At 38.3% G+C, this 60,948-nt stretch overlaps 8 protein-coding genes across 8 annotated transcripts; 2 read left to right on the forward strand and 6 right to left on the reverse strand.

The window, feature by feature from the left end:
- Positions 1-24,442: 24,442 nt before the first annotated feature.
- K441DRAFT_669911 (uncharacterized protein) lies at positions 24,443-24,808 on the forward strand (the record flags this gene model as incomplete). Its single annotated transcript, XM_067650202.1, has 2 exons — positions 24,443-24,571; positions 24,738-24,808. Coding segments are annotated over exons 1-2 (164 nt in total), but the record flags the coding sequence as incomplete, so codon positions are not given.
- A 1,743-nt stretch (positions 24,809-26,551) lies between these two features.
- Positions 26,552-27,206, reverse strand: K441DRAFT_669912 (uncharacterized protein; the record flags this gene model as incomplete). The annotated part of the gene is given in 5 exon segments (XM_067650203.1): positions 26,552-26,792; positions 26,826-26,847; positions 26,861-26,869; positions 26,882-27,089; positions 27,144-27,206. Coding segments are annotated over 2 exon segments (174 nt in total), but the record flags the coding sequence as incomplete, so codon positions are not given.
- A 6,792-nt stretch (positions 27,207-33,998) lies between these two features.
- K441DRAFT_690862 (uncharacterized protein) lies at positions 33,999-35,281 on the reverse strand (the record flags this gene model as incomplete). Its single annotated transcript, XM_067652427.1, has 2 exons — positions 33,999-34,051; positions 34,381-35,281. 2 exons carry the CDS (start codon positions 35,279-35,281, stop codon positions 33,999-34,001), a joined length of 954 nt encoding a protein of 317 aa, XP_067497475.1.
- A 276-nt stretch (positions 35,282-35,557) lies between these two features.
- Positions 35,558-36,613, reverse strand: K441DRAFT_332676 (uncharacterized protein). The gene is made up of 4 exons (XM_067641227.1): positions 36,390-36,613; positions 35,988-36,335; positions 35,875-35,936; positions 35,558-35,807 (listed from the first exon to the last, which is right to left on the reverse strand). The coding sequence occupies exons 1-4, from the start codon at positions 36,447-36,449 to the stop codon at positions 35,777-35,779; spliced, it is 501 nt and encodes a 166-aa protein (XP_067497476.1). The 5' UTR covers positions 36,450-36,613; the 3' UTR covers positions 35,558-35,776.
- Positions 36,614-37,421: 808 nt separating this feature from the next.
- On the reverse strand, positions 37,422-39,046 carry K441DRAFT_332893 (uncharacterized protein). The gene has a single exon (XM_067641228.1). The coding sequence runs from the start codon at positions 38,882-38,884 to the stop codon at positions 37,670-37,672; it is 1,215 nt and encodes a 404-aa protein (XP_067497477.1). The 5' UTR covers positions 38,885-39,046; the 3' UTR covers positions 37,422-37,669.
- Positions 39,047-40,265: 1,219 nt separating this feature from the next.
- K441DRAFT_682225 (uncharacterized protein) lies at positions 40,266-40,794 on the reverse strand (the record flags this gene model as incomplete). The annotated part of the gene is made up of 2 exons (XM_067651553.1): positions 40,266-40,469; positions 40,642-40,794. The coding sequence occupies 2 exons, from the start codon at positions 40,792-40,794 to the stop codon at positions 40,266-40,268; spliced, it is 357 nt and encodes a 118-aa protein (XP_067497478.1).
- Positions 40,795-41,804: 1,010 nt separating this feature from the next.
- Positions 41,805-43,718, reverse strand: K441DRAFT_591666 (uncharacterized protein; the record flags this gene model as incomplete). Its single annotated transcript, XM_067644844.1, has 1 exon — positions 41,805-43,718. A coding segment is annotated over one exon (1,914 nt), but the record flags the coding sequence as incomplete, so codon positions are not given.
- A 2,006-nt stretch (positions 43,719-45,724) lies between these two features.
- Positions 45,725-46,833, forward strand: K441DRAFT_700885 (uncharacterized protein; the record flags this gene model as incomplete). Its single annotated transcript, XM_067653292.1, has 3 exons — positions 45,725-45,851; positions 45,950-46,120; positions 46,194-46,833. The coding sequence occupies 3 exons, from the start codon at positions 45,728-45,730 to the stop codon at positions 46,694-46,696; spliced, it is 798 nt and encodes a 265-aa protein (XP_067497480.1). The 3' UTR covers positions 46,697-46,833.
- Between the last annotated feature and the right edge of the window lie 14,115 nt (positions 46,834-60,948).

Raw genomic sequence — 60,948 nt, forward strand, 5'->3', positions numbered from 1 at the left:
CTTAATTTCTTAAATGGGGCGTTAGTAGCTTTACCCTTAATCTTATTAACCATCCTTAACTTAAAGATGCAAACTCTATTAAACTTAGTAGGGTTATACTTCTCGAATTTAAAGACTCCTCTTATAATAAGACCGTCGATCTCCTGCTTATTGGATACTTAGAAAAGAACTCCTAAGGTTATAATATAACCTTTCTTTTAGAGCTATTTTATAAGCTTAAAGTTAGCCTTCTCCTTAGCTGTTATAAAGGCCATTAATAACTTAACTCTATTCTTAATAGCGGCAATAAATTGTTCTTTAAAATTAATAAGATATTGGCGATTTCGTGATCCCTTCGGGCGACTTCTACCGCGTCGTGGTTATAGCGTATCTACTATAATTATATTGGGATTGTAGTCGCCTTCTAAAGCACGTTAATCGTAGTTCTCCTTTAGGGCATCTTTTAGGGCATCCTGTAAAGGCTTAGAATTATTATCTTTATAGTAAGGCTTAATAACAGTTAAACGGAATTAAGTGGGTCTGTAAGGCATCTAAATAGTATAAGTTTAACCATTAATTATAAGGAGTTAATATAGGCCTAACTATCCTCCCTTTTTACGCCATACGCGTACCTTAGATTGGAGTGGTAGATTAATTATAATTAAGGTATTTAGGCCATTTCTTATTCTTAGTGCATTATTAACCTAGCGTATAGCGTAGAGGCGTTATACTTCCTTTATTGCCTTACAAATCGCCTTAGCTTATTATATAACGGAGGGAAATAGTAGAGAATTGTTAGTTATTTATAGGTAGGCGCTAAAGACTAGCAATGTAGGTATAAGTCTATCCGGGCTAGCGGAATCGTTAATAGCTTTAACAGCTATTTATAAGGTAAGTTCTTTACTAGCGTCCTTTAGTTTCGAAGAGATAATCTTATATACGCGGCGTAATGGCGCGTAATATCGCTCTACTTTTTTAATACTATTATATGCCTTAACGGGGACTTCCTTAACCTTAATTGCTATTACCTTTATCTATTATCGGAACTCTACCAATAAGAAGTTCTTTCCTATATTATAGACGATTTAATTAAGGGGTCCTAAATAGACATTAATTTAGTATAATTAAAGGGTATCCTATGCGTTTCTAGCTAATATATCTTTTTGTCGGTATCACCCGGGGGGGTACTGCAATTGCAATATAAGGTAACTGGTTCTTAATTTATTTGTGTTCTTTTCGTCGTCTACCAAAAGAGAAAGAAAGTAGTAAAGGTCGGGCTATCTATCGGGCCGTAGGTAGTCAGGTGACCTACGCTACGCCATACAGCCCCTCCCGCATACGCTCCACGCCATTCATCTAGTAACGATATTTATAATCTCTACTCGTACAGACACTTTTAAAAAACGCGCGGCTTAGAAGGAGGTTAAGAAGTTAATAACTTAAAGCACTGGCTTGCCGCTAAGATATATAACGTTAATAATAATACAGAAGTTAAAGTTGTAGTTATCCTTAAGGGTGAACTTAAATCAGCTAGGGGACTTCTGGTTTATTTAGTAGTAATAGTAGTACTTTATAAGATGCTTAATTGCCTTAACCTTAACTTTATAGCCTACTTACTAAAGAACCCTAAGCAATTAATAAATGGATAAGTGGCTAAAACAACGGTGCAGTTAGCGTAATTCTAACTTAGTTAAGTGGCTTTAAGTAACACTCTTTTTTAGTTAATAAAGGAGCAACTAGGGGTAACCCCACTTGCGCATAACGGGCACCCGATTGTCTCCCTAAATAAGTATATTCTTAAAGTTATTAAGCCTAACGCCTAACTTATCTATATCTTTAATGCAAAATAAAAACGGAGTGTTTATAGGAATAATATAGAAAGTAATATATCCTAAGGGGGTTTAGACCTTAATTGTGCTAAGAAAGATTGTAGTACCTTTACTAAAGCAAATCGTATATTGGCCTGCCGTTAGTTAGTTAATCTAAATAGAGCTATTAAGCTGCTAAAGAGCTTAAACTTAAGGTTTTCCTACTGTAGATACTCCTGCGGCTCCTATATCCGGTATAATATTATAAAAGATATACGCCAAGTATCTGTCATTAAAGGAAAAAGTAGAACTCTCCTTTAGCTCGTTAAAGATATCTAATTTTATAATAGAATAGAGCGTAGATTAATTATTAAGAATAGCGACGGTTTATATGCCATCTACCTTACCATACTTAGTGAAGTATTAGTTAGGGGAGTAGTCCTTAATTTCCATATCTATAAGGAGCTGTTTAACCTTATTAACCTTACCCTTAAAATCTTCTATACCTTTATATTAAACCAGGAAGCTTTAGAAGTAGGCTATAGTAACCTTATAATTTTTAATATTTCTTATACTCTAACGGAACTTATTATATGCCTCTTTTCGCTTATTAAGGGAGTGTCTAGTTAACTAGCAATTTAGCTTCTTACAAATATAGCACTTCTTTTAGCGATTACTTTAAAATAAACCTCCACAAGGACCTCTATAATTACTTTATAGTTAACGTTAATTATACCCTTTACTATATTCCCTACTACGGCCACTATATATTTAATTAGTCCAGTTATAATTATATTAGTTAGGAATACTTAGTTAGGTAGGGTTTTCGGTATAGAATTGTTAAGATTCTTATATTTATATCGCAGTACCTATAGCGGAGCGTAGCTTAGTATATACTCCTTTAAATATATCCGTAGGTTTATATAGCGCTAAGTTACACTTAGGAACGCTATAGCATACTAAGATAACCTAGTCCCTTAGGCTGTTCTTATTTTGGTAAGTTTTAGTAAGGCCATATTAGATTTTCTAGAGTTTATTAAAGAGTAGTTAAAGGCACTCTAAATAAGTCTTTATTAGGTTAGAAGCAATAACTCTCTAAAATATAGTCTCTCGCTATTCGGACATATAAAGTTGGCAATTTTTATTAGTTTTAAAGTGGGCTCTAGTAAGCTAAAGCATCGTATTAAAGCTATAGTTTTTACCCATAATATAGTTATAATAGAATATTACTACCCATCCCTTTAACATAATAGAGAAAGCGTAGTAGTACTAGTGGCCTTAAATTCTAACTTTATTGCAACAGTTATAGAAGACCTGTAGTTTTACTCCGAGCATATTATATAATTCTCCTCTAAACTTCTTCTCTTTGTCCAAATATACCTTTATTAGATTTATAACTTCTTATAGTAGAGGCTTACTAGTTGGTTAGAGTAGAGGAGCTAAAGGTAGTAAAGGTGGAGGAAGAGTACCTCTAGGTGGAAGAGCACCTCTAGGTAGGAGAGCACCTTTAGGTAGGAGAGTAGCGTTTTAGGGGTTTCGTTCTAAATTAAAGTTGCCTTTTAAAGAATATAGGTTAGTTTTAGGTTTCCGTAGTTAATATATAATCTTAGCTTCTGTCCATACTAGTTCTTCTATACTAGTAATAACGGCCTAAATATTACTAGTAATTGGGTTACCGTTCTTAGTAATATATACCCCATTCTTATAGAGGAAGTCTTAAAAATCCTAAATAATATTAATATTACTAAGTGCCTAGGTATTAACGGTCCATCCTATAAAATCCTCCCTAAAATATTCCCACAACTATAAATCGGCGTAGTGTCTACTTTAGTAGAATATAATACGGTGTAGGAGAAAGCTGTTAACTTGTTTTGCGGTATAAGTTATTATATTAATAGTAAATTCGTCCCAATTTTTATTAATAAGTTTCGTGTACGAAGCTACCCCTAGTAATAAGGAGTCTTCCCAGTCGTTTAAAGTAGGCGTAGCCATGTTTTTAGAGGGAGGGAAGTGTTATTAGTTTAGGGGTTGTCGTTTAGTACGCGTTTATAATGTTTATTTGTTGTTTAGTACGCGTTTATAATGTGTATTTATTATTTGGTACGCGTTTATAATATATATTTGCGATTATAGGGCTTAGGACCAGTTCTGGCCTTAAATCGCAAAGACTTATAAAGCGTATTATTCTGCGTAATAGACGTAAGAATCCGTAATCTTAGAAAGGCTTAGAACTAGTTCTAGCCTTTAGATCCTTAGATTTATAGAAGAGTTCTATTTAAGGTTTAGGACCAGTTCTAACCTTAAAAGACAGCTCCCTTTAGCACGAGTAGCACTAATATAGTGGCTTGTCTCTTCTTAGTGGAATACCTAGCTGCTCTATAGTATAATAGTAAAGTTAACTACTAATTAGTGTTAGTTACACAAGGTAATATTACGTAGCTACGGTTTGTAGATAGTATAATAATTGTTCTATATATCTTTATAAGGGAGGGCGAGGAGCTTAAGGCTCCTCGCCACGCTAGTGCCGCGGCGACACGTAATGGCAACTTGCCGCACGCAACGGCAACTTGCCTTACGTAACGGCAACTTGCCTATATTCCCAACATTAAGAAAAACTTAACTTAAGAAAACCCCGTAATCTATCTCCCTACCTTTTAAAACTCGCTTACTTAGCGCCTATAAGTTACCAGTGGTGCTTTACTATCTTAATTTTTAACCTTTTTAGAAACCACTACTGCCGTAATAAGCCTACGGACGCGCTAGTATTGCATACTTTACTTTACTACTATAGAGTTATTAGGGGACGCCTATTACTCGCCCCTTTATCTTTTATTACCATTTCCTTTATAACCTAAAACTAGTTTAGTACATTTTAGCTAATAAGCTACTAGGTAACTACCTTAAGACCTTTTTATATTAAGAGTAGTGTATTATAGTTCTCTATACCAGCTACTAAGAAGAGCATTATTTCTTAGTTAGTGCGTAAGGGGCGTAATATTATTACATATTTTGGTGTCTATCTTAACCAGCTACATTTGCATTTTAGGCTACCTACTAGAATACCTACCCAGTAAAGCCAATCTTTTAGTCCTATTATTCCTGTTCTTAAAAGTATTACCATTATATTTTCTACCTTTATTAGGCCTTTTCGGAGCCCCTAGGTATTTACCCCCTATAGCGTTAACTATATTACAGCTTAGGTTACTCTTGCCTAGGTTAGCCTTTATACCTTTAACTCCTATACACCTTTCTAGTATTGGTCTAACTAGTATTATATTACAGTAAATAGTTTCTTAATACCTTTTTATACTCTACTTTAGCTCCTTTCTCTCTCTTACTGTTATCTTTACTAGCCTCTTACGCGTCTCCCTTCCTCCTTTATATAGGCTTGGGTCCTAACGCGGCACCATTTTTTTCTACTTTCTTTACCTATTTCTCTAATATATCTTCCCTACTTTAGGGAATTTAGTTTACTCTCCTGCGAGGCACCCTAGGGTCCCTCTATAGTTTGTTTAGGCGTGTTTTAATATACTTTATAATTGTTGGGAATAAAGGCAAATGGTCACCATATAAGGCATATTGCCGTCACGTATAGCAAGTTGCCGTTACGTGCGGTAAGTTGCCATCACGTGCCGCCGCGGCACTAGCGTGGTGAGGAACCTTAAGTTCCTTACCCCTTTCTTTAAGGAGAAGAAAAATAATTATCATACTATCTACGAACCGTAGCTACGTAATATCCCCTTATAAGTCCAATACTGATTAGTAGTTAACTTTACTGTTATACCACAGAGCAGCTAGGTATTCCACTAAGAAAAGACGAGCCACTATACCAGTGCTACTCGTGCTAAAGGAAGCTGTCTTTTAAGGTTAGAACTGGTCCTAAACCTTAAATAGAACTCTTCCATAAATCTAAGGATCTAAAGGCCAGAACTGGTCCTAAGCCTTTTTAAGATTACGGATTCTTGCGTCTATTACGCAGAATAATACGCTTTATAAGTCTTTGCGATTTAAGGCCAGAACTAGTCCTAAGCCCTATAATTGCAAATATACGTCACAAACGCGTACTAAACAACAATCCCTATACCACCAATATTCCCTTCCTTTAAAGACATAACTATGGCCACTCCAAACGACTGGAGAGACTCCTTACTACTAGGGGTAGCTACATACGCGAAACTTATCGATAAAGATTAGGACGCATTTACCTTTAATATAATAACTTATACCGTAAAATAAGTTAATGGCTTTCTCCTATACTATATTCTATTCTACCAAGATAGCTATTACGCCGATTTATAGTTATGGGAATACTTTAGGGAGGATTTTATAGGATGGACCGCCGACACCTAGGCACTTGGTAATGTTAATATTATTTGGGATTTTTAAGACTCCCTCCGAAGGAATGGGGTGTATATTGCTAAGGATGGTAACCTAATTACCAGTAATATTTACGCCGTTCTTACTAGTATAAAAGAACCAGTATAGACGGAAGCTAAGATTATACGTTAACTACGGAAACCTAAAACTAACCTATATTCTTTAAAAGGCAACTTTAATTCGGAACGAAACCCCTAAAACGCTACTCTCCTACCTAAAGGTACTTTCCTACCTAGAGGTGCTTTTCCTCTACCTCTACTACCTCTAACTCCTCTATCCCAGCCAACCGATAAGCCTCTATCTTAAGAAGTCACGAATCTAATAAAGGTATATTTAGACGAAGAGAAGAAGTTTGGAGGAGAATTGTACGATATACTTGGAGTAAAACTATAGGTCTTTTATAACTGCTGCAACAAGGTCAGAATTTAACGCCACCAGTTCTATTATGCTTTCTCTATTATATTAAAGGGACGGGCGGCAACGTTCTATTACAACTATATCGTAGGTAAAAACTATAGCTTTAATGTAATGCTTTAGCTTACTAGAGCCCACTTTAAAACCAATAAGAACCGCTAACTCTATATGTCTGAATGGCGGGAGACTATATTTTAGAGAGTTATCGCTTCTAACCCGATAACAACTCGCCTAAAGTATCTTTAACTACTCTTTAATAAACTCTAGAAAATCTAACGCGGACTTACTAAAACTTACTAAAATAAGAACAGCCTAAGGGACTAGGTTATCTTAGCATGCCATAGCGTTCCTAAGTGTAACTTGGCGCTATATAAACCTGCGGATACGTTTAAAGGAGTATATGCCGAGCTACGCTCCGCCATAGGTACTGTAATGCGAATATAAGAATCTTAACAGTTTTATACCGAAAGCCCTACCTAACTAAGCGTTCCCAACTAATATAATTATAACTAAACTGATTAAATATATAGCGGCCGTAGTAGGGAATACGGCAAAGGGTACGATTAACGTTAACTATAAAGTAATTATGGAGGTCCTTATGGAGGTTTATTTTAAAGTAATCGCCAGAAGAAGTGCTATATTTGTAAGAAGCCAAATTGCTAGTCAACTAGATACTTCCTTAATGAGCGAAAAGAGGTATATAATAAGTTCCGTTAGAGTATAAGAAATGTTAGAAATTATAAGGTCACTACGGCCTACTTCTAAAGCTTCCTGGTTTAATACGAAGGCGTAAAAGACCTTAAGGGTAAGGTTAATAAGACCAAACAGCTCCTTATAGATATGGAAATTGAGGACTACTTACCTAACCAGTACTTTACTAAGTACGGTAAGGTAAATGGCATACAAACTGTCGCTGTTCTTAATGACCAATCTATGCTCCATTTTATTACAAAGTTAAATATCTTTAACGAGCTAAAGGAGAGCTTCGCGTTTTCCTTCGACGACAGATACTCAGCGAACGTCTTCTATGGTATTATGCTGGATACTAGAGCCGCAGGAGTATCTATAATAGGAGAACCTCAAGTTCGAGCCCTTTAGCAGCTTAATAGCTCTATTTAGATTGACTATTTAACGGCAGGCCAACACACGATTCGTTTTGGCAAAGGTACTGCGATCTCTTTCGGCACAATTAGGGTTTAAACCCCCTTAGGGTATATCACTTTTCACGTTATTCCTACAAACACCCCGTTTTTATTTTGCATTAGGAATATAAATAAACTAGGCGTTAAGCTTAATAACCTTAAGAATATGCTCGTGTAGGGAGATAATTGGGTGCCTATTGTATGTAAGTGGGGTTACCCTTAGCTGCTCCTTTAATAACCAGAAAAGAGTGTTGCTTAGAGCCATTTAACTAAGTTAGAGTTACGCCAACTACACCGTCGTTTTAGTCACCCATTAGTTTACTAATTGCTTAGGGTTCTTCAGCGAGTAGGCTATAAAGTTAAGGTTAAGGCAATTAAGCATCTTATAAAATACTGCCACTACTGCCAAATAAACCAGAGGTCCCCTAGCCGATTTAAGTTCACCCTTAAAGATAACTACGACTTTAACTTCTATATTATTGTTGACGTTATATACCTTAGCGGCAAGCTAGTACTCCAAGTTGTTAACTTTTTAACCTTCTTCTAAGCCGCACGATTTTTAAAGGATATATCAGCTAGAAACGCATAGGATACCCTTCGGTTATACTAGATTAATATCTACCTAGGACCCCCTAATTAAATCGTCCACAATGTAGGAAAGAACTTCTTATTTATAGAGTTCCGACAATAAATAAAGGCAATGGCAATTGAGGTTAAGGAAGTCCCTATTAAGGCATATAATAGTATTAGAAAAGTAAAGCGATATTACGCGCTATTACGCCGCGTATATAAGATTATCTCTTCGGAACTAAAGGACGCTAGCGAAGAACTTACCTTATAAATGGCTGTTAAAGCTATTAACGATTCCGCTGGCCCGGATGGACTCATACCTATATTGCTAGTCTTTAGCGCCTACCCACGAATAACTAACAATTCTCCACTATCTCCCTCCGTTGTATAACGAGCTAAGGCGATTTATAAGGCAATAAAGGAGGTATAACGCCTCTATGCCACACGCTAGGTTAATAACGCACTAGGAATGAGAAATGGCCTAAATACCTTAACTGCACTTGATCTGCCACTCCAGTCTAAAGTACGCGTATGGCGTAAAAGGGGAGAATAGTTAGGCCCACATTAACTCATTGCAATTAATAGTTAAACTTGCACTATTTAGATGCCTTATAAACCCACCTAATTCCGTTTAACTGTTATTAAGCTTTACTATAAAGATAACAATTCTGAGCCTTTACAGGATGCCCTAAAAAATACCCTAGAAGAGAACCATAATTAACATACTCCAAAAGGCGACTACAATCCCAATACAATTGTAGTAGATGCGCCACAACTATAACGCGGTAGAGGTCGCCTGAAGGGATCACAAAATCGCTAATACCTTGTTAATTTTGAAGAACAATTTGTTGCTGCCATTAAGAATAAAGTCGAGTTATTAATGGCCTTTATGACAGCTAAAGAGAAGGCTGACTTTAAGCTCGCAAAACAGCTCTAAAAGGAAGGTCGTATTATAACCCTAGGAGCTCCTTTCTAAGCATCCGACAAGCAAGAGATCGACGGTCTTATCGTAAGAGGAGTCTTTAAATTCAAGGAATATAACCCTACTAAGTTCGATGGAGTTCGCATCTTTAAGTCAAGAATGGTCAACGAAATTAAGGGCAAAGCTACTAACGCCCTATTTGAGAAATTAAGGCTTATTATCTAAGGTTACAACGATAATAGTAAAGAGATGATTTTTATATAATCTCCTACAATTCAACGAGCTAGTCAGCAAGTCATTGTTGCATTAGCTCCCTCCTTAATAAAGAATAGAATAGCAGTTTATTTGCGAGATATTACTTAAGCCTATACCTAATCAGAGACGCACCTTTAGCGCTTAATATTGGCATACCTTCCGGAGTAAATTCGCCACCAGTATCCTAAAGACACGATTATGGTTATGCTTAAGCCATTATATAAAATCGTAGAGGCAGGAACTTACTAGTAGGCTACCTACAGCAAGCACTATAAAGAGAAGCTTTTAATAACTACTTCTATATTTAATCCCTACTTCCTTATTATAACCACGGGAACCCTATTCGGAATCGTCGGTATATAAACTAATAATACAATTATCTTGGGAGACGACCAATTCTTAGCTCTTAAAGAGGATGAGCTAGTAAAGGCAAATCTTATGGCAAAGCTAAAGGAAAAGCTTGACTTAACAACACCATTACTCTTTAATGGATGTATCCTCTCCCTAAACGAGGATTCCATTGCTTTACGCCAGAAGGGTTAAGGTAAGAAGATCGACGTTATTAACATTAATTCCCCGAAGTAAGGATACGTGGAGTAACGCGCTCGCGGAGCTTATATTGCTTCTATCTGTTAACCCAAGGCTTCATTTAATCTCTCCGTTGCCGCCTAACACTAGGAACCAATTAAGGACGACGTTCTTGCCCTAAATAAATATCTTTTCTAGTAAATAAACCATCTCGATTAGGGACTACTCTACGTGCCTATTAATCTTCCTACCGCTAAGCTCTTTATATTTGTTAATAGATTATTCATAAATAATAAAGATTTTAGCTCCTAGTTAGGATATAAGATTATTATCGCAAACGAATTTACTAGAGAGAATAACTTTATAATCTATGGCAATCTTATCTATTAGAGCTCAACTAAGAGCAAGCACGTTACCTAAAGTGTTTTAGCATTAGAGATATATAGAATAGTTAGTAGAGTTAATATAGCAATTACAATTGGAACTACCCTAAAGATAATTACAGATTAACTTAAACTTCCTGTTATCCCTATAATCGTATATACCGATTTATTTTCCCTTTACAAGTGTTTAGTTAAGCTCGGTACTACGAAGGAGAAGCGCCTTATGATTAATATTATAGCACTTCAGCAATCCTATGAGCGTTAAGAACTCTTTAAGATTTAATGGATTAATGGCCAAGATAACCCGGTAGATATAATAACGAAGGCGAACCCAAACAAGGCACTAGAGACGTTTGTTAACACAAATACTTTATGTGTATGAGTTAAAGGTTAGGTTAAAAGGGAGTCCCTAGAAATTTCTTAGTTACGTAAGGTCTTAAGATGTCTAGGAACTTTAACCGGCGGTTAAAGTTATCTAATTAGTTAGATTTTGCAGACCCTAACTTAAACCAGCCAATCAGGATTTTCTATCCCCGGGATGGAAAATCGCTATTAGCTCGCTTACCGCTAGCGCCTTAGCGGCCCTACTGACAAGATACCTACCTATAACTTATAAGTAAGAAAGCACTATATGCTAAGAGGCAAATTTTAGGACAGCGAGACTTATATTACAATGGCAATAGTAAGTAAAAAGGATTAATTTTTGTTCCGCTAGTTAAGCGGTATATATATATAGATGGCAACCACAAAAGAAAAGTTGCCAGTATTGGGAATAAAGGCAAATGGTCACTATATAAGGTATATTGCCGTTACGTGTAGCAAATTGCCGTTACGTGCGGCAAGTTGCCATTACGTGCCGCCGCGGCACTAGCGTGGTGAGGAACCTTAAGTTCCTTACCCCTTTCTTTAAGGAGAAGAAAAACAATCATCATACTATCTACGAACCGTAGCTACGTGATATCCCCTTATAAGTCCAACAATAATATTAGAGTTACGCTCTTTTTATACCCTTTATATTATAGCGGCTTTAATATATAATTATAGGGGGGGATATTAGCTTCCTTCTTAAGCAGTACTGTAGCCGTTTACTTATACCCGCCTATTATACTCTAAAAGTAGGCTGTTTAGACCTTTTAGAGTGGTTTAAAGAGTAATTTAGGGGGGCTTTTCTCGGATTCTCCTATTGCCCAAATACTAGATCCGTACGTTATAGTTAGCCGGACAACTACTATATATAGTAGGCGTGACCTCTAGAAGCATGGACCCTATATAGAATTAACAATCCTAGATATTATAATATACTAAGCTTAGCCCTTACGGGCCGCTTATAATGTATATACGCTCCACTAGAACTTTTATTTTATTTTTTATATCCATTGTATTGTACTACGTACAATACTGCGCATGCAGCCTTTAGGCTATGGCGCTATAGTTCTATATATATGAATCCTTTCTAGGCAGCTTAATATGTACTAGTAGCTATGTCCTAGTAGTTTATAAATCCCTAAGCTAGGGATTTACAGCTTCCTAGTAAGATACTAGGTTGCTAGCAACTATTAGGTAGTAAGAAAACGATAGGAAAATAGTAGAAAAAATTAGAATAAATCATAAATAATCCTAACGCCTGTCCCTGTTCTTTTGCTTTCTATAGTCTATCTACTAGGACTTTAGTAGGAGTTGCCTCCTTCTAGAGATCCTTCTGCTCTTAGCCACTTCCCAGTAGCTATTTTTGTCCTACTTAAGAATAGAAAAAGTGCCCTTCTTCCTTTCTTTNTACAAAANAGCTTCTCTANNGANAGAGAAGAGCCTATTTNTCTTTNCATTTCCTTTCTNTCTTCCCAATATAGTCTNCATTCTAGTAAGAGGTGCGTAGGGGTTTNTACCGCNGTACAGTCCTTAAAGCATCTACCTTCTTTATCCTTCCCTATTGTTTTAGAGAAGGATTTAAANAAGCCTTTTCCTAGTTTTAGTTNAAAGAAAGCTNANTNTAGCTTTTTAGGATATTTATCCTTAGTNGCTTTAAAAGAGAAAGGGTAGTTTCCTTTACAGATTCTAGTATAGTGTTTTCCTTTGCTTTTGTTCTGTTGCCAATTGTTTTTCCACTGTTCTAGTATCTTTTCTCTTGCTTGTTTCCCTAGGTGGGCTAGGGAAGAATAAGAAGATTATATTTTTCTTCTAGAGAGGCCCTTTTTAGCTAGTTTATCTGCTATTTCATTTCCGTAAATTCCTAGGTGGCTAGGGACCCACTGAAAGTTAATAGAGATATTTCTGCTAGCTAGATAGGAACAGCTTTGCGTAATTTTAAAGACTAGTTCTTGCCCTATTGTAAGAGAATTAAGCTGTAATCTCTTAATAGCCGCTTGGCTATCTATAAAGATATAAACCTGTTTCTCTTCTAGTCTTTATTATTTTAGGTGTTCTAGGGCCCTATAGACTGCATAAAGCTCTACGTCCATAATTTCCATATAGGGCCCTAGATTCCAGTTTGTTGCATATTTAATCCTATTTCTCTCTCCTATTTTGCATACGGCTGCTGCATTTGATTTATTGTCTTTAGAGCCATCTGTATAGTATATATCTACTAGGTCCCACTTTAGGGATTCTTATAGATTTTCTACTAGTCTTAGTCCACTAGAACTTACTGTCTACCTATACTCCTAATACCCTTAGGCCTTAAACTAGTTAACCCCTAAAGCCTTAGATATAAATTATATACTAGAGATCTGCAAATTGGTTACGTTTTCTTATAAAATAGATTAGCTAGTATTTTTTTTAGAGAGAATTGGACTCCGTATTATCTTACCTATTCTATATAAGTATTATAGGCTCTCTCTACTATTCTGCAATTTTCTGCGGCTATTAGCCTGTATATAATTAGGTTTATATTATTAATAAAGCCTATCCCCTAAGTCGCCCCTTTTTTAAAGAAGTTAAGTAGGTTGCTTATAAAGAAAAGGAAGAGTATAGGCAAGAGGGGTAATCCTTATAGTATTCCTATTACAACTACGATAGGGCGGCTCTAGTACCTACTAAAGACTAATAATGTTTCTTTCTAGCCTATAAACCCTTAAATAAATTATATAATCCATTCTAGGAAGCCATTTGCCCTAAGGATATATAGGAGGCGCTTGTGGGGTACGTTATTATAGGTACCACTAATATCTAGGCTAAGTATTAATACTATAAAGTCCCTTCGCATTACCTATATAGATTTAATAATGGTAGTAAGTATTATAAGTGCTAATAGTGTTAAGCGGTTCTTTCTTACCCTTACTTAGCTTTGTAGTAATAGGGTATATTTCTTAGCCGTATCTACTATATAGTTTACTATTATCCTTTCTAAGACTTTACTAAGGGTATTTTCTAAGGCAATAGGGCGGTAGCTTTCTGGGGTTAAGTAATTTGCTTTACCTTCTTTTTATAAAATAACCGTCGTTATAAATCTTCCGAGTCGTAGGTAATAGCCTATAGTAAAGCATGCTCTTGCTATATCTACAAGCTAAGGTGCTATAAGTAGTCTACAGGTCTTTAAGACCTTATTTGAGGTCCTATCTAGTTCTAGTACTATATTATTTAAAAGGCGGCTAATAGTTCTAGCCATTTCCTCTGTTATTATATCGCTGTTAACTTATAGGCAAGTTATTAGTATTTCACCTATAATGTTACTAAGGTCTGCTGGAGCTAGTTAGGGGAAGAACCTTTCTATAAGGATCTTTACCTTCTTATTATTGTTATTAGTGGCCTATAATTCCCCTACTCTTTAAAGGGGTGGTAGGTATAGGTCTTCCACTAGGCGCCCTACCTTTTTCTTTACCTATTTCGCTATAGCCTAGAGGCCCTTATTATAGGGAAGGCTCAGATTAAAGATATACTCGTTTATAAACCATCTCCAGTTATTCCTTGCTTCTTTTTTTAGGGTATTCTTTAACTGGTTTCTTATGTCTTTATATTATCATTTATCTCTAGGGTTATAGCTACTTATATATTTCCTTCTTACTTATTATTAGCTGGTAATAAAAACCGCGCACTATATAGACCATATATATCGCGTATAGGGGCCTAGTTTTAAGACTAGGCAGTACTTTTTTAGCCTATTTTTAATTACTGCCTAGATCCTTTCTAGTCTACGGTTAATTTCCTTAGGGGTAGCTAATAAGCCTCGCTTATTTGGTATCGGGTGGATTTCTTCTAGGTTTTAAAGTTGTTGTTTAACTATATTAAGGAAACTATTTATCTTAAGCTTCCTTATTACGTATCTTTTACTACTTAGTTACACCTTAATATCCAGATCTAGCTATATCTAAATGGGGATATAGTCTAAGGCGAGTGCCCATTCTTCTTTAGGGTTATACCTTTTAAGTCTCTAATATAGGCCTTCGTCCATAAATATAAGGTCAATTATACTTTTGGCGGTACCTCGTTACTATATAATTACTCCTATAGGGGTGGCTAGCTTAAGGCCCCAAATATCTATAGCTCTTAATAGGCACTTTACCTGTCGTTTAGCAGCAATATAAATGCCCCTCTACTATAGATAGTGGAGGTTTATATCTCCTAATAGGATAAACTCTATACCTTTAGTTTCTAGTAAACTTATTACTAATATAATGTTCTCTATTTATAGGACCCCTTTAACTCTAGGGTTATATACATTAATAATTTATACCGGTCCCCTATATGTTTAGATTATTATTACTATAATATCTAGGTTAACTGCCTGCTATAACTATAAGGATAGGCTAATAGCCTTACTAATTATAAAGCACACGCGTATAGCTGCTTTTAGTTTATATAGGAGCTGGAATTCTTAGGGGCAGTATATTAATTATATATAGGTATTATAGTACGGCTCTTATATAGTAAGGATGTAGTATTTCTCTAGGTCTAGGCTATCTAGTAGGGGCCTTATAAGACGGTAGGTTGCATTGCCGCAGTTATACTATATAATGGATAGGTGGCGGACCCCTAGCAAGGGTCCTTCGTCTCTTCTTCGTTCCTCGCTTCTTCTATTTCTACTTTCTCTAAAATATTTAGAACTTCTATCTTTTATATCTGCACCTTAGTTATTACTTATTTTATATAGAGCTTTCCGTTCCTATATCTTATATTCCTACTAGCGCTTCTATATCTAAATCTATTATCTCCGGTTCTTCCCCTATTCTTACTAGTTAACTATATACCCTTTATAGGTCGGCTGTAAGTGTTATATTTACCGCGTTAAGTCTAATTCTTAATTATCCTGGTTTTAAGCTTACTATTACTGTCTATAGGGGGTCGGGTCTTCCTATAGGGCGTCCTCTCCCTTACATCCCCTATAACCCTTATATCTTTATTTAGTCTAGTAATATTATACGGCGTCGCTTCTAGCCCGTTAAGGCTTAAGATAGCTAGCCTAGCCCCCCAGTATTAAAGGTAGAAAACGCTAGGAAGGCACCTGCGTCCCCCTAGCTTATTGCCTATTATTTCCATTTATATAACCTAGCATATAGTTATTCCCGCAGTTATTAGGCCCTTACCTTTTATCTCCTATATTTAATGCAGTCTTCTCTCTTTTACGCCTTATATATGCTTTGGTAGCAGTTTACGCATTTTATTTAGTCTTAATTTAAGCAGTGTCTTATATTGTAGGGGCCTACATAGTGGCCGCAGCATACCTATACTGCGCATATAGATTGGGTATGTCCCCATTATACGCAGCAATAATATCGTTTTAGGCGGAGTTTATAGTTATAGAGCCTTACGTTATATATAAGGCCATTTATAATAATACCTTTTTAGATAAGGAGTTTTTACATTCCTAGTATATATATACTAACAATAAGGGAGCTATGCGTTTAACCGGTAACTCCCTAGTAAGTCTTTAGCGAACCTTATATCCTTTTATTATTCTTATTATATGCTTAATTTATATTTTCCTGTTAAAGCTATTAGATTTAGGTAATCTTAAGTCCTAATATAAGGCGTTCCGTTAATTTTACTATCTTATATATAGTTACTATATTATCCGCCTAGCGTCCCTTTTCTACCCTAAGGCTTAGGGGGACCGCTAGGACTTTTTTTTTTATTTTTTTTTTATCCGTTGTATTATACTACGTACAATACTGCGCATGCAGCCTTTTGGCTATGGCGCTATAGTTCTATATACATAAATCCTTTTCTTAGGCAGCTTAATATNTACTAGTAGCTATGTCCTAGTAGTTTATAAACCCCTAAATTAGGAGTTTATAGTTTCCTAGTAAAAATACTAAGATACTACAACTACTAGGGAATGAGAAAATGGTAAGAAAAACTGTAAGAAATCCTAACCCCTATCCCTGTCCTTTTGCAATTTATTTCTGTCCTTTTACTCTCTACTGTCTTTTAACCTAAGAGCCTAGTAGGAGCTACCTCCTTCTAGACTCCTATTAATTTTATTCTTCCATAGAGTCTTCTACGCTAGTACTATGTACTAGTTTAGCTGCTCTAAGATTCTCGCAGTCTCTACTATTAGCAAAGTGTTTTTCTTTACAATAATGCAAAAGAGGGGTGGTATGCTTGCAAGGCCTGCCGCTTATTAAGCAAGTAGGACAGCAGTGGTCTTTAGATAGATGTGCAGCCGCACAATATCTACAGGCCCTAGTAGAGCATCTGTCTCCTATATGGCCAAATTTTTGGCAGCTATTACACTGCGTAGTAGGAGAGACTTCGAGTATTTTACTACCTTAGTAGCTGTACCTGCATTGATATCTCTTTTTGCTTGAGGATTTCTTGTCTTTTTTCTTCGTTCTCTATAGTAAAAACTATAGAGCCAAATCTGGTCTGTGGATCGTGTCTTTTTACACTAGATGAGATCCATCTAGGTAGTCTTGTATCCTTATAGGATTAAAAGTCTCAAATTTCCTCTTTTAGAAGCTTAGAGCCTCCTTCTCCTAAGAACGGTAGGGTAGGAACCCCATGGGCTATAATTTGAACCCATGGTTCTAGTTTTTGTTCTCTTTGAAAGGTAAAGCAGTTTTGCCAGATCTCCTTATATTTTGACTAGGAAATCTGCATTATACTCTTCTGTAGTCGTAAGGAGAATATTTTGTTTCCTTTAGTTCTAGCTATAGACGCTAGAACTGCTTTTTTACTTGCAGTTTTGATGCAATAGTTGATTGATTATTTCGTATAGAGAAGGTATCTAGAGGTTGGTCTTTTCGTTTGTAATAGGACTAGCTTTCCTTTCTTGTAGCTGCTTTTTCTTACTTCTAGTAGAAGTAGAACCCCTACTAGAAGGGAGAAGGGGTAGAAGGTAGTGGTGGTGATAATGGGAGGGTAGGGAGGACGAAGAAGAAGGGAGGTCCTTCTTCAGTCTCTCTGCGTAAGTATTTTTGGTAGAAGCTACCTCCTTACGGAGAGCTCTTACTTCTTCTACTAGTCCTTCTAGGACCTCTTTTGCCTCTTCTTCTTCTTCTTCTTTTGCAAAGGGGTTTTTTCCTATTAGGATATTTTGGTGTATAGTCTACTAGCTGTCCAACTTGTTCTTCTTGCTCTTCTCCTTCTAGCCCTCTATAGGCCTGGATTAGGCTTCTTAAAGCCTCGCATAGATGTTCCTCTGGAGAAAGGGAAGAGAGAGGTATATTATGCATACTATCTGTAGTAGTCGTTGTTTTATTGTCTTTTTTGCAGGTTTTTGGTTTTCTTTTTCAGGAGAAGACTGAGGATGTCCTCTTTTTTCTCCTGTCCTAAACGGGCCAGGAGAAGGAGAAGGGGGAGAAAAAGTAGATGTAGAATCTTCATCACTTATTTCTATAGGAGGTTTTTTTTTAGACCTATTAGGCCTTGGCATTTTATAACTTATAGGGGGCTTCTAGTTTTTACTATCTTTATACCCTTTCTCCTTACTAATCCTACTAGAAGATTTCTGGGGAGATTAGGCTAAAAGGTAGTAGAAAGACTAGCCCCTATTGGTATTCGTAGTAGTAGTTGTAGTTTTGGTGTTCCTGTCCGTGCCTCGCTTATAAGCTAGGACACCCCTAAGAAGAATTTTCTGCTAGGGGAAGGGGGTAAAATGACAAATAAATCCACCTCTAGCTCGCTAGGCAGTGAGAATTAGGTCTTGAAAGTTAGGAAATCGATTGTTTTTGATGGTAAGATGGGTATGCGTAAGTTTTGAAGTGCGGCGCCACCTTTTGGTAAGGTTGCATGTGTGGTGAAGCTTGCTAGGACTTTAACTAGGTAGTCTTCGCGGAGAACTTTTATGCCAATACATTTTCCTAGCCTGTCCCCTACCCTTACGGCTTATTCCTTTACCTATTAGTCCTTTAGGATAACTCCAATATCTCCGCTTCTAAGGTATTAGACTATAATAGTATTGTAAACCTCTTTACAAATCTCTATAAGGACTTCTGTTTCTAATTATCCCCTAAACCCCTCTACCTTTTCTATATTTAGTCGTATTGTAATTATATACTCAGTTATTATCTTAAGGGGGGTAGATTCCCTATGCTGTAGAAGTATAGCTACGGCGGCCTAAGTGCGGCTCGCCGGTAAGGAGGGTTTTTATTTATTTTTAATTTTGCTTAGCCGTTAGAGGATTTAATTAAGGGTTTACTAGAGGGGCGCCTAAGGTTTACTAAACTGGCGGAGCTATTTTACTAGCTGCATTAGTTCGTTATAGCTAACAGCTACTCCCCTATAATTGCGGATATTAGACATATCTAATAGGCTTTATATTTTATTAGATGCCTTCTTAATAAAGGTCTCCCCGCTCTATAGTATAATATTCACCTCTTCTTATTATAGAGGGCCATTGCTAGGCGTGGGTCTAGTGAACGCGCGTAAGTGCGAACCACCGTCGTTTAATATATGCCTCCCCTATAATATATGCATCTTAGGGGGATTCTCTAGGTGTTTTTTTAGGGTTCTTTTGGCTAGTTTTAGTCTTTTTAGGCCGGGTGCAGTGGGGGCTCTGGTTTTTTTTTTATAAAATATATAATAACTCTTTATTAATTTATTAATTAGTTTTTAAAAATTGCCTAACTATTAGTAAACCTAATAAGGAAGAACGTAAAATTTAAATAGACTGCTAGATGTAAATAAGCTTTTAATAACTTAAAATAACGCTTTATAACCGCTCTAATTCTTACCTACTTTAACCCTAACTGTCGGAATATATGGACAGAGGTTACGTGGTTACAATGTCCCTGATTAGTCACCCTTATGGTGACTCATCAGCCCCCTACTTAGGCACTGCGATCCTTACGATCCTTTGCTTTCTACAATTAAGAAGAACAATCATCATACTATTTACGAACCGTAGCTACGTGATATCCCCTTGTGTAACCAACACTAACCTTAAATATATTATCAAAACAGACTTATCTAATTATACCCTAGGGGGAGTATTATCGCAATACAATAAGAATGGTAAGCTGTGCCTAGTAGCCTTTCTCTCCTAAAAGCTTGCCCCTACTAAATTAAACTATAAGATATATAATAAGGAACTGCTTATAATTATTAAATACTTTAAATAATAGCGTCCAGAACTTAAAGGATTGTTATTTCTGATACGTGTATTAACGGACTATAAAAACCTGCAGTACTTTATAAATATAAAGCAGTTAACACAGCGCTAAATTTATTAGGCTAAATACCTCTTATAATTTAACTTTAAAATTACGTACTAACCGGGTAAACTTAATTAAAAGCCTAATATATTAATATAATAATTATAAGACTTACCTATAAACGCCTTAGATAAACGGATTATAAATTAATTACGGATTTTATTGCCCCCTAAATATTTTAAGAAACTATATCCTATATTCCTAGACACGGAACTTAATAGAAATAAATTAAAAATTAATAAGTAAGAAATGGAAATTAATAAGCTAATAGAATATAAATATAAAAATAATATAACTATAGATAGTAGATATAATAAAAGCGATTTAAATAGGAAAACAATAGTATAAAGATATTACACTCGCTAAATGCGAAATTTGTAATAATCGACTATACTATTTATAGAAGATAGCAGTTCCGAATTCCAAACCCTTATAATTTAAAATATTCAAATTTATACATAACTCCCCTATAGTAGGACAACCTAGCCGCGTAAAGACCTATAAGATTATTTAATGAGTATATTACTAGTCTATAATATATAACTTTATGCGAAAATATATTTAAGTATATAGAATATATGTATATAGGAAGACCTCTTATATAAAGAAATAAGGAGTACTTTAACCGTTGCTAATTCTAATATAAAGATAGCAAGATATCTTAATTAACTTTATAGTTAACCTGCCTAATAGTAATAGATTTATAAATGTTATAGTAGTTATTAACCGTCTTATAGAAATGCGATACATAATTCTTATAGACTTAATTAATGCAATATTAGTAACCAAATATTTTATTAAGTACGTTTTTAAGTTACATAGACTTCCTAATTTAATAATATCCAACCACGGAAGCTAGTTTATTTTAAACTTCTAGTAAGCCCTATATAAACAATTAGATATTTAAATATAACTCTTAACCGTATTTTATCTAAAGATAAATAGTTAAACTAAAATTATAAACGCAATTATAGAACAATACCTATAAATATATTACTCTTACCTATAAAACAACTAGGAAAAGTAGCTGCCCTTAGTTAAGTTTACCGCAAATAATACAATAAACGAATTAATAGGCGTAATGCCGTTTTACGCAACCTACGGATAAGACCCTTATCTTATATTTAAACTATAACCTAAAATCAATATAATAGGACCCATAATTAAGTGGATTTAGTTAATTAACGTATATAACTTCGCTAATTAAATAAAGTAGTTAACAGAACTACTAACGTAATCTATAAGCTAGTGGGCCACCCTAAAAACTTACCAAAAAACCTAAAAAGTCGTTCTTTAATATCTTAACAATGGCTTAATAATAAATTATAAAAATTTTAAATTAGACTCTCCTACTTATTTTAAAACCTTAATTAAAGTTTTAAAGTAATTTAATAAGTATTTCCTAAGATATAATAATTAGGCTTAAATTTAAGAGCCAAATCTTAATATATTAATAATGGCTTAACTAATTACTCTAAAACTTTAATAGAGGTCTTAAAGTATATATGAGAGTCTAATTACAAATTTTTATAATTTATTATTAAGCCGTTGTTAAGATATTAAAGAACGAATTTTTAGGGTTTTGGTAAGTTTTTGGGGTGGCCTACTTGCTTATATAGCCTACTAGCTTGTAGATTACGTTACGGAGTAAATTAACGTACGCTTAAATAGTATAAAAATAGCATATAAATAAAGAACAAGTTCCTATATAGGACTTTAAAAAAGGTAATATAATTTACTTAAATATACAAAATATAAAGACTTAACGACCCTTAAAGAAACTTAATTACAGTCAAACCCCCTTAATACGATATGGGGTATATAACGATATCCTCTACATTACGATCTACACCCCTTAATCAAGCCTTTTTTGGTGTAATATTACGATAATCTGACTTCTGACGATATCGTTAAGGTAGCTTTACCAAAATCGTTGTAACCAGATAAGATTTTGTATGGGGAGAGCCCTATTTAGCCCATACAGTAGGTGTCTTATACCCTTTTAGGGTAGTTGGCCTCCCTTTTCCTGCTTATTAACGCATTACGTGACTATTTAGTATAACAATACCATTGGTATTACGATATGCTCGGCTGCAAAAACGGTATCGTATTAAAGAGGTTTTACTGTACAAGTTTATAGGCCTGTACTAAATTAAAAAAAAACTAAGCCTGTATACCTATAAGCTTACTATAACCTTTAACTCGCGAAGTGCCGCCGCTACCTCCTATAATTATTAACAACGGTAATGGCTCTTACTTTATTAACTTAATTAATAATATATAATAGAAAACACGATTTAAATAATTTAATATAACGAAGCCTTATAGTAAGAACTACGGTAAACTTGTTAATAGGCTAAGTATATAGGTAAACAAGAAGCCAATAATGTAATAATAACTGGTAGAGTAGGTTGCCTAATAGATTAACTCTAATTATATTCTAAGATTTAGTACAAAAAAGAGAACTATTTAGGTAGAGACTATAGTCTTTTAAATATATAATCCTGCGCCTAAGAAATATACTAAGTATATTAGTATATCGCGTTCCTACGTTCCTATATCCTATATTCCGGACTTATAATATAACTAGCTATATAACTTACTACCCCTTATTTTATAGCTTAATTAGTTCTAGCGCCTCTTATACTATTTTAATTAACCCGCTTATATCTCTTCTTAGTAGTTATACTACTGCCGATATAAGGTCCGTAATACTATCCCCCTCCTCTTTATCTTTGTTTTTAAAAATATCTTCTATCTCTAAGTTGTTTATTAGAGGTATAGTATTCCTATCTTTAATTTAATAACCTTTATTATTTTTAATGCCTTTTATTAGATCCTTTATATCTAATTATTATAACTAGCTAGTAACTATAATTCTTTTACTTAATAAAGTTATACCGTCCTATTCTTATTATACGGAGAAGAAGTTAGTATATATTGCGATCGCGGCTCCATTTAGTTACTAATTTTCTTCCTATACTGAGTATACGTAAGCGGATATGCGATTATTCTATAATGTTCGATCCGTTTCTAACGCTAAGTATACGCGTTTTGCAATCCTTTATAATTATCTAGTTCTTTATCTAATTTATTATAGGGTCTTGTATTTATTCTGCCGCCTCTTATCTTAAGGATAAACTAGCCTTAGCCCTTACTAAGGTATAAAAACTTTAAGATACTAGGGAGCGGATTTGTGTTAAAGAGCGAAAAGTGTCTAACACTTAACTAGCTGCTTATACTTAACTGCTCCGTCTTAAAAAGGTTTATAAGAAGGTTTATTTAAAGGAGTTACGCCTTACTAAATAAGTTTTAGCAGAACTTAAGGCTAAGGGGGCTAAAAAGGTTTCTAACTAAGATAAGGTAGAAATAGTTTATACGCTAGTAGTAGATCCCTTAGATAATCTGGCTCCTTTATTACCTTTAACTAATCCTTTTATTTTTAGCTCCTTCTTAATATTATCTAACCCTTTCTCTTTTAATACTCCTGTACCTTTCCTATAGCTTTCTTTAGATTTTATAGTAGTTTCTAAGTAGTCTTATTGTAACTTATCTACTTTACTTTGTACTATATTTTATTATTAATATCCTTATAATTTATAATCTTTAAAACTTGCCATTTATCTTCCTTTTATCCTCTATATATATCTACTTTATAAACCAGTAGCTCTGTATCTCTATACGCTAGCTCTAGCATCGCGATATACTATATAGGGTAGATCTTTATCTTTGCTGGTAAGTTAAATCTATATATAACTTCTAAAATCTTAGCTGTAATTTTAAATAGTCCTAGTCTAATATGGTCTAACTTTTTACTTAGTCATTAACTTATAAAAATTTTATATAATAGCCATACTTTATCCCCCTCCTTTAGATCTAGTCCCTTAGATCTCTTAGTATTATAGTACTTTTCTATCTTTTTTTATACAATTTTTGTTGTAAAATAGAGGTCTTTATAAAGTTTTATTAAAGTTTCCATTCTCTACTTTACTATTTTACTTATTTTCTTTACTTATTATAGTAATAACAATATTTTAGGCTTATACCCGTAATTTGCCTAAAATAGTAACATCTCTATGCCTTTTTATGGTGTCGCGTTGTATATAAACTATATAACTAGTAGTAACAATACCTAATTATTATGTGTATAATTAATATAATGCCTTAGATACTATTCTAGCGTCTAATTTAATTTTTCTCTTTGTCTATCCGTCTGCGGATAATATATAGTAGAAGTTACTACTCTTACTCCTTATTCCGCTGGGAATGACTCCTAAAGTACTACTATAAATTTTAGATCTCTATCTGATATAATCTTATTTAGTACTCTATATTTTATAAATACTTCTTTAATATAGATTTTAGCAACATCTTCTGCTAAGATTTCTTCTATATATAGTCATCACCGAAATATCGGGAACTCGCTTAGGACGCGAAAGAGCCGCATCGCCCCCCACCAAAATTTGTATGAGGGGCAATTCTTTTAATTTTAACCACCACAATTGAAGTTATTATGGGCCGCCGCCTTCATAATAAAGTTGTTCATAGAATTAGGACTCGTATTAAAGCTAGTAAGACGGTACTAGCTATTGCAGAGGCTGTAAAGGTAGGCAAGAAGACGATTTATAAGATACAATTAAACCTTAATATTTAGGGCGAACCGTACGCTTCTCCTACTGTTATTTTTAGGCAACTAAGAGCTCTGTTACCTTACTAAGAAACGGTAATATATAACGTTATAGTGTTAAGCTTTTTACTAACTGCTTACATAGAGGCTTCTTAACCTTTTTAAAGATCAGCCAACCGCATATATAGATAAGATGCAGGCCTTCCTATTTAATAAGTTTAACACTTAAGTCTCTACTACAACTGTCGCCCGTATTCTTAAGAGAGCTTATTAGTTATAGAAGGTAGTTATAGCTCGTGCAGCTTAAAGGAACGCCCCCCTTTATAACGCCTGGATTAGTATATAGAAGAGCTAGGTAGCAGAGCAGCTTATATTTCTTAATAAGTTGGCAGCAAATAAAAGAACTGGTAATTGGAAGTACGGCTAGTTACTAGAAGGGACTATATATGCTATATTACGCGTACTTAAGAGGTTAGAAAGGTAGAGTATTCTACTAGCGTTAGTAGTTAACGGATATCTTAGCTACCTTATCTTTTAAGGTTCTATTACCTTTGCGATATTTAAAGCCTTTATAAAGGAGTAGGTACTACCCCATTATATACCATATTTAGGGCTATAATTAGTCCTTATTCTTAACAACGCGTTAATCTATAAATTAACACGGCTTTAAGAGCTTTATAAGCAATACGGCGTCCTACTAAAATTCCTACTACCGTACTCGCCAGATTATAATCTAACTAAGGCTACATTTAATAATATTAAGGCTTAAATTAGAAGGAACCAGCAGCTAGCTAAGGACTTTAAGAGCTTTAAGAGCTTCTTATATTTTACTATTAGTTAAGTATATAGTATATACGCAGGAGCTTACTTCCGAGAAGCAGGATATATTATAGATTAATAGACAAACACTATCTTAATCGCTTAAACTTTAAAATTAGAGCCCTAATTCTATATAGCGTTCCAATCTTAAAGCTATAGTTCTCCCACTAATCTAACGTTATACCTTTACCTAGCTTATATAACTTTAGCGAGTTAATATTCTATTCTTCCTCTACTAACTTATCCTTAATTAACTCCAAAATAGCCCTCTGCCTCTTACTATTAAACTCTAGCTAGTTAGCCAGCTACTTAAAGAACTAGCTAAGTAGCTTAACTAGATCTATTTCCGACTAAACGGGGCTTAAGTTTTAGGGTGCTTTGACATTTAAGTATAGCGGAGGATATTATTAAGAAAGGTAAGGATTTTAACCTATAGATTTAAGCTCCTTTATAAGCATAACTAACGCAAGCTTTTTAAGATGCAACGTAGTAGAATCTTCCTTCTCTACTACCGGCTCCTTCCGGCTCTTCTAACTCCTCTCCTTATAGTTAACTAAGTTAATAATAAGATGTTACAACGGCCGCTTAATAGTAGAGTTACTAGAGAGAAGCTCCTTATTCCACCGCTAGAAGTTTTCTATACTAATAGGATAATAGTTAATTGTAGTATCGGGTAAGTTAGGCAACTTCTTATCCTACCAGCACGTCTTACCTTTATTATGGCAATATATATTTATACAAGGCTACCTATTTATAATTACCGGCATTTTATTACCAAAAGCATCCTTAGCTGTAAGTACGTTAGGTAGATTAGTAAGTTAAGCTTATATAGCTGTCCTTCTACCTATAGGCCTGATAACTACTTACTAACTTAGAGTTATGGCAGGAGCCTAAGTCTCTAACTCCTTCTCCTTAACTAAATATAAGGTAAAGTTTAAGGATAGAGACCTTAACGGCCAGCGCTTATACTACTCCTTAATTATAGCAAAAGCTTAATTTAGAACCTTACTTAACTAAATATCTTAAGGGCAGCAGTTAGCTTGCCAGGCCTTCTTATAGAAGGCGATAGCTTAGAGCTAAGTAATCTTAAACTTCCGTGGTAATAGACGTTGTATAACCTTATCCTGCTATAAATCTAGCTTAAAGTAGTATATATTTTTAGTATTAAATACAGCTAACTTTGTGCCAGGAAGAGACTTATTTTTACTACTTATAACTACCTTCTAAACACTTATAAAGCGTGCAGGCGGTAGCGGCGGCGGCGGCAGCGGCGGCGGCAAGTCTATATCCTCATCTTCCACCTCTACAGGCTCCTCGGTATTCTTATCCTCGCCCTTATTAACCTTATCTACAGATATAGGCTCTGCGGGCGTTACCGGCGCCAACGGCGGCGGCAACGGCGACAGCGACGGTAACGGTGACAGTGATAGTAACGGTAATAATAATAGTGACGGTAACAATAATAGTAACGGTAACGGTAACGGTAACGGTACTAGTATTATCTTCTGCCTCTTCTTTACTACCTTCGCCTTCCTCTTCGCCTTCTTCTTAGGTGGCTGTAGGATAGCAGAAGCAGGCATAGATTAAGCCCGCTTTCATTTGGAAGGCTTTTAAGAATAACCCGACGATTAAGTAGGCTGCTGCTATTAGGGCGCCATAAGATGCAACACCAAGATTTCTATATAATTAACTTAACTAGGTAACGCGCCAGCTTTAATATTTAGGCACTTACAATAGGTGGTTAACGTATTATAGGTGGTTAAAATCAAAAAAATTACCCCTCATACAAATTTTGGTGGGGGGGGGGATGCGGCTCTTTCGCGTCCTAAGCGAGTTCCCGATATTTCGGTGATGGCTATATGCTATAAAGTAGCCCCATTTAGTTAACTTGTCTACTATTACTAAAATTATATTATGCTCCTATCCAGTAATAGGATCTTTTAATTTTAGCAATTATATAATAAAGTCCTATAATATAACTTCTTATAGTCTTTTTAGTATCCTAATAGGCTATAGCTTTCCATACAGCTTGTGCCTCGTTAGCTTATTTCTTTAGTAATCTAGATACTTTCTTATAACTTCTCTTACTAAGCCCTAGATTCTATTAATAATATACTTCTTCTAGAGTCTTAACACTAAGTCTATAGCCCTATTATGTCCCTATATTATTCCTTTATAGAATTCTTTAATAAACTCTTTTACTATACTCCTTAGTATATATATTGCTTCTTAATTCTTATACTATTCCGAGTTTAGATTCTTGCCTTATACTTTTTAGATTCTTTATACCTAATTAGTCTCTAGTAATTTATACTCTTAGGTAGCTATAATCTTAGGGTAATTATATCTAATTAATCTATTACTATCTTTCCGTAGTATTGCCCCTAATAGTTTCTTATTATTTTATAATATAGCTTTTCTACTTAATGCGTCGGCCCTTATATTCTTAGTACCCTTAGTATACTAAATCTTAAAATGGTATTCTGTAAGTATCTCTGCCTATTTAACTTATCTTTAGTTAAGTTCTTTTATTATTAGGAACCCTATTAGGTTTTTATAATCCGTCTTAACTATAAATAGTTTCTCTGTGCCTTATAAGAATGCTCTCTATTTTTTAAATACTATAATTATACCTAATAATTCCTTGTTATAAATATTATAGTTTAGTTCCGGTGGTATTATTTTTTAACTATAGTATACTACTAGATGCTATATATTTCCGTACTTTTATAGTAAGTATACTCCTAGTATAAAGTCTAATACGTTAATTTTTATAACTATCTTTAATCCTAATTAGTAGATCTTAAGGATTAGTTCCTAGGTAAATAATTCCTTAAGTTCTTTAAATAACTTCTTCTGTTCTTTTCCCTATACCTATAGTTTCTCTTTCTTAGTAAGTCTTATAAATAGTTTAATATTCTCCAACTACTATATTATAAACCTCCTATAGTAGTTATAAAATCCTAAAAATAACCTTAACTATATTACGTTCTCTAGTTCTTACTAACTTACTATAGCTTTAATTTTCTTTAGGTCTATACTAATATAACCTAGCTTAATAATAAATCTAATAAAATTAGTCTTTTTTATAAAGAACTTATATTTCTTAATTACTACTAGTATCTATTTCTCTTATAATCTCTTTAAAACCTATTTAACGTATTCTCCGTATTCTTCCTTACTTACTAAGTAGATAATAATATTGTTAAGGTATGCTATAATAAACTTATTAAAGTGCTCTTCTAATATACTATTAATTCGCTTCTAGAACGTTGCCGGTGCGTTTATAAGCCTAAATTATATAATTAATAGCTTATATAGTCCTTCTTTTAAGCTAAAGGCTGCCTTCTATTTATTGCCTTCCTTAATCCTAATCCGGTAATATGCCTATCTTAGATCTATTTTTATAAAGATTTACGCGTTACCTATGTAATCCTAAATTTCGCTAATTAAGGGCAAAAAATACCTATCCTTTTTAGTAATACTATTTAACTATTTATAGTTAATATATAGCCTAAGTTTCTTATTCTTCTTTAATACAAATAGTACTAGATATCCTGCTAATAATTATAATAGTCTAATATATCCCTTTTATAGGTTCTCTTAAATAAACTCCTTAAGTACTCCTAACTCTTCTTTAGTTAGCTTATAGATTAAAAAGAACCTTAGACTTATTCCTAGCTCTAATTCTATCTTATAGTCCTATATTATATACTCTAACAGCATTTTACTTTTTAGGCTTTATAGTTTTTTGCCGTACTTATAGTATCTTTTTAGTATATAGGATAACCCCTTTTTAGTTTCCTTATATATCGCTCTAACTTAGTACTATACTATCTTAGTTTATTATCGCATTCTACGTTATTAAGTATCCTTAATATTAACCTAACTTATAACCCAATCGGTCCTTAGATTATATTTCTATAACTAAGGCATACCTAATACTGCCATATCCCGTCCTAATTAAAAGATATCTTAATTTATCTCCCTTTAATAGTTATCTAAATAGGTCCTATTTTAAGATTAATAATACCCCCTTTATAGGCTATTAGATCTCCTAAAATTATAACTAATAGATATAGGTACTTCTTCTGCCTATAAGGTAATCCTATTTATTTAACTGCTACTAGTAAGATATAGTTCCTTATTACTCTACTATCTATTAGTACTTTAAACTGTTAACCTTACTAATTAACTTATAAATTTAGGTGCAGTTCTTAAGTTTCTTTAAGGGTCTAAGGCTCTATTACTAGCTCCCTTTAGTTTTATAGGGCTCGCCTTTTCCTAACTATTAGCTAATTAATCCTACTGCGCTTAGCTTACTCTTTAGCTAATACCTAGTTTGCTTTTTATCCTCTATATACTATAGACATATATTCTTTAGGCATTCTTACTACTATTATTTATCTAAGGATTCTTCTATAAGGAATCTTAGTTAAAGTATTAAGTCCCCTAACTTCTAACTTCTATTAAATGCTAACCGTATATATACTTAGTATTTCTATACTGTTGCTTATCTAGCGCCTATTATATCCTTATAGGGTACTTCTAATTCTTTTCTTTTGGATTTTTATATATATTATATATATTATCTACGCATATAATCTATACTAATATATAATATACTAGGTGCTTTAGATTAACTTTTAGCTTGTCTTTATCCTTAAGTTTAAACCTTTATCTAGCTAATCTAAACGTTAGTCTCTTATTTGTAGGTACTATAATTTACCTTTTACTCCTTTAGTTCTCTAATCTTTCTTTTAGATTTCTTAACATTATAATTAATACTCCTTTAATGTGGCTTATACATTTCTCTATAATTGCTTAATCTTAAACAACTTTTTCGTCTAGCTATATATAAAAATCTTCCCATTTAACGTTATGTCGCTATCTATACTACTTTTAGTATAGCTCTATAAGCGTATATGATCTATCTATAAGAAAATATCTTATTATTACTGCATTATTATAACCTTTAGTATACCGTTCTTTAAATCTGGTTAAACCCCATAGGTCCTCTTCTTATTTTAGTTCTTTAAGCCATTTTACCTTTAGCGTGCCTACTCTAAGCCTATTAGTAATTTTTTATATAGGTGCTTTAACCCTTAGTCTGCCTAGTATTCTTAACCCTTAGTAGCCTCTTTATTCTTACTATACTTTAATTTAACTCTTAAATCCTTTCTAGTTTTCTTTAGTTTATAAGATCCTTTAGGTCTATAAACTTTATAATTTTAATATTAACTATTTAACTCTTTCCCTTTATCGCGGAATTCTTATCTTCCTAATCTTCTACTTTAATCTAACCTTATAGATAACTAGCTTATACTTTTATCTTTTCTTTAAATTTTTAAGCCTTTAGCCTTTTACCTTTATTAAGTGCTAAAGTGGTTTACTATTCTACTTCTCTTGCGTCTTATAAAGTAATAGATATTGTATTTAATAGAGTCTCGATCCCTATTTAATCCTTTCTTTATAGTAGATTTAACTTCTGCCTTAATTATAACTTCTTTAAAGTCTATATACTTTTAGTAAGCTACCTTTATTACCTTATTATTACTAAATATTTCGCGTATATTAAATTTATCGTCCTTAATATCTAATCTACGTAATAGTTTATTAGTTCCTCTAAACTTTAATAATTTTAGCTCTATAGCTAATAGCTTTCGCTATACTTAGCGTCTTTATTAATTTGGTATGCGTTATTATAATAAAACGCAAAACTTTTAATTAAATACTCTTTGGTTCCTTATAGTATACTATCGTCCCTCTATATATATATATCGTCTACTAGCCTAGTTCCCTTTACCATGTAGTTACTCTAACTATCTTTATAGTTTCTAGTAAAATAACCCTATTTTCTATAATTTATATAAGCTCCCTCTTTAAACTATTTTTCTTATTATAAAGTCCGCTTAAACGTCTTCTGCTACTAAGATCCCTAATTTAGCCTCTGCTCCTTAAACCTTTAATTACTTAATTCTTATCCCCTAGGTTTCTATAATTGTTTATTTCTATATTCTTTAGTACTACTTAGGTCTATTAGCTCTAGTCCGCTATTTTATAATTTTTAACTTAATTAATGCGTGCTCTACGCCTTATATAATTGTATAATTATTTCTTAACCCTTTTTAGTCTATTCTTATTAATAGATTCTATTATTAATCTTAATTACTTAATCTATTAATTCCCTAAGTATATCCATATCTTCTATTAAGATAATTATATCTTAAACTTTTACCTTAAGTCCCTGTTTATACTATGCTATAAGCGCCTTATTATTCTACTTAACCTATATAGCTAGCGTTTAGAACTGTATTATATACTTAATTGTTAAAGTTTATTATACTAAGTTTTAAAGCTTTTATTTCGCTATCCCTTAGCACGTCAATTCGGGTCCAATTGTTATCGATAAGATCCAGCCAATCAATTGAACTGCATTTAACGCCCGTACTCAGGAATACGAAGCTTTTAATAGAGGCCAAACTCCATAGTATTTTAATATATAAGCTTATTCTTTGAAGTTGAGTCGCTCAATATGAGGTTACTAGCACTTATCCTTTCTGCAGAAATTCTAGCACGAGTAGAAGGCATTGCGGTAGGTATTTGTGCGTTTTTGAAAACGGTGTTCCCGCACGGACCACTTACTCGTTGGACCCTGACGTGCTAAGGGATAATTATTACTTTTAGGTCTCTAAATATCTATATTAGTTAGCTTGTAAACCTATTCTAGCTTAAAAACATATATTTAACCTTTAGGTTAGTAGTTATATCCCTATATATCTATACCTTAGTAAGGTAAGATTTAAACCACTTAAGTGCTCTCCTTAATAAGAATAGTCCTATATAGACTACTTGGTCTATAGGTATAGCAAGCTTTACGCCTTCTTATATTACCTTAAAGCGCATTTATTGTCACAGAACCCCACCGCAGGGGCCTCCATAGGAGAACCCCGTGCTCTCGCGTACACCTCGCGTACAGCTTATGTCAGCTACTCGTAGGTATATCACCTCCTTACGCCCTCGACCCTTACGATCGATCGCGCAATGTCTTGTAGACTCCTCGAATACATACGCTCTGTAGCCACTGCCCCCGCCCCGTGACATTTATATAAGAAACTCTTTAAGCTTTAACTTTTCTCCTAAGAATTGCTTAACTAATAGTAACTTAACCTTTGCTACTCTAATTCCATTAATTCGCTCCTTAAGTATTTAATTATCATCTATTAATTAATTAACCATTTTTTATAGTTAACCTACCGTAACTAGCTGCGAATCTATATTCTGTATACTAGTATCCCTACTTATTTCTAAAGTAGTTACTACTATTAACGGCGTTATAGTTGGTACTTTTAGTGGCATATAATTTAACTTTATTAATACTATAACTAGGTAGTAAATATGTAACAAAGCCTTATAGTAAAAACTATATTCGACTTATTAATAGGCTAGATATATAGGTAAATAAGAAGTTAATAATATAATAATAACTAGTAGAATACGTTGCCTAACAGATTAACTCTAATTATATTCTAAGATTTACTATAAAGAAGAGAACTATTTAGGTAGGGACTGTAGTCCTTTAAATATATAATACTGCGCCTAAGAAATATACTAAGTATGTTAGTACGTTAGTACGTTAGTACGTTAGTACGTTAGTATATTACGTTTCCACATTCCCACGTTCCCACGTTCCGAACTTATAACGTAACTAGCTATATAACTCGCTACCCCTTATCCTATAGCTCGATCGGTTCTAGCGCCTCTTATACTGTCTTAACTAACCCGTTTATATCTCTTCTTAGTAGTTATACTACTGCCAATATAAGGTCCGTAACATTTAAACTTCTTACTAAGTAGGAAGGATATAAAATATAAACCTAGAAAACCTATAACTAGATTAAGGCTAACGCTCCTTCCTTAGTAAAAGAATTCTATAAGGAACTTCCTTTGTAGCCTACTTTAGCTAAATAGATATAATATAAAGGCAAATAACTACCGCCTAATATAAATATATATAAAACGATAGTAGGAAGCTTAAAATTAAAAAGAACTTAAAATAAATTATAATACTCGTAATACGGTAAAACTAAAAGCCTTAAAATATTAAAATATTTAAGCCTCTAGCTAAAAGGGGGGGTAGTATAATAGGACTAGCCCAGTTATAGTGAGAATATCTTAGTAAAACACTTAATAGATAAATTCTGCTAAGTTCTGCCAACTTAATCAAATTCTGTCGAATTCTGCTAGCTTAATTAACTTCTGCCAAGTTCTACCAGATTCTACCGAAGTCCGTTAAAGACTACGTACGTGCGTGCGCATATACGTACGCATCGACCACTAAGACCCCTAACTATTTAATTATAAGATTCTCGCGTTATTCCTTTCTCTTCTTTACGCAACGTCTTGTTCCTAGCAAGAGCTATCCCTTAACCCGCCGAGTTACGTCCATCTGTTATCGATAAGGATTTAGCCAATCAGATCAATAGGATCAAGGGTCCGTGACCACACGCGTACTTTTGATTCTGGTGTTCCCGCACGGACCATCTACTAGATGGACGCCGGCGGGTTAAGGGATATACCCTCAGATTTAGATAGAATTTATATTGTTCCTTCGAATCTTCCCCGAAGCCTCTTCGCGCCCTTACATAATGTCAGTTAACGGGAAAAATGTCGATCCCGCACGGACAACCATATGGTACGTGCACCCGTGTAAGGTACCTGTGGTGGTGCGTGCGGGATTCATGGTACAATTTGTGGTTCGTCTGCAGAACACTAGAATAACTGACTATGATGGGTGCTCCGCCAATTTGTACCGCCACCTTAGGCGCTCCTCCAAAGCCCTATCTATCTTAGCTGTTGGCGCGGCAAACCGCCCTACTCATCTACTGACGCCATGCACCCTTCCCCTTACCTGTCCTCCTGCTCGTCTTCCTCTAGTGATCTTCCATTGACCTTCTGGCCATTCAGACCTTCTCTCAAAGCGTCTACCGCTTTCTCCAAGCTGCCCAAGCCTTCTACACCACCTCTCTCGGTAACGGTCCTCCCTAGTAAATCATAGATTTCTGCCACCCTCCCAAGCACTTTCGCCCGCTCGCCCCACCCGCCGTCCTCCTCAAAGCACTGCCCAATCTGCACCATCTCCTCTACCCATCTGTACGCCTTGCCCGGACACGCAACCACGCCTCCAGCCGCCAGCTTGCCCGTCATGGGACTGTATTCAGAAAGGTAGCTTTGGAGCTCGGGCAGTACGTTGAGCGACGATGCGGTGCTGAAGGACTGGAGAGCGAGTCCTATAAGACCCTTCGTGAGGGACGCGAAGCAGCATTTCAGACCGGACGCGGTACCAATGGTGGGGGAGAGATATTTGGTATTTAATGTTTGAGCAAGATGGGCTCCATTTGCCTCGGCATCGCGGAGAGGATGAGGGCCTGAGAGGGGGATGCCGGGCCGTTTCCAAGACGTCGAATCGGCGATTGGAGAGGGAGGTGGGCCTATAATGCCGCCGTCAACGAGACGGAGCTGTGGTGCGTGCGAACGGAAATTGGACTCAATTTTCCTGGCTGTGGAGGGTGATATGGCATTGAGGTCAAGGAAGTATAGAGGTGGAAGGGTTGCTGATCGAGGAGAAGGAGTTGTATTCAACGCAGCAATAATGCGGGACGCGGTGGGGATGGCATCTCTTGGTGCAACAAGCTCTATATCCGTGGTTACAAGAGTTATTGAAGCTGAAGAAGCACGTGACTGTGTTGAGGGGCTGCGATCCGCAACGTTTGTGAGGACGCGGTAGTTGTGCGCTTGGAGAAGTTTGGCGACGCCCAGGCCCATCGAACCAATGGAGAGAACTCCGACTGTCGCTAAAGGCGCAGGCATGATTGATAGTAGGCGGAATGTCGCTGTTGTTGTTGAAGGTGGGCTTTGGTGTTCACAGGAAGATAACGATACTCCCGCAGTGGGGTTGTCGATCCCAGACAGCCACCCAATGGCTATTCTGACTACTTCATAAGCATGTAAACTAACCCATGTCAGTCCATCCTCCACACAGTCATAGGGGTTTGAGATATTTGCTGACTACGTGGGAAAGCTTCTAAAATACTTCAAAGAGATTCACCGCATCATTTTTCACATGCTGGGTGGTTCGATAAGCGTCATACTTTTTCTCATTCGAACTACACCTAATTAAACTTCATACAGAAGCCATTTGTTATCCAGCGCATCATTACAAGTCCATAAAGAATTGGAGGGTATCGTCATTTCGAATCTCCCAAACTCAAGGCACTCCAAAAACACCTATCCTTCGCAGTATCAATTTGAGCCGATTGCATGGTAGTATGCAGGTTTGCATGATATGATAGAGCCTGCGAAGGTTTAGACGTGGGACCTGCCCCAGCGGCGGCGACTATTTTGCAAATGCTCAGTACAATGGCCAAGTAGAGTGACTGGAGCTCGTTTAACGGAGCACTTACTGGGTAGCAACGCCGTCAGTTGCAACGGTGCGGTTTTGGAGATGATGATAGACATAGAAGCCCTACAGGTTGTCAGTTGAGCTGTTTGAATGGGTAGCGGAATCTTTATTTACTAGAATTGCGGAGGCAAGCCAGAAGCAAGCCGAGATGAAGCTGAAAGCCTCAGCAGCTTTCCACTGGCTGCAATACGAGCCATTGGTGAGCCCGCCCCAATGGAAGATACCGCCACAGTTCATACGATGAATCCAATTGACGAGCGCTCCAAATGCAGCGAACCAAGCGGCCGAGATGAGGAGATCGAATGGGTAGTGGAGGAATTGGCTGGTGAAGGGCAACAACCAGATCAAAGACAGCACGGCGCTGAGTACAGCGATGACTTCAGTGTAGATCTCTCTGCCTTCAGGACCAATATTGTATTTGTGATGCTGGTGCAGGAAATAGGCAACGATACCCATCACTACCTAACTAGAGTTCAGTGAAGTGCTGATGAGTTATACATCTCGTTGGTGACGTACTGCAGCGCAGACGAATTCGCCAAAGCGCAGGAAGACGGAGAAAATGCGCGACAAGAGCATGACTGCTGTAGATGCTTCTGAGAAACTGTTGGTGGATTCTAGAGGACTGGATGGTAGAGGCTACGGGCTCGTTGACAAAGGCTGATTGAAAGAGTCGAGGACGCAAGCGGGAGAGCGAGGCTTAAACTTTGTGGAATACAGATTATTTGTTTGTCTTGCTGGCGAGCAAAGTTGGTGAAACAATCAGAGATAGCGTTAGGAGCCACGTAACTATTTATCGTTGACTACCCTCCCTGGCCTGGATGGGCATCATCATCGATTGCTCATTCTGAATTGCCCGCCCAAACTCACCTGCCACACGTCGCACGAGGATAAATCGATGCCATTCCATGTTTTCCCTTGGACATTTCCCTTTCAATGACCTCACAGGACCGGACATCCTTGCTAAAACGAGCGAAACAAGCCTTGCGGAGAGTGGAAAGGGCCATCAGGTGATCAGAGGTGTGAAAGACACGCGATGTCTTGCGCTCTTGCTGTGCGGTACAACCAATGTTCTGCAGCTCAAGCCACTCTGGGCAACTGGGCAGACAATCCAGAGTGTTCGGGATGACCTGGCCGTCGAATCACCATGGAGTTGCCACAACTGTGGGTTCATGATCACAGCGAAAGAGGACGGAATGAGCGAATCACTGACGAGTGGAGAGATGTCTGTGAATCGCAAACCGGAATGCCAGGCAGCCGCCAAGGGAGATGGAATTGTCCAGAGCAACGTGGACAGGAAATGACTGCTAGGGCTAGAGACTTGGATCAAAAAACCTGTCGTTGAGCAACATGACGGGAACGAATCGGAACCGAGCGAAAAAGCTCTCATCCGTGCGTTTGCTCCCAACCACGCCCACTATCCTGGAGTACTTTGTATCTCTCCATCCAACTTCCTCCCTATCAGCCATCTACGTTCCGACGCCTCTTCCATACACGTGTGCTACACTCGACGACGCCTTCCTGCTCCTGTCCGATATTGCTGCTACGCGCCAATATGTACGCGGCATCTATCCACTAGCGAAGTACCTCGTGCGGTCTGAAAACACAACAGCATTTTTCGGGGACAATAAAAGAACATTCTAGTATGCAGAATTTTGGAGAAGCAAACAAACCCAAGGCCGTTTAGCGCTTTATACATGGTGCAAGATTCCCCTAACTGAACTACATGAAACCGTCACAGGAATCCGTTGAGCCAGCCTAGCTATAAACATGCGAACTCCTTTCCCCTCCACGATCCTTTACGTTGAAGTCTTCATCTTCGTAACCGGTTGTTCTGATTGCGTCATTCCTTTCGCCAACGACGATACTCTCTTTGGCGTAACTGGTGAGGTCGGCGAGGTCGATGAAGCACCAGTTACCTTCGTCGGACTTGGCTCATAATCGTATCCGACAACGGTTCTCCCGATCTTCCGCGGCGGAGGATGCACATTGTGGACCTGGCAGCTGGCTCCACTTGAACTAGGGGGTGCGGGTGGAGGCTGAATAATCTGCTGCTTGCTTTGCTGCTTGAATTCCTTGAGCATATCGCCAAATGCCGCAATGAGTTTCCCCTGTCCTTCGCTGACCTGCTTGATCTGCGATGCATTTTGATCGATGGCAGATTGTAATGTTTGTGTAATGGCACCATTGCCGTTTGTCTTAGAAGGCGGGGCAGGCTCCGCTTGCTGCTGTTGTATACGCGTTTGATTCTCCGCGAGCTCCTTGATCTGGGTGGTGTTCTTTTCCAGAGCAGACTCCATTCGTTTTATGATTGCGTCATAGTCCTCCGTGAGCTTCCTGACTTGAGTAGCGTTCTGCTCCATCATCTCGTCCATCTTCTTCTGGCTTGCTATCTGGCTTTCGACTAACTTTTCTACCAAATCCTTCATCTGTGAAGCACTTTGCTCACTTAGTTCCTTCGTTTTGTCTTTCTCCTCCTCACGTTCTTGCACTAGCGCCTTGATCTGACCCTGGTTTTCCTGCTGCCCATCAGCGAGTCCTTTCATATGAGAGCTATTTTCCTCTATCGTTTCCTGTAGACGGTTCAAATGTGTAGACAGCTCCGCCATATCAATCCTTGCTACTCCTCCAATGCCACCACCGCCTCCGCCGCCGCCGAGAGGAAACCCCTTCGCATCTTGCAACGGTATTGGATCCAATGGCTTCCCGCTTGTCCCTGTTGCATCTCCAACCTGCCCATACAACCACCGTGTTTTGAGATGTGCGAACTGCTTACTTGCAGCAGGTTTTGCAGGGAAATCGTCGCCAGAGAAGGTGAAAAGTTGAGGACCGTTTCGTGCTGCGGCGTCAGGATATTCCTGCTCAACCAGAGACCACCATTCGTCCGCCACGTCAGCGGTCTCAAAGATTAGGATATAGCGAGAGAATTTGTCATGGTCAGTCTGTAGTAGATTAGTATTTGTATAATACGCAATGTTGTTCGATGATGTTCTAAGTGCGTACTCTACGGGCATAGGCGTAAAATAAGCTATTACTTGCTCCAGTAGCCGTAATCAGACCCATATCCTTGGAGGCAAAGCTCACAGAGGAGGTTTGAATGGAATACGAGTAGCTATTCGTCTTCTGCTCGGAGCTCTCGCCTGATCCTTCTGCTGGGCGCGGCATTTCGTCGAGCTGAGAGGAACGTCTCCTGTACTTCAGGCGGAACTGGGTGGGTGAGAGTCGGAAAGACATCAGGAACAAGACGCAGCACTCCTTAATACAAGTAGTTTAGTAGGGAAAGATGCAAAAAGAAAAAGCTGACGCAATGCACCTGAATTGATGAAGATGCCTTGTACTGCTTCGGTATTGCTACGCGACTTTTCTGCACACCAGTGAGGATGCGGCTTGAGTTTTCATGACGCAACTCTGCCAGATTGGCAAAGAAGAGATGCTATTTGCGGGTTGGGTTTGCAAGAAAAGTGGCCTACAAGGCCCTACTGCGGTCCACAGGGCCCTACTGCGGCCTACTGCAAGTGACCAAGGCAGAGTTGTGCCGCTGTCGCAAAGGTACATGTAAGTGCATTTGCGACAGCGGCACGGGGAGCTTCAAGTTGGTGGTCAGAAGATCCAAGCGGACCGATCGACGATGGTGGGGATCCCACCTCCCCGAGAACTACCAAGACGGCACGCAGTTCGCCCCTCTGCTTCCCATTTGTCTCCCATTTGCCTGTGTTCTTTATCTTTCCTCATTCCTACTTGAAGAAGAAAGGCCGCTCCTAGAGATCTGCTTGATGGAAGCTTAAAGCAGTAATCACTAGCGTGTGGCGTGCAGCCAATCGCAGAGCTTGCATCTTAGCCCTCGACATGGCCGCCAAAAGCTGCCAGGCCTCTTTATACGACAACCCTGTATACATTTACATTTACATTTACAAAAGCTCCAAGAACTGCCATCACGGTCCTAGAAGCAGGGGTAATTTCACTGTCGTCGTGGCATCAAAATCTTCCTTTGATTCTGGTATTTAGCTTCCTTTCTTCACCCCTTGACCATGTCTTCGATGACTTGTCTTACTCACATGTAACTCTAGTTCTATCTGCAAGAGTCATGGCCAACCCCTATTTGTAAAGGCCGGAACAGCCACACGTCGGACACTGACGTGGCTTGAGTCGATGAAACCTACCACTTTTTCCAAGATACATCCAAGGGCTAGCAGCACTGCCACGTGGATTCAAATGAGCCAGCTTGGCAACTTGAAACACCTTCAAAAATCTCAACTACTACACAAACACGCACACGTGCGCCCACCTCTTCTCACCCTTGATCCTATACACACCTTCAGCCAACTCCCCACGACCCGCCTTAAAACCGGTCGTTCACATATATTAAGCATTCAACTCCCTCCCCCATCACAATCCTCAGAGACCGCCGTCTGACGGCTGGCCATCAAAATGTCGACGCCATCCCAGCGCCAGCCACAGCACCAGCACCAGCACCATCTCTCTTCCACCAAGCGCACTAGCCCCTTCACGGTTCACCAGCGTCATTCCCACAGCCCGTAGCCCCCAAGTCCGCTTCAGCCCTCTTCGGAAGCGCACAATTCGGACCTGCCTGAGCGCCCACTCCATCGCACATACAGCTCGCAGACCGGAATCATGCAGCACAGACGAAGCACGCCATGCTGAACCCCTTCGCTCTCCCGGGCCCGTGTCGAGGAACGCAGACGTCGGGAAGCAGCCCACCGTAAATTGAACCGCAAGTAGCCCCAACCGCGCACTAGACGATGCCGCGGACCGCAGCGACCGCGATTTCCCCAAACGCGCAGCCCCGGGTCGTCGAGATGTCCTTTTCGCACGCGTCTTTGCGTTCGTTGGCCCCCTTCCCCAGCACCAGCACCAGCACCAGCATCAGCACTACTATCATCACCACCACCATCATCACCGCCATCATCATCATCATCACCACCAAAACCATCATACCCAATCCCGAACCCCCAACTTCCCACAGAGGAAACACAGCAAGTGAACACAGCACAGGTACACTCCCCTCCAACTTCCCCAAGAAGCCCTTCCTAATGCGCGCCGCGCCGTCTTCTAGTCGCAGACGCAGCGCCGGCGCAGCGGTCGGGTAGTCGCGCACGCGCGAGGTCATGCCGGACGTGTTGACGGAGAGGAGGATGTGGTCCCGTGCGAGGGACGGCGGTTGCTGAGGAGATGGTGAGGTCGAGGTCGGAGTCGGAGTCGAAGTCGGAATTGGAACCGGAATCGAGGTTCAGAATCGAGGTCGGAGTCGAGGTTGAGGTCGGAGTCGAGGTCGATGCCGGGGTTTCGGTGCTGGATGTTCTGTCCAGGTGACTTGTGGACGTAGACGTGGGTGTCGATGCAGCCAAGTATCCCTGACGCGAGGACGCTGCGGAATCTACGACTGTGCCGGGAATAACGAGGAAAGGAAATCATCGTCCCGGGTGGGGCTTTGGCAGGGAAGGGCCGGGTTCGATGTCCATCGGCTTGTTTCAAGTGTCGGACATTGGTGTGGCCTTTCTGGTATGGTTTTCGAATATTAGGGGAGGCCTCGGGGTGGACTCACGCGATGTGTGGGTTACCTGGAGGAGCTCGATAGAGAAGTACTAAATTGCCTTGGGGTGTCTGGAGGGCTTCAGCATCTAATTAAGAATATCAAATCAAGTGCTCACACGACCCTAAAGTTCTCCCTAGTATGATTGTATAACTATGAAGTTTTTGTGGTTTAATACTTGTGGCTATGAATCTATCTAAACCCTGCCGAGAGTTAATACTTGGCTTTCTACCGTTGGATACTCTACGGTACCGGGGGTCCAGAAAACTTTCAGAGGATCTTGACTTCCTTTAACAGCATGTCCCAAAATGCCAATACCACCCCCACGCTACTTCCGCCCCTGCACTTGTGCCAACAAGCCCCTTGACAGGAGGCCTCGTTTTTCAACGCAAGCCACGCCCCCTTCCCCGTCCGCCCTGCCACCCGCCCTGCTGTCGACCACTCTTACCAGGGAAAAAGTCCAACAGCGGCGTCGGCGTCCTGGCGGAGGTGTCGATACCCTCGGCCAATTCAACCTCAGGCTCCACGAGCCTTCTCATCGTGAACGCCTGTGCCTGCGTCATCGGTAAGACCGAATAGCCCGCCTTGACGCTATCCGTGATCGTATTCCTCAGGAAGGTCGTGAACTGCCCCTTGCTCGGCATATTCACAATGCCCATGCTCCTCAGAAATCCGGGGAAATGGGCGACCTCGCGGATTTCCCGGATCTGCTTCGCCATGCGCTCCGCTGTTCCAAGCGGAGGCGCGCCGTGCGTGTCAAACATTTCGTCGCGCAGACTCTCGAGCGACTTGCCGGGCACGCGCGCGGTTTTGCAGAAGAGGCTGAGGAACATCAGCAGCCGGTACGACGTCTTCGATGCCTCGAACGTCCTTTTGAGACGGTACTCGGAGACAGCTGATGGCTCCAGATAGCTTAATTCGGCCATCCCAGCGCCCTTCCTGTCCAGCATCCAGACTACATTTCGTAATATGGTCTCCTTGATGATGGCGAGTGTGAGCTCTTCCGTGAGACCGTGATCGGATATGAGCACTGCAACGAGGAGGAGGCCGAGATTGGGGAAGTGCGTCTTGGAGGTAGAGCCTGATAGGAAACGAAGAATCATGCGGTTCACGTCGCGAACGAGTTGGAGGTTCTCGGTTGCGAGGCAGAGTAGTAGGTGAAAGAGGGCAAAATAAGCCTCTACCGCTTTCTCCGAGGCGTGATTGAGAGTGCTTTTCGAGCTAGAACCCACGCGATAGGCGTCCTCAGCATCACGGCTGAAATGCACCACAACGTCGTTCATGAAATGATATATCACGTTGACGTTGGCTGAGTTTTCCAGCCTCGCCTCTCTGGATAGGTCGACGAGCGCAATGTCCAGATCGGGCTTCACCATACGCCAGTGTCGTCTTGATATAGGCAGCGGCAGCCAATGCTCAAAGGGCACCCCTTGAATGGAACGGCGGACTTTATGGTTGTCGAAAGCTTCTTTGCTCAGGAAGTCAAACTCTGACGCGAAGCTTCCTTCCTTTCTCGTGTGTAGTATTGATACGCCGACACCAAGTTTGGTCTTCATGAACCCTTTCTTGAGGCAGAAACATTGAAGCTCACGAACCCGTATGAAGTCATATGACGACAAGATTCCCTGTACTTCAGGAAACGCTCGACAAATGGCCCATAGATCTTTCGTGTCCAGCTCCGCAAAAATCATGAGTAGAAGCTCATCAGCTAGTGTCAGAAACTTTGGGGTCCGTTTGTCCAGGTCCATGGGTTCGGCATGGGTTTGAGCTGCATTTCCAGCCTTAGAAACCTTCTTCTTGGTGACATTTCCATTGGACCTTGGCGTGCCAAAGCCGCATGTCGAGCATTGGTAGTGCGCGCTCTGCCCTTGCACACGCCAACTATCCTGGTCCTCGCCATATTCCTTCAAGTTAATGACTTTGCCATAGCTTTGTTCAATCTTGTCACTAGCAAAGAAGCTAAGCAACTGAATTGCAACACCTTTCAGTGTATAGGCCGGTGTCCACCCGTCCACAGTATTGAGAATTGATGCGCAGATGTAATCGCCGAAGACGTTCGGGTGGATAACTCTCGATTGCATTCGGACTCGCGGCGGCTGGAGGGGATAGTCGTCGGTGAATTCTATCGCCATATGCAGAGGTTTGTTTCCGTGGGGGGTTAGGACAAGACATCCTTGGGTAAAATTTCCGTCGTCGACATGGATCTTGATATTGGGATATGGGTCGCTTTGGAACTCGGCCAGGTCGTGCAGGAGACGTTGACGAAGGGATGATTTAAACATGGTGGATTTTGACGGCTTGAATAAGAGACTAAATGAATAGCTCCAGAGTATCTAGCCGATTAAGGTCTGCTTCTTGAGTGGATGGGTTTGGAAGTGAAACAGAAGTTGCTGGAATGGTCGCTGTTGGCTGGAGAAGTAGCGAAGGAGCGTTATATACTGCAGGTTGCCAACTTTTAGCCTCACCGGATGACTGGAAAGGGCTGAATATGAGTCAAAAGTCTTGTTTTTGTTTCCGAAGAGGCTGCGCCGGTGAGAAACAGCCTCACGGTGTTTAGCGGGAGGCAAAGCCTCCCTCTCCTTTCTGTTGTATTGGAAGTGAGTCTGCCCATGGATTAAGAGGAAAGGCATGCGAAGATATGCCTCCTGAGCTGAAGGCATTTTCAATCGCTTCTCGAAATCAATTTTTCACCCGAGTATGCTTCACTAAATTTTATCGGTGGGTTATCAGCGCCTAGCGGAGTCGGTGCCCTGGTGGCTGCCTAGAGTAATTTCATTAGTTATCCTTTCGTTAGCTTTCCTTCGTCTTGGCAATATCTACTCTTTCAGCAATTCTCAGACAGAGATTCTATGGGCTTACAGCTCGGCGTGGTCACGGAAAAACTCGGGGTGGTCAGAAAGGAGGGATCAGTTAAGCTCACCTGGTTTAAAAGCTCGGCTCACGTGTGCGATACCGCCAGTCGCGCCAAGTAAAAGGGGTTGAGCTTACTACTAGGTGAGCTTAGCGAAACCGAATATCGGATAAACTTTTATTGACCCGAGGTATGAGTGGTCTATATATTCGGGTCCTGGGATTCAAACCCCCCCAAGCCTGCTTCTAATTGGTTAGAAAAAAAGTTGCGCGCGGTAAGTTATGGCAGAATCCACGTAACGAACATTAAAATATTATAAATATCAAAATGTCCTAGTATTACGCCTTTCCTTTTTGCTAACACCTCTATTAATACCACATAATATCGCTAAACTATAACAGCAGACGGCCCTACTAAGGCGCTATCTTAAATATTAAGCGCTGTCCTACTTGCAAGCGAAAATCAGAGGCTATGTATAGAAAATTAGCGCTAAAAAAGGAAGAGGGCAAAGCGGCGCACGTATATAGCTAAGAGGGGGGGGGTGTTCTATTAGGAGTAGAAGGGGCCTCTTGTGCACAAGCTGCCCAAAGGGGGGTAGTGTCACGGGACACCCCCGTAACACCTTACACACGTCCACCTGTTTCCACCAACTCAGCAATTAGAGACCGACCGTGAGACGGCAATCTGACGGCAATCTGACGGCAATCTATGGCAATCTGATGGCAATCTAACGGCAATCTACGGTATTCTGCCATATTCTGCCAAGTTCTGCCAGGACCGCTCCCCGAATCCTATTCTGCTCCGTGCACATGTTGACCAAGCGACCAAGTTAACGATATACAAGGGGGTAACACGAATTGCTCGGACGCCCCCCTGCTAGTATGGTATACAAAATAGCCTAGCCCTGCTATATTACTTGGGGCTCGCTTATTTTCCTCTCCATACTAGCAGGGGGGCGTCTGAGGCATTGATGTTACCCCCTTGTACACCCCTTCTTCCCTTCTTTCCTTACGCAACGTCTTGACTTCATCACACAGTTTATGTACGTAGCTTAATAATATCTACTTTGCCATATATTATCGTCGCTTTGTACTCACTCCGTGACAGGTAGCAGAGGGGGCAGTAAAGGCAGCGGTTGAGCGACCGCAACGATCACCACACAAGTGCAGCATGTGCAAATCATTAGAACACACGGCACGTACATATCCTAGACGTCAGACAACTAGCGGTTGAGTAATTCGCTGTATTTGCCCTTCGGTAGGGTGTTGGGTGGGCCGCAGGCTGATGTGGGCTGCAGGCTGATCGATTACGTTACTATTGTTATGTTAAGGCTTAGCGCCACATCAAATGCATGGGGGCCGAAATCCTTCGCCAAGTGCGAATTAATCCCATAAATGACAGCCTTCCCGCAGCGGTTTGGTAAACCCTTAGCTCTAAAATTGAGGTTAAAGACCCATGTCTCAATATTTCTGTTTCCGGCATTTCTTCTATGCTCTGCTTTTCTTGTTTTCTCAATCTTGGGCAACATGTTACTGGCGAAGTTCCAGTAATGTAGGTACACCTACAGGATGGTTTCCATGTCCGAACACAGAAAAAACTCCCGGGGGAGCGGAGCTTTGTTGCTTCATGTCCGAACACAGAAAAAACTCCCGGGGGAGCGGAGCTTTGTTGCTTCATGTCCGAACACAGAAAAAACTCCCGGGGGAGCGGAGCTTTGTTGCTTGAACGGTGCGCAATGCGGAGAAGACTCCATCTGCCATACTCAAGGTAGTGACGGTGGGAGTGGGTGGTTTGTAGGTGGATGCACGGACGGGAATTATGCGGACCCGGTATGTCGAACGTCGTGTAGTAAGTTCCACCCTATTGCTAGGTTTTGTCCCCAGCTATATATGGCAAGGCTCACGCTTATTGCGCCACAAAGCGGGTGACGCCGCAACCTGGATCCAGTACAATAACACTGAAGGACTATGGCATTGCTGTGGCAGCAAGGGTTGCACTGGAATTCCAACATCTGAATCCTTCCAAGCCGTCGCACCGTCGCAATGGTCTGCGCTGCCCTCCACGTCGACGGCCCAATCTTCCTCGACCACATCCAGTACGACAACAACTCCTTCCTCCTCCCTAAGCCCCTCGTCTACCGGGAACGAGGGTTTGAGTATAGGCGCCAAGGCTGGAATCGGTGTTACTGCCACCATTGCTGGGGTTGCTATAATTCTGGCGATAGTATTTCTTGGTCTATGGAGGAAAGCACGCTCTCGACATCAAGGGATGCCGCATGAAATAGCTGGACAGCAGCAACAAGCATCACCACAAAGTAGGATGTATCATGGTGGGTTTATCAAATCACCCTTTTCACGGCCAATGCATACTTCCCCTCCGTCTGAGATGGCGTCCGCTGAACGTAGGTTGGAGTTGCAAGGATAAGATGACTAATTGCTACATGACTACCTTAGCGTCGCAATACAGATAATATACTTAGGGTTGCAGGAGGGCTAGTTAATGTAATAAATAAGCCTGCTTCCTAGCTGCATTAGAATCCCATTCTGTGATTTCGTGGTGTGCATGAATACCTGTTTTGGATCCTTTCTGCGAAATTAACATTCTCTCACGCCTAGGTCCGAAGTGTTAGACTGCGTATGATTGATGAGAAGGCTCAGGCAGAAACAAGGTAAAGACAAAAGAAACGGCCAATCGATTACCAAGCCATGTAGTTGACGCAGGTTTTCTAGCGGTAATGTCTCTTGATTTACCACATTAATAGAGGGCTAACGGTACTCTCTATAACACGTCCCCGACCACATCTACGGGTTAGCTAGACTGTTTAGCCAAGGACGAGGAAATATTGCTATAGCTGGCAGCTACTACTATTTAGTATCTGTTGACCTGAATCGGATTTGCTTACCACCGTCTTACTACTGTCTTTAATTCCTACCACCTTCCTTTACAGCCCGCGTCTACCTTATGTATATAGAGAGCTTCTAGAGCCAGCTTGAATCGGCAGAGTTCTCATTCTGAATTGTCCGGTCAACAGTATCACAGGTAAATTGTTAAAAACTATTCTATAACCTTTCTACGTACCCAAGCTTTTTTTTGCATGCTGATATGCCCTGGCTGTCGCAATAATGCGCTAAATTGCAACGCCTCCCGGATTGTCGCGGTGAAGAGGTGCAAGTCCAGTTGTTGACGTATGCCGTCTTGTACTAAAAGTCAGCATCACCTCACCATAAACAGTCCAAATAGAGGTTCGATTGGTGAGCACATCTAGCAAAGCGGTTTTTTAAGCCCCAGTCGTGCCCAGACAGTTCCCGGTTTGACATATATAAGCTTTACATATAAAACATTTAATTTTAAGTAACGTATCTAAAATCTAAAATCCTAACGTATTAACTAAATTCTACCTTCTCCGCTAGCTTAAATGCGTTCGGGATAAGGGCTAACCCTATTAGTAGTTCTTTCCGCTTGAGCTCGGCGAACCAAATATTTACTCTATTCTATCCAACTCTTGAACCCCGGAAGGGTATTCCTACACGGAAAGTTATTAAAAAAAGGAGCTACCTTGGGATAAGAGGATTAAATACCCCAGAGGCTATTCGCCGCAATATAGCTTAGAAGCTTACTCTTTGCACTATAATAGTAGAAGCATAGCACTATAATTAGACCCTAAAGGCGCTACAGGTACCGCTGTTTGCTAGTTTTGTCACTTATACCCCTATTCCCAACTAGTTCCAGCTACCAATATGTCTAATGATCAGCCTAGGTACGGGCTTGCCTTAGCAAGCTTAGGCGTAATTTTTAAGCTAGCGTTAAAATATAAAATTACGTCTAAGGCAGTTTAGCGAGCTTTATCAAAAGTATAAGTAAAATCCGCTAAACGGATATTACGGATATCTAATTAATTAATTTATATAACGCGTTATTATTACTAAAAGTTAATATAATATTTTAAAGGCTTAAAACTTCTAAATAATATAAATTTTATAATACGGCTATCGCTTAGTTCTAATATTAATTTTATTAAAGTTAAAAAACGTATTATTAAAAGTATAAGCACATATTCTATCTTTTATTTTTTATATCTATTATATTATACTACGTATAATACTACATATATAGCCTTTAGGCTATAGCGCTATAGTTCTATATATATTAATCCTTTATAGGCAGCTTAATATATTTTAATGATTAAGTAGATAATCTCACCTATTTTAAGTGTTAGGGGAGCTACGAACTATTAGTTTTTTATTTTAGTATTTTACTTCTTAAGATCTAGTTTATAGTAAAGAAAGGAGATCCTAGCTCGTTTATCTATTTCTACTATATTCTACCGTTTTTAGACTAAAATAAGCGCTCTAAAAGATATATTTTTATATAGAAAAATAAAGGGCGCGGTATTATCTGCTAATTTAGAGATAACTACCAGTTATTCTTATATAATTTTTTTCTTCTATACCTCGTTCCTCTTCCTTACAAAAAAAATAAGTAGGGAATTAGTAATTAATAGCTACTAATCCTAGATTCATATTTTAGAAAACGGGTATTTTATAAGGGCGAACCTCACTATATAAACCCGCTCCTATAGGGAAACTTTTATAAGGTTATCTTATATAGGGTATAAATACTAATTTACCTATATACTTTATATTTAACGTATTAAAGTAATACAGGCTAGCCCCTTTCCCCCCTACTATAGCTACTCTTAGCGCACCTACGATATACCTATTGTATGTAGTTATCCGTAACGTAATAGCTTACAGTTCGTCTGCGGTAAATTAGTAGTATAGTATAGGTAATAGTTGTTATTATAGTAAACCAGCCGTCTATAGTGCGGTATAGGTAGTAGTTATTATCTATAGTAGACTAGCTGTCTATATCTACAGTGCGTCTACAGTACGCCTATAGTACCTCTGCCGTACGCCTATAGTATAATAGTTGCCTATAGCGTAATAGCTTTTAGTGCATCTATAGTAAATTAGTTATCTATAGTGGACTAATTATAGTAGAATAGTTAGTTACGGTAGCTGGTATTCGGTAACGTGTCTTTTAGGGGCTATATAGTCTACAGCGCCCTATAATAACGGCGGAGGAGTAAAGGGAGGCGATGGTAAAAATATATTTTATTTTATTAAATAGTTTACTAATATAGGCGAGATTATATAGATATATAGATATTTATTACCTAAAGCTATTATAACACCTAGTAGGTACTTGTTAGGCGCTAAGGCCCTTAAGGTTTATAGCAACGTAATAATAGTAGCGGAATGCAATAGGTATCTAGTTCCTAATAAAGTAGAACTATAAAACTAAATTCTGCTATTATCTAGTGTGGGGCAACTACGTTTTATAGGCGCCTTGCCTATACCTTACCTACGCTAAGCCGGTTACGGTAAGTGCGTCTTTATAGCCTAATAATTACCCTCCCTTTTTTAAGCGGCTATTCTTAGCTAACGCTATTATACAATAGGAGTGTTATTATTGTCCTTCGCTAAATAAGAAATATGTAGTAAAATATAATATAATTAAATAATAGGATAATAGGACAATAGGACAATGGAATAATAGGATAATAAAACGCTAGGGTCTATAAAGACCTATAAAGGTAAGAGTTCCCACCTAGTAAGGATACCAGATTTCCCTTCCCTTTCTATTTTGCTTTATTTAGCCTATAACTCGCATTCTTTACGATTTTCAATTAATTATAAATCGCAAGCGTTATGCCGCCGGTTTGCCCGCTAGTAAGCCTTCTATAAGTATTCTCTATACCTACTTATAGCGGGCGCTAACCCTACTAGACGCTATTTAAGCTTCTACACCGCTTGCAAGGTACTTCCCTAGCCTTACTTAAACCTATTTACCTCCACTACGCTAAGCACGTAGCTACTGCTAGGTGGGCTACCGATAGTAAGTAGGCTAACCGTAATTACAGTTACTGTTAATAACTAAATAAGTTGTGCCAAGTAGTAAGTCTATATACGTTAGTTTAGGTTCTAATAGCTAATAGAACTAGGTCCTTAAGACCTTCTATAGCCACCTAAATAAGCTACTCGCCTTTATTAATAGGGCTAAGCGCTATTATATCACTAGTAGGAACGGAGCTAACCTTAATACTCGCGTCGCTGCCGCCCAGAGATCCTTTACGAAGGATATTAAGGCTTTACTGCATACTAGCGCTAAGTATAGTCTCTGCTAGCGCCTAAAGGGCAAGGACTTTCCTTTGCTCTAAGTGTAGGAATTATAGGCTATCTATTAGACCCTTAAAGGGGTTCTTAATATAATACGCGCTTTAGTATATATTATAGCGCAGGTATTTCGCCGGCGTAGCGTATATTAATAGTACTTATAGGCTAATATGCCTCTTATTATTGTAACGGAACCTTATAGCAGGAACTACGATAGGCTCGTTATTGGGCTAGGCGTGTAGGAAATGCAAGTATAGAAATTAACAACGTAATAACAACTGGTGGAGTGGTTGCCCAACAGATTAACTCCAATTATATTCTGAGAATCACTACAAGGAAGGAACTATCTAGGTAGGGACTGAGGGTCCTTAAATACATAACCGTACTCCTATAAAATCCTTCTTGTACGTGATGTACGTCTTGTACGTAAGGTACGTAAGTTCCTTCCGTTCCTCTCGTTCAATACGTAGCACATCATGTAACCTCGGCTACCATTCCTCGTCACATGGTTCTATCGGCTCTATCCTGGACCGTGCCTAAATTAACTAACTAGCTTCTTCCGACTCTTCTCCAAGTAGTCGTAACATCGTACTTAAAGCGTCTGTAACAATTATAAGGGATAAGGAGGAGGATAAGGATAAGGATAATAAAAAGGAAGAAGAGGAGGATATAGAGGGAGAGAAGAAAAAGGAAGAGGAAGAAGAGGAGAAAAGGGAGGATTTAATAGAGCTGTAGAGTATCTATATTTCTATTAGCGTACTACCGTTACTCTACTATTATTCCATTATTGCCCTACTAGCGGGGCGTAATCCTAGTTATAATTTTTTAAAATTAGTTTTTCCTCCTACTTTCTTTTCTATTTACCCCTTAGGGTAAAGTAACTATTATATATCTCCTTTACGTCCTTATTAATATCCTCTATTAGAACCTATTAGTTATATTCTTTTAGCTAGCCTTTTTACTTAACTAGATACTATAGGATCTAATAGCGTCTCTTCCTTTTACGTATTTCTTCTACCTTATATTAGTCCTTTTAGTCCTCTTAATTATCTAGCTTAATAGGCCCTAGTAGGGGGTCTCTAGTAGTACTTTTACGTTATTTATATAGCTTTAGTAAGCTAATATAGAATATAGGGTAGATATAGCTGGTATACTTACTTTCTAACTAGTTCGGCTATATTAAAAGGTCTAATAAAGCGTGCTATAAGCTTTATATTTAGCCTTTTTTATTTAAGGTCCTTAGTTAATAATAGGACTAAATCCCCTACATTATATATCTATGGTTTATAATAATAATTATAGTATTTCGCCCACGCTGTAAAGGCTTAGTTAAAAGAATAAGAATTTATTAGTAGCTAGTGAACAAGAATTCTAAGACGAGGACTGGAAGAAGGTTAAGGAAAGGACGCGTCTATATATATAGCGCCAAGGCTTAGCCGAGCCCCTAACTAGGGTCTGTAACAGTGCCATAACGTACGCCTTAAGAGCGCTTTCCTAGCGTTTTACTAGCGCTTCGCGTTTAAGGGATATTCTTTTAATTTTCTTAAAGGCGGCTAGAACTAAACTACTATTATCTACCTTAACTTTATATTCTAGACGTAGGTAAAACCTATAGTAGATATAAAACGGGCTTATATCTATTATACTATATTTAGCATTATTATAGGTGAATTTGGCTAGTAATAAAAGGCCTACCTAGTTACTTTACTTTTCGTTATAAAATACACGGAATTAATACTCTAGGGTTTAGTTCTAGCGTTCTATTTACCCATCTATTTACGGGTAAAGGGCCATACTTAGCCTACTTTTTACCTTTATAGTAAAGTATAGCTCTAACTAGAACTTACTAGTAAAGATACTACTATAATTAGATATAATCCCTCTAGGAATTCTAAAATGGTATACTACTTTATTAAGGAAGAGATCCGCAAGTTTAGTTATAGTAATAGTTTTTACCATAGGCAAATATAAGGCTATCTTAGTATAGCGGTTAACTACTATATATATCGCATTATATATCCTATTGCCTTATCTGCTAGGTAGTATGCCTATAATAAAGTCTATTATAATCTCCTACTATAGCTAGTCTGGGCGAGGTAGCGCTTAGAGCTTGCTATAAGGGCAATATTAAGGCGTACGTATATATTAATATAAGTTATAGATAGAGATATAGTTTATAACGTCCGTATTTATATTAGGCCAGTAGTACTTACACAAAAGCAGATCTAGAGTCTTTTTCTTACCAAAGTAGCCCGCTAGGGCATTATTATAGTAGATCTATAGAAGTTTTATATAAACTGCTAAGTCTAGGGGTATATATAGTCTTCCGTAATAATAAAGTAGTTTAGTGGAATTAAACTGCCATACTGGCTTTAAGCAAGCTCGTTAACGGCGTCTTACCGTATCTAAGCTATCGCTGTGCTTTTATAGCATAAAATTATCTATAGTTTAAAGTCTTTTAATAAGCTTAATAACTATTTCCGTACTAGGCTCGTAAGTACTCTCTTAAGTACTTACTTTTCTAACTTGGGTCCTTATTATATACTACTTAACGGTATATATATAGGTTACTCAGTTAAACTATAATACTATATTGCCTAAGCGTACCTCCTTTAGGTTGCTAGCTTATATCTATAAAAATAACGCCTTTATAGAAAGCTTGTTTTCCTATACACCTAATAGGACTTTTATCTTAGGTTAGTAGCCCTACATTCTTAAAGTCCTTTAAAGTAGTAGTAGTAATATAGTGTCTTTCTTCTAGCGGACCCCCTACCCCTAGGGGTCGCCTTAATAGCACGTCTATAGGGTTTCTTTTTCCCGCCCTATATTTAATTATAAAGTTATAGGCAGCTAATACTATAGCCTATCTAGCTTGCCGTCTATTAAGGGCTTTTACTTTTATATAATCTTTTAAATTATTATAATCTGTAAGCACTTCTAGGCGGCTTAATAGCCCCTTAATATAGTGTCTCTAATACTTAAAATCCTCTATAATAGCTAGTAGCTTTTAATTATAAGTCTTATAATTATACTCTACTAGTAAAAGCTTCCTAGACTAAAAGGCTATTAGATACTAAAGGCCGTCTTTAAATAGCTATAATATAATCACTAGTAGGCCTTATATTAAGGCATTAGTCTCTAACTAAGTTAGTAAGCCTAGTGTATAGTATTATAGAAACGGCGCTGTTATAAAGGCGTTATAAAGCTAACGTATTACCTGCTCCACCTTATTTAGCCAACTAAAGGGCCTAGCTTTACGGCCGTTCTTTACTTCCTTAAAGATATTAGTAATAGGCTTTGTAATAATAGAGTACTTATAGATAAACTGGTAATAGAAGTAAGCAAAACCTAAAAAAAACCTAGACATCCCTATAGGATTAAGGGCTCTCTTACTTAGCAATAGCTTCTTCCTAGCTAGGATCTATTGCTACGCCTTTAGGGCTAATAATAGATTCTAAGGACTTAACCCCTATACGCTAAACCTACATTTCTTAAGGTTTGTATATAGTTAGTATTATTATAACCTACGCAGTACGTCTGCTATATGGCGCTAATATTCCTTTAGATTTTTGGAGAAATTAGAATATTATTAAGGTAGACTATATAGAAGACGTCTACTAGTTTTAATAAGGCTCGATTAATATAGCCCTAAAAGGTCGCTGGTTTATTAGTTAGCCTAAAAGGTAAAACCAAATACTTAAAGTGGCCGTAATGCGTATAGAACTCCATCTTTTACTTATCGCCCCGATGGATATAAAGGCGGTAATACGTATTTATTAAGTCTAACTTAGTAAAGATCTTAGAACCTACTAAGCGGTTTAAGGTTTTACTAATTAATAGTAGTATAAAATGATTCTTAATTGTTACCTTATTAAGGCCTTTATAGTCTATATAGAGTTATAGCTTTCTACCTTTTTTAGGTATAAATAGGATAGGTACTCCTACGGGACTAGTACTTAGTTAGATTTAGCCTTTAGCTAAGGTGTTATTTAAGTACTCCCTTAGTACCTCTAGCTCCTTAACTAAGAGGTTATAAAGCAGTCCATATAGGACCTCTTATCCCTCTTTTAGGTTAATAGCATAATCGCCCTAGTAGTATTAGGGTAGCCTCCCTGCTTCCTTATATAAAAAGATATTACTAACTTTCTTTAACTATAAGGGAAGGATTAGTAAGCTGCCGTCGTTTTACTTACTAGGTATTAGTCCAGTAATTACTAAGGCGAAGACTCTAGATTCCGTCTAAAGAGACTTTATAAAACCTTTAGAGGTTTATAGCAATAGGGATAAGTCGTCTAGATTTTATCGCTTCGCCTTCGCCTTATAGTTAATAAGAAGCCGGGCCTTCTTTAACCCTAGTATACCTAGGGTAATAGTAGGGGATGCGTTAGCTATTTTATAGTAGATAAGGGTTACTTCCCTAATCCTACTCTAGCTGTTCTTTATTCTTAGTGGTACCTTATAGGCTTTATAGTAATATACTTAAGTTTTATTTAACTAGGAGTAGGTAAGTGATTTTACGTCTAGCGTTTTAAAGTTACACTCTATAGCAAATCGCTGGTTAATTATATTTACTTTAGCGCCGAGATTTAGTATTACTAATGTCTCCTTTTAGGTCTACTTAAATAGGACTTTACCTAAGATAGTAATATATTCCTTATAATCTAGTAGTAGCTTACACCTTATAGGTATAAGGGGCTCTAAGGGCACCTGCCTTTTCCCGGCATAAAGATAGCGTTTATACTATTTAGCGGCGGCTACTACTATTGCTACTCCAGATACTATCGCCACTAATATCCTAATTTACTATAGTTTTTACAGTTCTTATTAAATGAGGTTAAACTGCTAGCGGTATTATTTCGCCCTACTATTAAGTTGCTAGCGGTAGTTTTAAAATCCGCTTTCCTTAAGTTACCTAACGGGGTAGTCTTTATATTTAAGGTCGCGGCGCGCCTATTGCTCCTAGCTTATAGGGCGCTTACGCTCTTCTAGTTTTCCTTTAATAGGGCAGCTAAAGAGACTAGCTGCTCTTACGTTTATAGAAATTCCTAATAGTTAGTAATAGTAAGCCGTAGCTCTAGCCGTAGCTTCGCGAATAGGTATATTATTAGATACTTTACATTATAAAAAGGGTTAATTTACGCTTTTAAGGAGGTTAGGTAAGCAGTAAACTTATTTATAAGTTAATCGGTCTGCTATATTACCCTTATATAGGTTAGGGCTATATAGAGTTCTTAATTAATAGGACTCTTAATCTAATTAAGTAGGAATTCTATAAGATTCTCCTAGGTAAACTATATATCTAAATAGTTATCTTTATATTATAGCTAAAGGGTTCTGTTAGTCCCCTTTATATATTATATATTAAACGTAACTCTAGTATCCTTATTTATAAAGGCGTTAGGCTCTAAGTAGAACGCTAGCTTTAAGCTATTACGGAAGTCTTAGTGCTCTTAAATAGTCTTGCCATTATATGGGGAAATCTTCTATATTTTAACGGCCCGTTTTAATAGAGCGCGTATTATATTAATAGCCTTCCTCTTAAGGTTTAAATGTATTAAGCTACTATCTAAGTACTCTAATAGGATGCTTTAAGGTAGTAGATCTGGGTTAGGAGTGGGAGTTAACATTACCTTACTACGTTAACGCCGTCTTAGCATTTCCACCTCTTCCCTAAGAAACTATAGTTTTCCTTACTCTAGGAGTTATAGCTTCTTATTCTCTAGCCGTTGTATTTTTTCCTATAGTGTCCTCACCTATAACTTCTAGTTTTATCTAGGATATAGACCCGCCTGTATTATCCTAAGGCCAATCCCCAGATTTAGTACTACGTACTACGCTAGTATTACGCCCGCGTCTCGCTATTAGGTTAATAGGCTGCGATATAGTTAATAAATATAGGTCGTCTTTTTAACAGGGGGCTGCCGCTATATAGTTGTGGCCGTAGCAAACCGCTATATTGCTAAGCCACTACCCCTAAAAAGGGAGGAGAATTTAGAACTATTAGGCGCCGATGCCCTTAGGGTTTATAGTAACGTAATAATAGTAGCGAAATGTAATAGGTATTTAGTTCCTAATAAAGTAGAACTATAGAACTAAATTCTGCTATTCTCTAGTATAAGATGACTACGTTTTATAGGCACCTCGCCCGCGCTAAGCTAGTTATGGTAAGTGCGTCTCTATAGCCTAATAGTACTATAGTTAAGTGCTTTCTTAAAAAATATTCTTCCTTAGCCTAAAGTACCTCTACTATTACTAGGCATTCTATCCGTATAGAAAACCTACTATAGCTTAGAATAAAAGCACTAGTTATTAGGGTTAGAAGACTATAGTTAAATAGAAATATTAATAGGTTTCGCGAAGCTTATAGGAGCCAGATAACTATATATAGGTATAATAAAGCCTTTTGGAAATACTGCGATAGATTTGTTAATAGGCTAGGTATATAAATAGATATAAAACGATAAGCTCTAATTAGTAGAGTATATGCCTAACAAATTAAATCTAATTATATTCTAAGATTTATTATAAAGAGAGAACTATCTAGGTAGGAACCATAGTCCTTTAAATATATAACCGTACTCTAAAGAAATCCCCTTATATATAATATACGTAATATACGTATAACACGTAGGTCGTATCTCGCGCACACTGTACATAATACGTATAATATTACCTAACCTTATATAACCTCGCTTACCACTTATTACATAGTTCTACTGGTTCTATTATGGCCTGTACTACGTCTTATAGCCTATTTAGTTTACTAATAAGTATCCGTAATACTTCTAGTATAAGGTCCGTAACAATAGAAAGATCTTACGTTCTAAGTAGAGAGGTAGTTATAGGACGTATAAGATAAGCTTCTAGCCTTATAGGAGGTAAGTAAAGATAAAATTTTAAGCGCGATAGATAGAGCTATTAAGTTTCTATATCTGTATAGTAGACAACTTAGTTAAATTAAGGTATTAATGCAGGTAATATATAGGCGGAAGGACTTATTTCTAGCGGCGAAGATATTATAGGATAAGAGTATAATATTATAAGTAATTTTATTATTAATTTGCGCTTTTATTATAGTATCTTTAAATATAATTAAAGAGAAGTAGTTATTAAAGATATAGGCTATCTTAGAAGTAAATCCTGTATTAATATATATGGAGGTAATAAAAGCGTATTAGATATCCTAGAATATATTAAAGCGGGTCAGTTTACGTATATTTTAATATCGCTAAAGTTACTATTAAGTAAATGGTTTTACTATATCCTTACTTAGTCCACTTTTCACTTATATACTTCTTATTAGCGACTTAGTCAATCGAGGCACGAGCACGGCAAGAGGGGCGCGCAAGCCTGTACGATTGGTAGTCTATAAACGAGGATCTAAAGCTAGAGAAAGAAAAGGAGACGGCGGGCGGCGCCGCTCGACGTTATATACGATCCTCTGGTCACGTGACGGCAACTGTCTGGAACTGTATAAAACTATCTGCGACTGTCTGACATAATCCACCGATATCCATCAGTCGCAATCTGTCACGGCTTAAACAAATGCCTCTGAACCGAAGCTTGAACGAATGCTGTATTACGAAGATACTAAGCTAAAGAGAAGGAAAAGGGGTCGCCAGGACCGATGTAAACAAATATATAGGGTGAGCCGCCAAGGCGCTAGCTTTAGGCGGGCCCAATCGCGGGTCAGCAGAATATGGCAGAATTTGGCAGGTAACGTGCGATAGCGCCGTTACATCACCCCCCTCTTTAAAGAAAGCCTGCCCTTAGGCTTAGTTAGAAATAGGGTAGTACTAGGCTTATAAACGTAGGATTACAAAATATAAGATGAGGAGAATAAAGGGGACACAAATACGTCCAGACTAAGTACAAAGGGCAATTGTAGGCTAAGTGGAAGCACTAGGCCAGAAAGAGTAGCCGCTAAAAGTCTTAGCACAGATCTGACTAATTAGACAACTTCAACCGGCGGTCAAAGTTCCTGGACATCTAATATTTTACGGTACTGGCAGAAAACGGCAGAATATGGCAGAATTTAGCAGACAGCTATATTAGGGCTTTGGGGCGTTTTTATCCCTATATTCTTCCGGTAACTTATCGTCTTTATCATACCAGCATTCCATCCATTCGTCTAGGTACTTCGGGGGTCCAGGCGCATCAGGGTATTGGTTATAGAATTCTTTAAGCTTCTGGGGGCAGCCTATAAAGTTACACGCAGGGTACTAGGTTGGGTCAGGATCGTAGCCCTTCCATTAGACACGGTATTTTAGCGTTCCCCATACTATCTTATAGGCCAGTATTTTATTAACCTCCCATTCGCTGTCACCGTTTACTTAAACTAGTAGGGAAGGCTCATTCTTTTGTCCAGGCAATGGGTCGTTCGCAGCTTTCCGTAACTTATCCAGCAAGAAGATAGGGTGAACCCTAATTAAATCTGGGAGCTTTATCTTGTACAAGTTGCCTATCTTCTTAAAAACCTTATACGGTCCTGCCATCTAGTAGTCCAGCTTACAGCTAGGTCGTTCGGTCTTCCAATTCCTTGTTATAACCCAGACCATATCGCCAGGGGTAAAATCGGGCTCTCGACGGTGTTTATTCGCCTGCTGTTCTATCGACCTCTAAGCTTTTTCCAGGTTCTTACAGGCTACCATCTAGGCCTCCTCTAATTGTTTGGCGTACTATTGGGCCTTAGCATAGGATAGCTTCTCTCATACAGTCTGGGGTTCTTCTGGCCTTTTCCAGTCAAAGCTTATACGGGGTAAGTATCCCATTTCCAGCTAAATCGGGGTAAACCCTATAGAGTCGTGGGGTAAGGTTGCTTGCGCGTAGTCCATTAAGGGTAGTAGTTCAGACCAATTGTCCTAGAAATAGTTGATGAAGGGCCTAAGCCTTTGGTCCAGGTACTGATTTACAATCTCTGTCTAACCGTCTGTCTAGGGGTGATAAGCCGTAGAAAGCTTTAGCTTAATGCCTAGGATCCAGGTAAACTCATTCCAGAAGGCCGATATAAACTATGGCCTACAATTAGACACAATAGTATCTAATAGTCCGTAGATTTGGTAGACGTAATAGATATATAGCCGGGCTGCCTCTTTAGCATCGATGTTTTTATAATAGGGAATTAAGAACGGGCGTTTACCAAAGCGGTCAACTATAACCATGACCATATCATATCCGTCACGGTCCCTAGGTAGTTTATAGAAGTCTATAGAGATATACTACTAAGGGCGCTCTGATATTGGGAGTGGCTTAAGTAGTCCTAGGGTCTTATCCCGTGGGATTATAGCTCTCTAGCAGTCTTCGCAGTTCCGTATATATCAATCAATATCCGTAACCATTCTCGGCCAGTAGTAGCGGTAGTTAATGATTTTACAGGTCTTGTTCTTACCAGGGTATACCGTAGAGACTTAGCAATAAGCTTCGCGGATTAGTTTAGTCCGTAGATTATCGACGTTAGGGACTATAAGCCGCCCCTGGTATAGGAGCAATCCTTCCTCCATCTCAAAATCGGGGTCTCCTTTTACGGCTTATTCGCGGAGGGCCCTTAGGGCGTCAGCCGTGCGGTTTGCAGTTAGGAGGCGGTCAATTAGCCCTATTAGCTCATCCAAGGACTCCTCCATTAGTGCTAGCTCGTTTTGCTAGGAGTCTAGCTCCTTAAAGATCCGCGGGTTAAGCTGTTCTAGATAGAGGAGGGCGCGCGTCCGATATTAGGTCTTTAGCTTATCCTAGGGTCCTATATCTTGTTCTCTTTGGGTAAGGGCATTAGCCTTAAAGTTTTGCTTGCCAGAACAATACATAATTATAAAGAAGAATTAGGAGAGTATTTCGGCCCACTAGGCCTATCATCCAGTAAGCTGCTTTATAGTTATAAAGTACTCTAGGGCTTTATAATCTGTATATATCTTAATCCGGGAGTTCGTACCTTCGAGCTTTGCGCGCTATTAGGAGAGTAATTAAATAATAGCTAGNATTTCTTTNTNGTGTACTTNNTAGTTANACTTAGCNGGGTNTATTNTCTTTAANAANAAAGCTANAGGGTACTATTCGCCGTCTAGATATAACTGTAATAGGATTCCCGCTATAACCCTATTAGAGGCGTCCGTTTCTAGCATTAATTTAAGGTCCGGGTTATAGTGACGAAGGATTAGAGAAGAGATAAGCTGATCCTTTATCTCTTCGAAGGCTTCCATACAGCTATCGTTAAAGACAAAAGGCGTGTCCTTCCTGGTTAGTCGTATGAGAGGTTTTGCCGTAATTCCGTAGTTATAGATAAACCGGCGGTAGAAGTTATAGAAGCCAAGGAAGGACTGGATTCCTTTTACCGTGTGAGGGGGCTTCCAGTTACGAATTGCCTCTACCTTCTCAGGGTCGACCTTAATTCCTTCTATAGTCACGATAAACCTGAGGTATTTTGTACGTTTTACCCCAAACTCGCATTTCTTGATATCAACTTATAAGCCCGCGTTCCGTAGTCTCTCTAGGACCTTCTTAACATAAACT

This window comes from Cenococcum geophilum (assembly GCF_001692895.1).
Source record: "Cenococcum geophilum 1.58 unplaced genomic scaffold K441scaffold_77, whole genome shotgun sequence".
Taxonomy (NCBI): Eukaryota; Fungi; Ascomycota; class Dothideomycetes; order Gloniales; family Gloniaceae; genus Cenococcum; species Cenococcum geophilum.

What these genes read in the sequence shown, in the direction of transcription:
- K441DRAFT_332676 (XM_067641227.1), bottom strand. Translation starts at nt 36,449, where the DNA reads ATGCTCTTGTCGCGCATTTTCTCCGTCTTCCTGCGCTTTGGCGAATTC. An exon ending in GCGAATTCGTCTGCGCTGCA is followed by an intron (nt 36,336 to 36,389) that starts GTACGTCACCAA and finishes AACTCTAGTTAG; the next exon opens with GTAGTGATGGGTATCGTTGC. An exon ending in ACTGACGGCGTTGCTACCCA is followed by an intron (nt 35,808 to 35,874) that starts GTAAGTGCTCCG and finishes TTTGCAAAATAG; the next exon opens with TCGCCGCCGCTGGGGCAGGT.
- K441DRAFT_332893 (XM_067641228.1), bottom strand. Translation starts at nt 38,884, where the DNA reads ATGCCCGTAGAGTACGCACTTAGAACATCATCGAACAACATTGCGTAT.